This window comes from Lygodium microphyllum, chromosome 4 (assembly GCF_053477565.2).
Source record: "Lygodium microphyllum isolate KBCC chromosome 4, Lygodium_microphyllum_v1.1.10, whole genome shotgun sequence".
NCBI classification, from domain to species: domain Eukaryota; kingdom Viridiplantae; phylum Streptophyta; class Polypodiopsida; order Schizaeales; family Lygodiaceae; genus Lygodium; species Lygodium microphyllum.
The window spans coordinates 155300324-155372412 of NC_141138.1; the positions used below are offsets into that span (position 1 = coordinate 155300324).

The 72089-nt window shown below is 39.8% G+C and overlaps 1 protein-coding gene across 4 annotated transcripts; it reads right to left on the reverse strand.

The window, feature by feature from the left end:
• Window positions 1–12373: 12373 nt before the first annotated feature.
• Window positions 12374–49377, reverse strand: LOC148037808 (uncharacterized). 4 transcript variants are annotated; one of them, XM_087676767.1, is made up of 4 exons: window positions 48759–49376; window positions 29973–30053; window positions 14029–14100; window positions 12376–13633 (listed from the first exon to the last, which is right to left on the reverse strand). In XM_087676767.1, exons 1-4 carry the CDS (start codon window positions 49044–49046, stop codon window positions 12674–12676), a joined length of 1401 nt encoding a protein of 466 aa, XP_087532893.1. In that variant the 5' UTR covers window positions 49047–49376; the 3' UTR covers window positions 12376–12673. The 4 variants fall into 4 exon arrangements, with proteins under 4 accessions (XP_087532895.1, XP_087532894.1, XP_087532893.1 ...); XM_087676770.1 differs by having other exon boundaries at window positions 12377–13633; window positions 48755–48799; XM_087676769.1 differs by lacking the exon at window positions 29973–30053 and having other exon boundaries at window positions 12374–13633; window positions 48759–49377.
• Window positions 49378–72089: the final 22712 nt, after the last annotated feature.

Below are 72089 nucleotides of genomic sequence, written 5' to 3' on the forward strand. Positions count from 1 at the left end.
TTTCATACCTTGTAAGTTGTCACTTTTTCATATTTATTACTACTATTGTTGATGATTCATGGTTGTCACTATATAATCATTTTAATCATATGTGATGGAATTTGTATCCAACAAGGAAAAAGTGATATGCATGCTACGAATGTATGGCTCTCTCACATATTTCCTAAGAAGAGATGCTTGCTATTGTAGTGTGGAACTTGAGCACGTTTACTAGCTCCTCCAATATCCTAGACTACACTAGGGCCCCTTAGCTTGCACACAATACCAACCCCATCTCATCCGCCTTGCACATCCCCTTCCCCCCCATACAACACCATGTGCACAAGCATCCACTTCTTATGCCATTGTTGGAGGGGGCTATTGAGTAGACTCTTAACACTTATGGGAGCTTTGACAATGAGCCCTTCACACTTAGAGTGGCTATGGCCTACTATTCGTCACCTTACACAATGGCCACTCTCAATGATGTGATACTCCTCCACCGTGGCTTCTTTCCCCCATGCCCTCCCAAACCACCCTAAGACATTTGTGTATATGAGTTGTTTCTAAGGTGTAGACAACTCCACTAGGGTGTTGATCGTTCATACATCATTATTTTTTCACTTTACCAACATAATTAGCCACACATTTTTTCATAATAAAACAAGTTCTATGTGTTTGACTTGGCCATTGGTTTGATACAGCTCATAGACCTACCTAGGGAAGACAAAAGCTTTGGTCAGGAGGTTCGAGGGCATAGATATACCAATGTGGATGCTCTAAACTTACTGTACCTTCAAGTCATGCACCCTAAAAGCTCACCTACCTTGTGCAATGGCTGAAAATCTCGTGTAAGGAAGATTGCCAAACAAATGCACCCACACAACTCAAAACACAACCATGTGAACTTGCCAACATCAAGGGAGCTCAAAAGGAGGGCTAATGGGTAGTTTGTTGAGGTAACAAAGTCATCATACAAGAGTTTGGAAAGCCCAAGCACTAAGTTACTTTTGGGTGATGATGTGTGCAGTAACTTTGATAACTTTATTAGTTGGTTTTCTTTTTGTACTAATGGTACCTTGCCTCTTTTTTTGTCAATGGCATCAAGAAGTGGAATGTAACTAAAAAGTATGATGTATGTCATTTTGTCCTATATGCCCTTGAGGCATCTAAAATGACATTAATACATCTCTCTCTCTCTCTCTCTCTCTCTCTCTCTCTCTCTCTCTCTCTCTCTCTCTCTCTCTCTCTCTCTCTCTCTCTCTCTCTCTCTCTCTCTCTCTCTCTCTCTCTCTCTCTCTCTCTCTCTCTCTCTCTCTCTCTCTTTGTGTGCATGTTTATGTGTGTGCTTGTGTGTGCGTGCGCACATGCATATATGTATAAACGTATGTATGTAATAAGATTTTTTAATAGATTTATCTTTAAAAAACTTGTTAATAGTTGACACAAATCTATTATTGCTTTGTAGACTTCCATAAGGTTATTGATACAATGCCACATGCTAGAGCCACATGCTAGACTCATGCAAAGATTACATGAGTGAGGTTCCCTTTGAGATGTAGTGGGGTGCCCTAGAATTGTATGAGTTAATAACACTGCATTCGTGTGAGATCCAAGATGGATGTCAAAGGATATTGTCAACACTAGTGGAGTGACTTAAGGTTGCCCCCTTTCATCCACTTTCATCAAGCTATATACTGATGAAATCTCTCGAATGAGATCATCAATAGCACTAGTGGAGTGGTGCAAGGGTGCCCCGTTGTTTCACGCACTCTCATTAGGCTATATGTCAATGAAATATCAAACCATATTGATATATTGTGAGGAGATGGAGCTAGACTTTTTGAGAAATAACAAATGATGTATGTTCTAGGATGAGATGTACCTATTTCACTTGTGTAACAGTTGTCTACATTGTCTATGTCAACATGAATCTTGTCTTCATCTTCCATCCTCCATAGCTCTTGCCATCCTCTAGATCCGTGTTTTTCACATGGTATTAGAGCCCAATTGAGCATGGCTTAGCCCCTCTCCATCTTTGCTCAGCTCAGTTTGAGTGCTGGACCCCTCTAACTTCATTTGCATTCCTACCTTCAATGAAGCTTCCATGGCAGCCATAGCCAACAACACCTTGTCTACGGACAACAGCACCTATCTAACTTGGAGGAGTTGGATCTCCATATACAACCCATATCTCTCCAAGATCTTTTCTGGGGAAACATTCTTAAACTCCCTATGCTCTTGCCTAGCACATTACAATGGGACATTGGCCTCCCACTTGCTCAGCATTGCGCATTTCTTGTCACGCAGTCAAAATTGCGCCTGAATGTGGTCGTATAGTTGTCATTGTCAGCTTGCTACATGATTTATCCTACAGCTATAGGGCAACTAGAGCTCCATATTCAAGCTTACTCCCCACCAAGTATCACTTCAAATCATCGACTATACGAGTTGCAACATACAAAAGTTTAGTCGCCTATGTCAAAAAGCCTAGAATAGGGCAGCCATAGCTACTCAATTTCAAGCTCATATTTCACTTTACTTTTTCACTCCTCTAAGCTCAACCAGGTCTCTGCCCACTGACCTATTGTACCACTCAAGTACTTAGCTTTGGAATAAGATTTGGGAGACCATCAATCAACACAACTCATCAAGCAGAAAGAAGATTCAAGCTCAAGATCAGACATAGTATCTCTTGATATTACATGGTGTGTCTTCACACTACCTTGCACTTGTGTCTCTTGATACATTGAAATACAACTATTTTGCTAGTTAATTGAAGCTTATCAACATGGTAGAGCTTGTGCAAATAGCAAAGTTCAATGGAGAAGGTTTCCATGCCTGGAAGGAAAAGACCATGTGCCACCTCATGAGGAAAGACCTCTGGTATCTCTTTGAAGATGATGAAGGTGATGCAGATGATGGGAGCATGATCCTTGCAGTAGCTCCACCAAAAACCAAAGAACGGAAGAATATTAATAGCAAGGCACTAGGCATCATTGCCTGGGGACTAAGTGATGATGTGCTACATTGTATCTCTAGCATTAGAGATGCTAGAACTGCTTGGGAGGAACTTGACAGGATGTTTGATACCCAAGCAAAGAATTCAACGGTAAAATTACTCATGCACTTCTATAAACTGGATATAAAAGACAGTGCTTCCATGACCATACGCATTAAGTTCAAGAGCCTAAAAACCCATCTTGCAACTCTTAAGAAGAATATTGATGAAGATGAAGCAATAGCCGTACTACTTGCAAGTGTAAATAAGGATCCATATGAGAATCTTGTGTCTACCCCAAGTAATGTTCCAAGTCTCTCACTTAAAGATATTGAGCACTCTCTTCCTGATGAAGAGAAACAAAAGAAGAACAAGAATGCAAAAGATGGTGTCCCATCAATAGGGAAAATATCTTATACACCAAAGTAGCTGTTGGACCCAAAGGAAGAGGTTGAGGATTCAACACCGACAACAAAGATCGGATGACATGTCATTATTGTGGTAAGACTGGCCATATAGCTAGTGAATGTTTCCATTGTAAAAGAGCACAAGAGATGCAGAATGGTAACCACTAGAATCAATTCATGAATGAAAGAGAAGAAAAAGGAGAAGATGCTTTCGCTACCATCAACAACTCTGACAGATTTTTCTAAAGAATTTTCATTGTATCTTTCATATGTTTTTCCCATTGTGGATCTCTATGTTTCCCTTAGTGGATTTGCTTTGTAAAAATCCTTGCCAAAGATGTAAAGTTTCAATCTTTAACTTGACTAGTGCCTATGAGCTAGTCTCCCAAGCCATGTCACCATATGTAGGGGCAGCAAAAGCCAACAAGTGTAGGAACTCATCATCTGAGGGGGGGTGTTGAGAAATGGCAAATGATGTATGCTCTAGGAAGAGATGTCCTGAATCCCATAAGCACAACGGTGCAGAATGCTACCTACCCAGCTACTATGAATCATTGTACTTGACTATCACAGTCATATGGAATGAATACAATATCATGATGCTTTGCTCTTTCAATTAGTATCATTGTCATTGTCAGTCCATTACACAAGATTGTCTTTATGAGTCCAAGCTTCCATCTTGGAACCTATTTCACTTACGTAACAACTGTCTACATTGTCTATGTCAACATGAATCTTGTATTCATCTTCCATCGTCCATAGCTCTTGCCATGCTCTAGATCCGCATTTTTCACAGACTTGGGGGAGTATTGATTTCTTACTCTTGTATGTAAATGATATCCTCCTTATCCCAGACACCCCACAGGGGTTGCAACGCCACCTAGATGCACTACATGCCTTTTTCTAGCAAAGAGAGACCTCACATTGAGCATTGGGAAGACCAATGTTGTGGTGTTTAACGTCTTCACCTTGTGGATTAGATGATCAAAACATTAGTTTATATATGGTATCGATATAGTGGAGTAGGTCCAAAGATACGTTTATCTAGGGATTACTTTCACAGGTTTGAGATCCAATATGAGGAGAGCAACCTAGGATAGACTAATGCGACGCTATGTAGAATTAGGAGCCATGGAGAACTAACGCACACATATATAATTCCAAGAACCTCAGACAAAGCTCTGAATCTTTGATACATTAGTTACACTAGTGCTCTTATATGGATCTCCTATTTGGGGATTGAGCTTCCACCATAGGAGGAGAGGTACAATAAAGTAGTCACTACCAAATGATGTGTTTATGTTAGATAAAATGGAGAGGCTCCTTATGTTATTTAGGGATCAAGCCTCTACCATTAGAAGGAGATCTACAAAGAGCAATCACCAGCAAATGGGGGGGATATTTATGATGGATAGCAGTAGATGGAGAAACCCCTAGTGCTTTTTGGGACCGACCTCTACCATAAGAGGATAGCTATAGCAAAGCACTCACTAGTAGCAGATGGAGGGGAGGCTTGTGATGGATAGTAGCACACAAAGAGTCCCTTAGTGCTCCAAGTTGATCAAGGAGTGTCTTTAGTGCCACATGAGATAGTCAAAGTAGAGATAGGAGCACCACCTATTGTGGCTAAGACCCTTCTCTAGATTGTCACTTTTATACACAAGCTTTGGAGCCTCCCAAGGCAAAGATACTCTAGACTCACTCTAGAATCATCCAAACACCTAGGCACTGTAGGGTTGCACTAAGTGTTGGTATGCCTGCATAAACACATGGTTGTAGTTACATGGCCTCCCAACTCAAAGATACTCTAGACTCGCTCTAGAGTCATCCAAACACCTAGCATTGTAGGGTGATACTAAGTGTTGGTATGCCTAGACATGGTTGTAGCTACATGGGTTATGTATGAATCACCTTCCACCCCTTCAATACATCCTACACTCCCCTTTCTTAGAGCTCAGCTTGAAAGGAGCTCCATGGGATCATCAAGATGTTATTCAGCTACATACACTCAAGATTTGGTTATTGCCTACCCAAAGATGGCTTTCTACTAAAAGCAACTTCTAGAAGTATCCCTTGATGCCTTTGTGATTTGATCAAGATACATGGATATACACACGTCCCATAGAGTACAGTGTACCATTAGTCAACTCTGCATATCCTTGCACCAATTGTAGATAGATATTAGTTGCTATGGGCTGTATTATTGTTTCCCACAAAGTGATTTGCTAGCTTGAGCCAAAGACTAAGGAGTGCTACATATGTAGGTGCCTAGTGTACTATGAGATCCAAGGGCATGTTGATTGTCTATTTTAAGAGAGATTCAAATCAGTATCTAGGGTGATTGTCTTCCTTGATCAACATTGCCTTAGACTCTTCCTCTCGGAATTGTGCTCACATATAGAGCACCTCTTATAGTCTTGAGGGAGGCACCTTGGGGACTCACAATGGTGCACCCTTGCTAACTTTTTCAAAGCTACAAATACACTTAATACCTCAAATCATGCCCCACACTAACTCATGTTCCACCACAAGGAGTCACCTTAAAAAAAGCCACTGACATATAGAGCACACAGCCCATGGCCCGCCAACCCACATCCCCACTTGAGGCACCACAATACTAGCACATCATTGAGCAACTCTACCTTGATGCTTCAACCTATCCACATTGGATATACCCATGAGAGATATCTCTCATCTCACACATCATCGAGCAACTCTACCCCAACGTTGTCTTCTTCAACCAATTTCTTCAACTCTCCCACCTATTCAAAAGCACAAACACAAACATTATGCTATAATAATGTGTTGATCTCACTTGCTACATAGGTTCTTGTGTAGATATACCATGCTAGGATGTTTAAAAAATATATTTAAAGAATATTCGAATGAAGAAACAAGTGATTATGTAAATTCATGTATCCATACACATATACGTCTATGATATGCCTACATATACAAATGAAAGTATAGAGATGGTGTCTCCATGGGTTAGACAAATACACAAGATCATATCTAAATTGCGTCAGAGCATTTGCCACACAAGAGATGGGTTGCAACAATAAAGTGGTGTTTTCAAAGATGTTTCAACCTATCCCTATTGGATATATCCATAAAAGATATCTATACCCATATCAGTTCCACATTGAATAAGATCCCTATTGCTTCTTTAGTATTTTTTAGTTGTTCATTGTTTCCTAACTAAATGTTTCATTTTAGATTTGGGAAACACGACAATTCCTTAAATCTTGTTTTGTCTCATAGGCCAATGTGGCCTTTTTTTGTAGATGTTAATACACCTCTCTCTCTCTCTCTCTCTCTCTCTCTCTCTCTCTCTCTCTCTCTCTCTCTCTCTCTCTCTCTCTCTCTCTCTCTCTCTCTCTCTCTCTCTCTCTCTCTCTCTCTCTCTCTCTCTCTCTCTCTCTCTCTCTCATATTTGTTATTATTATTTTTCAAACCTATCATTATACTCTTATTAGTTATTTCTAACAACTATTTTTCATTATATGGGATTCATGTACACTTTAGCATATATATTATTCTATACTTTTTTGGTTGATTTTTATTTACAAAAATTGTATAATATGTATTGTTTTTTGCGCTTTTTTTCTTTTAATTTAATATTTGTGCTAGTATTATTATGTAGTTAGCACACTTTTATCTTTGACATCACTTCTTCATTAGCCCTACCTTTCCAAGTATATGCTCTCAATTGACATAGATTTAATTTGTGCTTAGTATGCATATTTTGGATATTCAATCATTGTAACTACATGTGTGGATATTAAATTTTGGATATTAGAAAAATTTGCAAAGTAAATTGAGTAATTTTCAAATCATTTATTAGCCATATTAAGTATCTCTTTACTCAGACTTCCTTTTGACTCCACACACACATGATTTATTATAACATGATATATGCAAAAGAAAGAAATAGAGATGTACAATTGAACTAGTGTTTGATCACACGCACACACAGAGCTAATCATGAATGAGCTTAAAATTTTAAGATTAATGTCTCATGAAACTTTTACACAGTTTGTGTGATTGATTTTGAAACATCAACCTAAAGATTATTCATATAGTGCATGTGATAGATTTTCTACCATTTGTTAGATTTTGAGATTAGTTGATATGAATCTTAATGTTCTCTAGCATCCATTTTGCAATATGGAGAATTCGAGTTATTTGATGTGGCAAAAGATGGCTTTGCACCATATTTTGTCATGTTATACTGTCAACATTTTATGTTTTGCCAAATATTGTACATTGTACATTACGCTCTACCATGAAACAACAATGCACGAAAATGCAGAAGTGCTCTACAAAGTTAAATTTCATTGTATAAAGTGTCTTTTAGTGTAAGGGTCACAATAATAAAGATATGATGCCTATGTGTGGAGTTTTTATTGCCAACAACACTTTCATTGCACAAATTGCAAATTGTTTTCTTAACATCGCTCTTTTCGCAGACTAGGCACAAACCACCTACTAGTAATATCCAAAGGGCTAGATCACACATCTCAAAGTGTCTAGGCTAATGTTATCAAGATAAGCTTTGTGGGACACCTACGTTCACATGGGGTGTTTATGCAATTGAGATACTTTCCCATTAAACACTCCAATTAACCCTCCTCCTCGATTTCCCAAGGAGCAAGATTCCAATTGTGATCAAGCTCCATTGTTCACTTGGTTTGCAGATTATCCTTGGTGTCCAAAGGAGATGCCTAGGTTGTTTCATGGACAATATTGGAGGGGAGACACCCCACTTCTTGACATTCAACTGTGTGAGTCTAACATGTAAAATTATTAAGATTAATCATTCAGAAAAACCTAAAGGGTTCTGCCTTGGGGTTAATCCTTTTCAAAGAAAGTCATCATGATCGTTTCCTTCTTAAAAAAGGAAATTCATGGTATTGAGTTAGAAATATGGCCTTTAACAAGAGATTCAAACATGAATACGACTTTAAATCCTCTTCTTTTTCTTGATTTTCCTTGATCTCACTAAAGCCCGTTGTTGGGTATTCATTAGGTAAGGGTGTGTGCACATGAAAATTATCACTTCTCATTAACACATACCACAACCTTCACTTTACAATCATCCATCATAAAGTGGCGGGTTGGAGCACGTGGATAGTGCGCGATGACTTGCAGCACACCCCTTTGAAAAGATAGGATGAGAGTGGTTGGACTAGCAGGTTGGAGCACGTGGATAGCACACAGTGACTTGTTGGGTTACATCAAACCACCGCGCCTATAGAGTGAGGACCATTTCCCTTCACGGCAAACACTTTTAGGCCTTTGTTGGCCAGATCTATCCTTGACACGTGCAAGAAGAAAAGGTGGCCTACATGTCGCGCCCACTTGAACTCTAAGGCCCTTGTTTGCCAAATCAAACGTTATGGTCCATGCCGAAGGCAGACAAGCTTGATGCATAGCATCGAACCATCTAACTTAACATTGCAAGTGCCATATCCCCCGCCGTGGTTACTTTGAAGTGGCCCACAATGGCCTGATCACGCAAGAAGGCACCCAAGTTTCTAAGAAACTCGAGTAGAGGGGTCACCACACCTCGCTTTGCTTCAATCATGGGCCTCAACATGCCCACATCCATCTTGACCATGCAGATTGGGGCTAAGCCTTCACACCTCTCCCTTTACTTCCTAGCTTGAGCCAAATCCACTTGGAATAATCTAGAGGGTGAAGCCTCCTTGCCTCCATCTTGGTTCGATCTCATAGCCATCTGACCACTTTGATTTCCCCAAGTAGATTACATCCCTTTGGTCCAGAGATCGGAATGGGCTTGATTGCATGCTTGGGCTTCTCAAGTTCATGCATCTCCTTGAAATTCACCTTCGTGGTGAGTATAGGGCATGTTTCATCCCACACCTTTGCCACTTGGGCTCCATTCACAAAGATCCACTCACCATGATCAAACCACACTCGAAATGCCCTAGTACTCCCAATCATGTCGCCATGTGAGGGTCTATCACCCTCGAAATCGGCCTTTGCTCCACATGTATCCTTGCCGCTTGCATGAGGATCGTTCACCCTTTGAATCAGCTATTAGAGTACAGAAAGTTAACTCCTCGAGTTTGTAGTAGGACCTCACTTCATTATTGAAGCTAACCTGTTGTCACCTACTAGTTAATTCCGATTTTGGGAGCACAAGAATTGACCCAGCGGTCTCATCCTTTGCTCCAAGCACAGACATAGAGTTCACAAGTTTCCAAGTTTTCTTTTTCTTCCTTGGGCAACTCTCTTTGGCTCCCATCTTCTCACCACTTCCTTTCACACTAACACATCTCACTTCTTGAACACACTTGTCATTTCTTTACCCTCCCGCCGCAAGGGGCCTTCCTTCACATAAGTCATCGCAGTTCCTTTATACTCGCGACTGAACGAGTCTTCCACAACACCACACTTCACCTCTTCACCACAACACGCAATTGTTTCTTTACCCTCCCAGTGCAAGGAGCCTTCCTTCCATACAAGTCACCGTCATTCCTTTATACTCACGGTTCAACGAGTCTTCCCCAACACAACACTTCATCTCTTCAACACAACATAAAGTCATTTCTTTACCCTCCCAATGCAAGGAGCCTTCCTTCAAACAAGTCACCGTTGTTCCTTTATACTCGCAGTTGAACGAATCTTCCACGCACACAACTCTGCTCACTTCATCAACATGCACGACACGTTCATTTATACCTACGGCTCCACAACTTTCAACAAAACAAGGTTTGCCCGTTCTTTTATCATCCCAGCACAAGGACTCATCCACAAACACCACACCACTCACTTCATCTTCCAAATACAACTCATCCCCCATAGCATCAACATAAGGTACAGATGGTCCCAGTTCATTTAAGCTCGTTGGGCTAGACGAGCACACCAACGCATGCACTCCATCACACACCAACACTTCACTCTTTTTCAACTCAACTTTTGGCCTCTCAGCCTCATCAACACAAATCATCACATGGGCCTAGTTCATTTATGCTCCCTGGGCTAGACAAGCTCTCCTCCACTTCTATACACTCCAACACATGGGGCATGCTACCCCGCAAAGACTCCTTTGGCTTTAGCAAACAGGACTTGGCCTCATTTGCCTCAATCCACTTCCTTTATCACCACTCCATCAACAACACACTTTGGCCCGCAAGCCACTCTCAACACACGTTCTTCCTTAGACTTCACCACAACATCAACATTCTTCTTCAAAGGTACACGTCTCACTACGCACATTCTTCTTCACATCCTTCTCAACACACTTCTCAACACCAACACACTTTGGCTTCAACTCAACATTCTTACTCTTCCCACATATAGGCATCTTGCCCATATCACAACACCACTACACACATTCTTCCCCTTAGCATCATGAACACACATTCTTCCCCTTAGCTCCCATATCACTTCCACTCTCCTCGCTATCTTCATCACTGGAGCTCGAACTCGGCTCCCTCAACTTCAAAGGCACAAGCCACTACAGCGGCATCTTCTTCTCACAGGTAGCATGAATAGGAGAGGGTCGTCCCTGCGACGCCCTTGGTTTTTCCATCACCACTCCACTTATCTTCTTCACTCCACTTGCACCAACTTCCCCCTTCTTATCATTCTTGCACACAGCATCTTTCTTCTTCTCATCACAAGCACCCCACTTCAACACACTCAACTCATTCTTCTCTCTGGGCACTCCACCCAAGATGACCAAAGCATTGAAATCCAAAGCAATTCTCCTCAACTCGCTTTCCATAGCAACGGCCTCCCATTCCCTCCTTTCCATCACATTCCCAATCCACTCTTCAATCAAGCCTCTTTCTTCAACTCATCCTATTTTTCAGAAATCATTTTCACTCCCTTCATCACCGAGGGGAGACTCTTGCCCCATTTCCACACATATAACTCAACTTGTCCACCAAACCTCACTTATCATACTCCAAAGCCTAGAACTCATCAAGAAAGCTTTTTTTTTTAAATAGAAATCCTCATACAACTCTTTCACAGACTCAAGAATGTTATCCCCTGAAACCATTCCAACACAACTTAGCCCAAGGTCTCCGACACGAGAGGTTGTACACACCACCCGTGAGGATGGCTCCGATACCAAGTGTGAAGGTTTGGCCCTTGGAATCCCCCACGGGACTCCTTTTCGACCCCTTGGAGCCATCTCACAAGAATGCGACATGTCGCATCACGACACACTTCAACTCCACACACGCCTGTCATGCACTCAACACGACACACTACCAAAGTTCATAGAATGGCCCATCTTGAGGGCAAGGGGGGTGGGGGGGGTGGGGGGGGCCGCCGTTTGCGCTTTGTACATAACAAGCTGAAGGCATAGAGTATCAGGAGGTACTCCCTCATATTGTCAACTGTGGTGGAACTTGTGAGCATTCTAATATTACGCATGCAACTGTCAAAACTGTCCCATTTACTGACAACCAGACAAGCCAGAGGAAAAAACACACTTCCATTCCATATGGCAAACCCATACAGCTATGGAAGTGTGGAATACATATGGTTCACTATCCCTGGCACTATACAAGCTTCTTACCAGGTAATCAACCAAGAGAAAGTACTTGCACTCTGATCCATGATCACAACAGCAGTCAGTAATAGACTGTACAAGCTTCTTGCTAATGTTCACCATACCTACTTGATGGAAGATCCACATACACCTCCTACATTATAGGGTGGGTCAGGAGGACAAACACAAAGAGCAATTAACCAAATGATGTGCAATCTACAGGCTGAAAACAGAGAGAACCTGTGATAGATATTTCAGAGGTAACAAACCCATACAAAAGCATCACAAACGAACCCACAACACTTGCATGATCCACAAACCTGTATGGAACAGAAACAGCAACAAAATAAAACAAACCATCAGGATGTTTCGCACATTCACAGATGCAACCTCTATATAGTTTGCTATCCAAACATTTCACAGCCTTCACAGAGAATATAGATTAAGCACCTAGCATGTTCACGAAGATTTAAATCATGGATCAGAGTTTAAGGTGTTCAGTAAACTGATCTTCACTACCAACGTTGCATTAAACTCGGCTCTGTATCTAGAGACATAATTGATACATGCTCGTTGAAAATACAGTGGCCTTCCGAAATGGAAACACATTAAACTAAAATTTCCAGCCCAGAGATGCAGAATTCATCAATCTCTTTAAGAAAGAATTCACTGTTTCAAATGTATGTTGAAAACTGTTGAGTCAGCTGAAGTTTTGATTTTTGAAACTTTTGGTGCACAACTCCAAAGGAAAGCCTACCGCCAGGTGCTGCCACCTAGGCGAATTACATCCTCACCGCTCGTATCTTTGATCCGATCACTGATTTCAGTTGAGTCATTGGTTTTAGCAGTTGCATCTCCATAAACATCCCGCAACTTGGCTAGATTTGCTGACACATTCGTTTTCTCTTTAACAGGGCTCTTGGACCTAACTAGCTCAGTGCTTCGACTCCTTCGGCTTTTTCTATGTGGACTGCGACTTCGGCTTCGGTGATCCTGGTCTCTTTCCCTGTCCCTGTATTTCTCCCGTTCCTTATCACGCTCACGGTCTCTGTCTCGATCCCACTCCCGAGACCTCTCTCTGTCCCTGTCCCTATCCCGGTCCCGGTCTCTCTCTCTCTCCCTTTCCTTGTCCCTGTCCCTGTCTCTGTCTCTGTCTCGATCCCTGTCCCTGCTTCGAAATCTGTCACGATCATTCTCTCTGTCTCTGTCTCTTTCCCTGTCACGATCATTATCTCTTCCTCTTTCTCTATCATACTCCCGCTCCCTGAGAGAATCATGTTCTCGGTCATGCGCTCTTCTTCGACTGTCTCTGTCATAATCTCTGCTTCTTTCACGGTCCCTATCTCGATCAGCTTCTCTAGATCGTTCACCATCACGTTCCTTGGACCTGTAACGATCATGATCCTTGGCTTTCTCTCTCTCTCTATCACCACGTTCATCTCCATTATAGTGGGACTCTCTAGATACAGGTACACTGCGACGGACAGGAGAAGAGTCCCTGGTGGATGCTCGGTGTGGAGCTCGTTGCCCAAAGGAGACAGACAGAGAGGCTTTCACAGAAGGTGGCCTACGAGCAGTGTCATCAGCAGCATGTCGACCACCAGTACTTGTCACACCTGCTGGAGTTGTTGGAAGCTTTAACCTTTCCAAGTGAGCTGTAATCTGCCGCATTATAGGAACTGGGATGCGAGGGAACAATGTATCAAAGTAATACTGCAACCAAACCACAAGACATGAGTGAAGCATATCTGAGACAGTTTTCAACTGAACCTGCACCTTAGTAGACCAGTCTCATGAGTGCATGCAGCACACACAAACCTTTACCAGATTTGCACCCAAAAAACAAAACCAGAACTTCCAATACCAACAATTTAATCAACGACTACTCACTGTTAAACAAGGGGAAATGAATGAATCCACCATACAACTATCATACAAAGGAAGATCTGCGAATCACTGGAAGCACAGTACTCGAAAAGGTAAGTGAGACAAAGATGGAAATGTATAATAAAACTACCACAAACAGCTTTATTCTCTTAAAACTAGTTTACAACATACGCATGCCTCTATCTTGATACCATAATAGAAAGAACTCGTTAAAAACTCACCTGGTCTAGCAAAAGGTCCCGTACATAAACACCCATAGTCGTCATTTTCCCACTTGAACCAGGTGAAAACTCCTGCATCCAATCAACTTACTTCTACTCAGGAAGACAAAGACAAGATCTCACAAATCATATTAGAAAGCATGAACTAAATTGATGGTATGGTGGGTCGACTGTTGCTTCAATAAAATTATAAGATTGATCAAGTATCATAACCTATAAGTTAACAAGAATGAGTTCAATCATAATACTGACACCTACTCAAGAACCAACAGGCTTGAAAAGCAAAAAACCACCTTGAACTCAACATCCTTAACCAATGCCACTAAAGGCTTAAAGGCCAACTCATTAAAGTTAAATATCACCACTAGCTTCAAAAGTATGAAGCGGTGCAACCTGTACATCCTTGGCCATGAGAGTCTAAAAAGTACATTTCTTTAACCATATCTGCTGCCCAACATGCACTGGCAAGTTTGTAGGCTGATAAACACAATAGTTGCATCTCAAGCACACTCGTGGATATTTGGTTATGCCTCTATACTGTCCATAGGAGTTTACTTGCAACTTTGTAGGAACCTGCAGTGTAATGCAACTGGATACAGAACAACTCGCATCTCAATGGATATTTTGTGCGTTGCATATAATGCAGTAGGAAGAAGATCTGTGTTTCTTCTTTACCATGCCTTAATGCCTAGCTAGATGATTATTGGTTATATATCTAGATTTGGGCAACTCTTTGTTAAGAGAGATTTTCCAAATTTTGTGAAAGCAAGAAACTTCATTGAACCATTTCCACTTATTTGACAATCTGCAGCATAGTGTATGAGCAAGAGCTCGTCAAACATCACAGCAATCCAACCCCCTCCCTATAAAGTACTAGTAAGCACCATAGTGAGAACAATATGATCATAAATAAAGAGAAGTGCCACAAAAAAGATAAGCAGAAGAAAGCAAGTTAACCTCGACCATCAATCAAGCAAATCCAGATACACCAAAAGAGAAACACAGGAACAAGTAGAGGCTTAGTCACAAGAAGCCAGCAAATGCAAGCGCTAAAACAAACATAGGCCAAAATGGCAAAGCAGATTTGCCACCACACTAGCAAAATAAGGTGTTAGCAAGTCAGTGGGGCAGAGAACCAGATACAGAGCTTGCAAGAAACGCACCAGAAGTTGGCCAAGGTTAAAAACAGCAGCTGCACATGCACATGCCCACACGTTAGTGATGCAATGTTCAGCCGTGTCAATCAAATTCACTAGCCAGCTACATCCAATCAGCCAGCCAGACCAGCTAAATGCCATCCAAAATAAAAGTGTAAATCATCTTGGGCATCGCCAAACAGCAAATTTGCAGCCTGTCAGCAATCCAATATTGAACTGACCACAAGTAGACAACACAGCCTGTGCAATAAGCATGACCACCAAATGCAAGGTTAGGACAGCCAACTAAGAAAAATAATAAGACCGACCTTAAGTAAACCAAAGGGCAGTAGACTTTTCCTAGAAAGCACCTAATCTTAAGAATTGAAATTTAACAACAGAAAAGCATATACAACACTGGAGCTAGAATGCTCCTACACCTTAACACAAGGAAAGATTGGCCCCAAAGCTCAGCACCCTTGCTGTATCCCTTTATCAATATTGAATTGTTGGCCTTGCCCACATCGAACCCCCAATTGCAGCTTTCAACATGCCAATTCAATAGATGTACTCCACAGATTTGCAATGTTCAAGGACATGTCATGGACAAATCTCATATCCCCCATCTGAGCACCAGAAAGCACAAAACTAAATGTCAAGGTGATGCACCTAGGATGAACATTGTTGATGCCATGGACACAGGATAATGACCAAAGGGTCCACTAGTAGGTAATGCCATAGAGGCAAACTGTGGCACCAACTGTTCCACACTCGGGAGAGATTGGGGGCAATACCGAGGCTGCAATGATCCCGAAACTGTGTGAGGAAAAGGTGGAGTACCATTCGGCTGAGGAGGAGATGAGGTCCAAACGGCTGTGCCTACGTTTGAATAGTCCCCCTGGTTGTTAGAGCTGGTTCATTGTTCATTCCTTGGACATGAGCAATAGGTGAAAGAGTTCCACGTGGCAGCTGATGTGGCGCAGTCAGTCTGCAGCAGTCAAACAGCAATCAATGCAGCCAACCTGCATTATTTTCTGTGTTTTCTTTGGCCTATTTACAGGCCTTGATTTCAGCAGTCTTCCTCAATTGGTTTTCACAGATTTCAAGCTAAAGACCATGGAGACTGCTCTTGGGGCTGACAGAGACTGATATCTTCGAGGTGGAGACATACGCAAATATTCTCTCTGTGCACTTGTGTATATTTCTGCATTCCTATACAGCATTCTTGACTGCAGATTCTCTCTCTCTCTCTCTCTCTCTCTCTCTCTCTCTCTCTCTCTCTGTGTTCACCCTTTGTCTTTGTTATTTGCTTCCACATTGCTTCACTCTGACATGGCATCAGAGCATTGAAGGATTGACCTAGGGTGGACCCATCTGAAGAGGAGATTTCAACGCGACACAAGGCTGCATTTTCAGTATTCTAGTGTGAGCAGGAGGGCTACCATTAGACCAAGGCTGAGACGAGAGTAGGCATGCGAGAAAGGAGATTTGCTGAAGCTGCTGCTGGTTTATGCTGTTAGAGAAGGAAGAACGCTACGTTTTGGGCTTCAAGTGCAGATTTTACTTTTTCATCACTCCTGATGGGTGAAGGAGCGGGATGAGGGATCAAGAGCCCTCACAGGCTGTATTTTCATAGTCAGAGGGGGCTGCTTTTTGTGTTTTGTGCAAGCATTGTAGGGGAAGATAGTCTTTTGAGGCCGAGACAAAGTTTCACACGATCATGGACCAAAAGGTGCCCATCTTACCAACTCCTCCATCAGATCAAAAGCTCAATGGCAACAATTACCGCTTTTGGCAGGTCATGATGCCTACCATTCTAGAGTCCTATGATTTGGTGGAGCTTGTTATGGAGACTATTTATCATCCTTCTTCGCAAGACGAGTCCCAACACTCTTCCAATGATAAGGTGGAGTTGGCAAAAGGCTCAGACACATTAGGATAAACTCAATGCTCACATTTGCTTGTTTTTTATTTCTTTCATGTACTACAACTGTTATATCTCATATTGAGCATTTAACAGTGGCTCGAGAGATATGGCTAGAGCTTGATCGGATGTGCAATCGGATGACCATCATGAAGCGAGATTCTTTGAAAGTGCAAATCCGAACCATGAGTGTCAACAAGTCATCTTCTATGCAGGAGCATATCAACAAACTGAGGTAGCTTCAAATGCAGATTCAAAAAGCAAGGGACATAATCGCTTCTAAAGGCATGGCGATAACTCTTCTTTCACAGTTACCAACCCGTTTCAATGGTTTTATTCCGCCTTAATTGCTTCAGGGCGGTCTGAGACTCTTCGGTAGGAAGAGTTGGTTCCTATCGTCTTGGACCAAGAGCAATTGAAAGATACCAATGCTTCAAAATCTGAGGCCTTGGTTGGTCAGTCCTCTCAAAAGTAGGGGAAAGACCAAAAGAAGAAGAACAAATCTAAGAAAGACAAAGAAAATGAGTCTACTTATCACATTTGTGGCAAACTTGGTCACTGGAAAAAGGATTGCCCCAACAAGGAGAAGAAGGAGAAGGAGAAGGAGAGGGAGAAATCTTCAAAGGATTCCGAAACGTGATTGCTCCTGTCATAAGACTGTGACAACTAGTATCTTTTTGTTGATTTCTTTATTACATATTTTATTTGGTTTTTCTTTTTGGAACTCTTGAAATCTAAAGGCCTGAGTTGCATGGCCAGTATGTGAAACAGGCAGGAATGTCTAGTGAGTTAAGACTGGACAGTTAAGGTCCAGTACAAGTCTGGAAGAGATTGATGGCACTGTAGATTGACAAGCCTGGAAGAGACTTGTGAAAGTGTATATGGACAAGTGTGTTGAAAAACTAGCCTGGAAGAGACTAGTTCAAAGTAAAGATGGACAAATCTTCAAGAGATTAGTCCATGTGGGGTCATCAGTGGAAATTCACTTTCAATTGAGCTACATTATAAATTTGGATGTAGCCATAGTCAACAAAGATGGTCAGAAGACTAGTGGGGATGCAATGGAAGCAACTCCTAAAATTTAGGGAGTTACTATTTTTGGACCCCAGAATCTGTTCGCGTCATTATCTTCGTTTTTGCACGAGGATTAATACTCTGGTCTGTGCCGAGGTCAAAATCTGCACCGAGCATGGAGAATTTTAGACCGGAAGGCTGGAGTGGGAAATATCTTCCAGTGCTGCCACTTGGCACACATGTGTGCACTTACCTCTTCAAAAAAGGGCTGGCGTGCAGTTTTTTGATGGTTAAGGGGCTTATTTGTGAAAAACAACTGCAGATGGAGAGCTCTTGAGAGTTGGTCTAGCCTGTCTATGATGCACAGAGGGCTGAGCTTGCTTCCTACTCTCTCTCTCTTTCCCTAACAGTATGGTTATGCTGCAAAATCAAGGGCCTTTCTTCTGATTCAGGTACAGTTGTGTGGAATATGCTGTTTTTGCATGAGGCAAGAGCCTCTTTTCTTCAAGAACAGGAGCAGTTGTTTGCAGTTCCCAGCAGGGACAGGTGAGGGTGTTAACCTCACCAAGCAAGTGTCTGAAACAGCACTAAACCAGAACTGATTCTGGACTGTTTAGAGGCTATTTCAGAGCCCAATTGATGCCAGAATCAAGGGGCATTTGGCCCAGATGATGCAAGACAGTGCAGGGAACAATATGAGCTGAAAACAAGTGTCAGAACAGGTCTGAACCAGTAATTACAGTGGGCTGAATAGTGCAGGGAACAGTAAGAGTTGTAAACAGGTTTCAGAACAGGTCTGAACCAATAAACACAGCAGGCTGAAATGGTCAATTCTGCACTCCAACCAGTAGATTCAGACTTGGGCAGAGTTTCCCCTCCTGGACAACTTGATTTGGGTCAGTAATTGTACTGTTATGCTGTCAAATTTCACCCAGAATAGGTGAAAGACAGCCCATTGTACTTTCTCTCTTTGTAAAAATAAAGAAATACCGCAAGGGGCGCCTAACTTAGGGGCCAACAGGGTGTCTATGTCACAACAGGAGCATTCTAGCTCCCTGTATGTCTTCTTGATTCTGTGTCTTTAAGTTCAGGTAAAGTGGGCGACTGTGAATTGGGTGAAAGCATTTATGTATTTTGGTTGTACACTACCGCCCTTCCCAATGAAGGGGCCAGTTATAGCTCCCTCATCAACTGCTTTCCTCCACTCCGACGTGGTTGAAAATTCGACCTTGACATCTTATGATGTTGCGTTGACACCCCCATGAGTGGATTGTGGATAGTGGTGCCTCATGGCACATGACTCCTTCAACACGTATTGCTCATTTACAACCTTCGTATGGCCACATTCTCATTGGTGAAAGTTCATCTATTCCTATACAAGGATGGGGCAACATGCATCTGTTAGGAGAGTATATCAGCTCATGTATTGTGGGTTAGGCACATTATGTAGCTATTATTTAAGACATTTTTATTGTGTAGCATTTTATGCTTTATAGCATTTATTGCTGCCAGTCAACCAACATTAATGTTGGTCGATCTAAAATATTTCATGGCATTATTCATGCCTATATATTTTGGGCTCCTTCTCCTCAATCAATCAGTTCACCACTTGGAGGTCGTGTGGAGAAAGGAGTCAATGCCAGTGCCCACACAACCAGTGTCACAACTCTATAGAAAAATATGCTCAAGCACTCAATGCAAGGGCTGAAAACAAACAAACTTATAATTGTAAGCACTACCAATGTTGGGGTGAGGACCAAGCCAAAGCTCTGATACCACTGTAAACGCCCCGAATAACGTAGTATGCTTAACAATTATGATATTCGCTTGTTTTCAAGATTTAATATATAAGAGAATGAACACTTAAAGCTGAAAATGAAAATTTTGTGACACTGTGAAGAATCGGTTTCCTATTCCCAGAATTGACGACATTTTGGATCATCTAGGAGGCTCAAAGGTTTTCAGCCGCATTGATCTAAAGAGTGGTTATCATCAAATTAGAGTAATACCACAAGATGTACACAAAACTGCTTTCCGCACTTCATACGGTCTTTATGAATTCTTGGTGGTTCCTTTCGGATTAACCAATGTACCATCCACCTTTAATCGAATGATGGAGCGCATCTTTAGAGAGCATCGACAATATGTCGGTACTTTCTTTGATGATATTCTTGTCTTTAGCAAGAATGAAGAGGAGCATCATCAGCACTTGGATTGTTCTACAATTACTTCAACAAAATCAACTCTTGGTAAATGGTAAAAAGAGTGAATTTTTCATGCATAAAATAAATTACCTTGGGCATGTCATCTCTTCTGAAGGGATTCAGATGGATCTTGGAAAGATCAAGATAATCCAAGAATGGCCTCATCTTCATGATGTACATGAGGTGCGATCCTTTCTTGGCTTATGCTCTTATTACCGCCGCTTCATTAAGCATTTTGCACATATGGCTTCTTCACTTCATGACCTTACAAAGAAGAAGACCTCTTTCCAATGGAAGGAAAAAGATAAGGCAGCCTTCACAAGGCTGAAAACGACTCTTACTTTTCGACCTGTTCTTATCATTCCAGATTTGGTAAAACCATGTGGTGGAAGCAGATGCTTGCGGTGATTGTATTGGTGCAGTGCTAAATCAAGAAGGCCATGCCATAGCCTTTGAAAGCCCCCTAAATGATGTGGAGAAAAGGTACGATATTTATGAAAAGGAGCTCTTAGCGGTGGTTCATGCTTTGAAGATATGGAAACATTATCTTTTAGGCAATGAATTCCTTATTAAAACTGATCATCAGAGCTTGAAGTATTTCAAGACTCAAAAGCATTTGCAGGAGAAACATGCAAGATGGGAAAATTTCTTGTCTATGTTTCATTTTCAAATTATGTACACTCCAGGGAAACAAAATGTAGTTGCTGATGCACTTTCTAGAGTGCCTCACATTGCAACTATTACAGTGGCTCATCACGAAGATTTTCAAACAATGAAGAATACTTATGATGAAGATACTGATTTTGCAGCAATTTGGTCAAATTTACAACAAGGAGGTTCTTATCCAGATTATTCCATCAAAGACGGTTACCTTCTCATGAACAATCGCCTTTGTGTCACTCTTCCTGTTCGACAAAAGGTGCTTAAAGAAAGTCATGAACCCCCTTATGCAGGGCATAGAGGGAGGGCAGCCACTCTAAGTGCAATTGAGCGCTACTTTTATTGACCAACATTACGAAGAGATACACATAACTTCATTGAGGCTTGTCTAGTATGCCAAAAATCTGAGTATGATAGGCAGAAGACTCCAGGATTGTTGCAACCTCTTCCAGTGCCCAAAGATCCATGGGAATCTATCACAATGGATTTCATCTCAGGTATTCCAAGAACACCTCAAGGTCATGATATGATTTGGGTCATAATTGATCGATTCAACAAGCAATCGCATTTTATTCCATGTCATAAAACATTGAATTCCGCACAAGCTGCAAGACTTTTCATTCAGCATATCTTCAGATTACATGGTATGCCTTTTGAGATCATTTCAGATAGAGACTCCAAATTCACAACTAACTTTTGGCGTGCTTTATTTGAGAATTTGGAAACCACTTTAAAGTTCTCCTCAGCTTTTCACCCTCAAACTGACGGCCAAACAAAGGTGATGAATCTCACTCTTTTGGATATGTTGAAAGCTTATGTTAGTGAACATAAGTCACAATGGGAGAAATATCTTCCATTATTGGAGTTTGCTTACAACAATACAGTGCACTCATCCACAGGGAAAGCTCCAAATGAAATAGTACAAGGTAAAATGATGCTGAATGAAGAAAAACGAGCTCTAATTTATAGGAGAGGGAAGAGCTAATATAAAAGGGAAAAGTGGAGTAGCACAAGACAAGTGTCCAACCACATGTCATGAGATGTGACAAGTGGTGGAACTCTTGGAAACTTGTGTGACAAGTGTCTTGACACTTGTCTCTTCTCTATGGCCTTCCTTTTTGGGCTGAATACTGTCAAGAATAGAAACAACCAAATTTAGTAAGCACAGTCAAAGTACAGAATTTACTATTTTTAGAATGACATCCCTATTTTTTAGAACTAGCATTTTTAGGCTAATTCGAGGCTCCTAAAATTTAGGGACCTCCTAAAATTTAGGGACCCCCCCAATATGGGTGTCATATGAAAGCTTTTTCCATGTACATCGCAAAAACGGTATCAGAATCTTCATGTGACTTTCCTATGCAAAGAAATGTGCATTTCAAGCTTTCAGCCCACACATGCACATTGTACAAGCATTTCATGATCATGCCATCTTGTTGATTGTAGCTGTCTGTTCTGGCAGATCTAGCCCACACTTCAAGGCATCAATCCTTTCTGTGTGCAAGTCTTACCCTGATATGCGTGAGTTCTGGTCACAGGCGCCCAATCGGGCCATATAGGCAGAAGTGTGAACTATCTTTTCTCTAACCCACCGCATGGGTCCACCATAACCTGTGACCACTTATCAGTGGCCAGCTCCAATGCACTTTTCTTTATATCTAATTAGTACAAAGGAAACAAATTTAATAAAACATTATGTAGACAAATTAATGAAAAATGATACAAATTTTGTTTCTATAGAGTTGTGACAACCAATGACTCACTATTGTATGCGACAATCTCGTGTCTGATATATGGATTCCATTTCTCAAGCATACCATCTGAGTGTTCATCTATATTGTGTTCTCTCTTTCTTTTCTTTTCTCTTTTGTCTTGTGTTCAACAGTTTATTTCAGCACATATTTATGCTTCCATTGCTGCACCACTTCTGGCATGGTATTAGATTTCGGGTTCTATGCTCCTACTGTATTCTCTTTACTAATTTCAAGACTGTTTTCACCATCGCTAATCAAGCGACTACTGCTCCAACCATGAGACCTATTTTTCCTACGTATTTGCTAACGTTAGCATCCATACAGCCTGTGTCAGCCCCTCTACTACCTGCATGTCAGTTCCGATCTACATTTTGATTTTTCTGCATCTTCTCCGGGCTCGACGACTGCATTTTCAGGCCGTTTTTGCTGCTTCAGGCAGTTTCTGGCTGATTATTTGCCTTTTCACAGCAGATTTCTTCTTCTTTTGGTCAGATTTTGATGAATACACATGTGAACTCTCATTTTCTACAGCCTGTGCTTGTGGTTTGGCTGTGTTCCCTCTCCAAATACCTTATTTTCTCTACTTCTCTTCTAAATCCTATACAGATGGCTCCTCCATGCACATCCACTGATGATAAGTTACATAAACCTGATTATCTCACGGAGTGTTGTGATGAAGGCTTGGTTTATACAAAAGCGGTTATGGTACGTGGTTTACGGCACTATTGACTGTCCTCGGCAGCCTTCTCCTGATCTAGATTTTGATGAATACAACCATAAGGAAGTGGTGCTTACATGGGATCCGGACGATGCATGTGCTTACTCGGCCTTGCTTCGATGTATTTCTAAAGAAATCCTATCAACAACTATCTCTTGCAAGACATCTTCCGAAGTATGGACGAAGTTGCAATTGATGTACGTGGCATCCTCCGCCATGATGGCAATTACTCTTTATAACCACCTCCAGCAAATTTTGTTCAAGGCCAAAAATACTATCCAGTGTTTTCTACTTCGTGTGACCTATATCTAGGACCAACTTTAGCACCTGCAATCTACCCTTTAAGAGGCTCATCTTATTGGATTCGTACTCTCCAAACTCCCTCCATTGTTCGATGGAGTAGTAAATGCTTTGAGGGCACAGACATCATCAACTCATGTCAATTTTACACATATGACCTTGATGTTGCTAGAGCATGAGGAATCATTGCAATTACAGGGGAGGCTTTCATAAGTTCTAGTGAGGCTCTTGCAGCTTCAAAGAGGGGTTCTTTGAAGAAGAAGTCGAAGACCCAATGTTATCATTGTGGAAAGAAAGGTCATTTACAGAAGGACTACAAAGAGTTAGCAGCCTTCAAGAAGAAAAAGGAGCAAAAGACGAAGCGAGATGCGAGCTCCTCCGACGAGTCATCATTTGCCTCAATTTCTGACTCGTATCCTCCGGTCAAGGTGAAATTCAAGGCATGGAATGGATCCTCTTCTTCAGATCGTGGAAAGGGCTTGGTGGCCCCTTCCTCAGCTGCTTTCTAGTGGTGGTAAAGAGGTCATCCCTCGCGACTCTCCAGTGCCACAGAGGGAGTGGGAGAGGGTGGTGAGATGGGGCAGCCACGCCTCATCTATACATCTATACCGATACACAAGATCCAAAGAGAGACTTCCCTCACACATTGACTGAAGCCTGGAAAGTTCAAATCCTGGAGCTAGGATTCACATCCACGTTCATGATGGACTGGTTATTTGACAAAGAATAGGTGGCTTTCGTCTAGAGCTCACATGAGGGGACACTTTGGCGGTCTAGCTAAAGGCGGGGATCCATGGTTATTTATGCGCTACGGCATTGGTGACAGGATGGTCCCGTGTGCTACATCAGAGGCATTGTTGACAACCATTGAGAGCTGCTATAATCTTCTCTATCTTGAGGAGCTGGTACGATTGACATCGACATCAAGTTCTCTTCGAGACACCTTGGTGGTGGCTTGATCACCCACTGCCTACGTATCCATGGTTCTACTTGGTGGTTCTCTGTTGTATGGACTCTGATGAGTCATTTCTCATTGTATCATTGTATTGTATCAAATCACCTGTTAGCAAAGTATGTCAACTCATGTGTGAATCTGAGTATGTTTTGTGGGTTGGGCACAATATGTAGATATTTTAGGCATTTTTATTGTGTAGCATTTTATGCTTTATAGCATTTATTGCTACCAATCGGCCAACATACTTAACATATTTTATGGCATTATTCATGCCTATATATTCTGGACGACTCCTCCCAATCAATCAATTCACCACCTAGAGGTTCCATGGTAAGAAGAGAAGCCGGTGCCAATGCCCACGCAGCCACTAACTCACTATTATATGCAACAGTCTCTTGTCTTATATATGGATTCCATTTCTCGAACATATATCTAAGTTCTTATCTATATTGTGTTCTCTCTTTCTTTTCTTTTCTCTTTCGTCTAGTTAAAGTCAGAGACTTTCTTAAAGTCAGAGACTTTCTTCAACTTTAAGGATTGATTGCTCTTTGAGGAGAACCAATCAAACAAGAAGCTGAAGACCTTATGATCGGATAAGAACGAAGAATTTGTTTCTAATGAGTTTGCTTGTTTTTGTGTAGATTGTGGCATATTGCGCCACGTGGCAACTGACCTGGCACAGTCAGTCAGACAACAGTCGCAATCACATTTATTGCAACCGACCTACATTATATTGTGTTTTCTTTGGCCTATTTGATAGGCCTTGAAAACGGAAACTGAAATCTTCGAGGTCGAGATATACACGGATATTCTCTTTGCATCCGTGCATATTCTGCATTCCTATACAGCATTCTTCACTGCAGATTTTTTGTGTTTCGTTGTCTCTTTCGCTCTCTCTTCTCTCTCTATTCACCCTCATTCGCTTCTACATTGCTTCACTCTAACACTAGTATGGTGAATGAAAACACACGTGATCCTACATGAGAGGCAACATGCGGTGCACCTTAATGGAGGCTGAAAGGATGTGGCAATGGAATAAGAGGGTGGGATGGAAGGGAGATTAAATGGATTTGTGATAGGTGTAAATGTGGAAAATAATGTGGATTTTTTTTTCCATTAAATGCATTAAATTGAAATAATAATAATGAAGATGCACTTATGTCATTATGACCTTTGAAAACAAATTTGTTTGAACGAAAAGAAGAGGAAGAAATACTCACAGTTTCTTGTTTCAACTGCTTACCTAGTCCTAAGTTCATAAAGAAATATATATCTTCCTCATTGCTCATAAACCAAAAATTATTTTGAATATGTGTTTCATCATGAAAATCATCCATATAAATAGGAGAAGGAAAATTATCATTAACAGAATCTGAAATGATAGACATACCGGGCACCGGAGAGAATAAGTATGAAGGCAATGGAGTGTACTCTATGCCAGTTCCACTTAAGGATGGCTAATCGTAAGTGGAGATTCTGCCCTTCCTACATGGTCAATAGATCGATGCACATAATCTAAAGGATGAAATTTATACTTACGTTCTATCTGTTACTGGGCTCTTGCATCAAAATGATATCATACTCACCTGCATTGATCTCATAAGATCGTGAAACTCCATGATAGTCCATGGTCTATCCGGCCATGTCGGGAGCTTGTGAAGCAAGCGTTGATCCGACTCGTTCCTTGATGGATTTAGCTCGGATGTGTTGGAGAGTGTATCGTACTTTGAAAAATTCCGAATCACAGCAAGGTAGCCTTTAGATGTCGAACACCAGCAAACGCAACCAAGGTTGAATCTAATACAAACGACGATGCAAAAGAGAGAGAGACTAAAAACGCAGGTAAGGAGAGAGAGAGACTAAAAACACTAGTTGCAAGAGAGAAAAAAGCAAACGCAGGTTGCGCGAGAGAGAAAGACTAAAAACGCAAGAAAAACCAACAGCAGTAGTCAGCATGCTGAAATCGGCTCCAAACAGTATGGTAGACTGAAAACAAGCGCCAGACTATTATAGATAGCAATGGCCAGTTTGGACCGCGATGTCCTTTGCGTCTGGGATGTGGGCAACTGAAACCAGTCTTCCTTCTGTGGATGGGCAGTAAATCCCTTATTACAACTTAATTATAGCAGTAAACAATAAATGCAAATCTGAAAATACAAATTTACCTACTCATCTTGAACAATACGCACCCGATTGGCCCCAAAATTGGTGTCCCTTGCGGTATTTCTTTAGCTTTATTGAAAAAGAAGTTGATTTACAATGGGATTCTCCTGATCCCCTTTCCAATCCAAACTCCCTTTGCTGTCCAAAGTGACCAACAAGTCTTCAATCTGATTTGCCCCTTGATTCGGGCACTTAATTGGCCTTCACCCACTTCACAGACAATGTAAATGCCCCAAATTCAATGGTTGGCTAGTCCTCCACCTGAATTTAGCTGAAATTCACCTTCAGCCCTGAAAAATCCAAGTCTTGGAGCTTTCAAATTTTAGCACGCTTCTTGAGGCTCTTGCTAAACCCTAATTTCTACTGTAAATTAGGATTTACAGCAAAGAAATTTGCAATTTCTCAGCCTCCAAGGGTCCAAATGCTGAGATCTCTAGAGCAAGGTTGTGAAATGGCTGGGAGATGAGAGAGAAAGCTATAGAGAGAGAAAATTTAGAGTTTTGTCGCGAAGGATGATTGAAAAATCAATCAAATGCAGCTGTTGCCTTGCCACAAGAGCAGTAAATGCTGTCGCTTACAAGTAAGACATCCAAATCAGTTATCACCTTGTACCTGGATGCAATCGCCCAACTGTGGAGGGTTTGAATCTGTAATCGCCTCCTCAAAACTCACTTGTGGCTGGCTGCAATAGCTGAAAATAGGCTGGCCATGGCTGCTCACAGCTCTCCCACATTTGCTACAACAAGAATAATCTCGTTTTTCCTCTTCTTCAGCCTTTTACCAACCTGTATGGGCAAGTTTGCCAAGTGGCAGTCTTCCCAAATGGTTTTTCCAACATTACCTATCATTAAATATTAATTTTTAGTCTTTTATTACTGAAAATTAATCTAATAATTATTTCAGGTACCCAAAAGAATAATCTGACTAGCCAATAATTAAATTGGCTAGGCATCTTATACCCCTGGGTCTCTCTATGCCATCTTTGACCATTAGATCGACGTTAGGTATCATTAAACACCTCATCTCTAGTATCACCAACTGACATTTATGGCCAAATGAATGACCTAGGCCAACAATTGACACCAGATACCACTAAGTACATGTGCACTTTAACTTATAGCAACTTTTTCCTTTGACATCTTGTGATTTTCTCGGGTCCCGAGCTCGTAAATTTACTCTAATCCCAGTTGCATCTAACATGTGCAACATTTACTTAATCATGTGATTAAATATTAAGCTACATGTTAAGTGAGATTTCAAAAATACATGTCCTCATGACAACAAGCTGAAATACCTAAAATTTACAAAAACGAGATTGAGGTTGAATGAAGAGAAGCATATCTATTTATAGAAAGTTTAGGCCCTTCCAAGTGGATTTGTGCTTATGGGATACAAACACTCACTAAGAATGCATTTCTTTTTAAATAAACAAGGTTCCTTCCTTTATTAAGTATGTTTTGGGACTGTTTAAGTGAAGCTAATGCATTTTTAGCTCAACAACGTATACTCTACCAAAGCTCCGAACTTCCTGGCTAGACTCTCCTTGATGCTCGTGACCAGGAGAGGAACACGACCAAAGACATGTGATGACATATTTGCTAATGCTCCCATAATTTCATGCACTTATGATTACCATGTGGGTCATTTGTTTTCTTCATTATTTTGTATTATTCTAACAGACTTTCCTTGATGGGGGCCCTCTTATTGAGTGAAAAACCAAGAACTGAACAACAGTTCGTGCACCAAGCATTTCAGTGTGCACCATGCAAGTACTGCTTGCTTTTCTCCACAAAAGATATATTGAAATATTTCAGCTCTTGTTCCAACACATGCAAAATCATATCAGCAAGTATGTATCTGATTCAAGGTGTTCCACTTACCCACTCAGTAAATATTTGTTTCAATCAGGGTGTCTCATGAGCCATACACTGGATGGAAATATAGTCCCCAATCAATACACAAACTCAGCACTCAAAGAAGGTGAGAAATACAACGTCTAGCTTTAATGGGCTAGACTGAGCATGGAACCCTAATATCCAGTCTGGAAACATAACCATAACAAAACATTACAGCTGATGATCAAAATTCCGATCCGACACCTACACACTTCTTTGGCCTGTCCTTCCTTGATGGGAGCCCTCTTATCAAGTGAAAAACCAAGAACTGAACAACAGTTCGTGCACCAAGCATCTCAGTGTGCACCATGCAAGTACTGCTTACTTTTCAATCAAGGTGTCTCATGAGCCATACACTGGATGGAAATATAGTCTCCAATCAATACACAAACTCAGCACTCAAAGAAAGGTGAGAAATACAACGTCTGGCTTTAATGGGCTAGACTGAGCATGGAACCCTAATATCCAGTCTGGAAACATAACCATAACAAAACATTACAGCTGATGGTCGAAATTCCGATCCGATACCTACACACTTCTTTGGCCTGTCCTTCCTGGCAAATCCATGATTGTGACTGGAAAGATGTTGGATATTATCCTCTGATATGCACTAAACTGTGGCATGGCTGTTCTGAAAACAGGTATGCTGTCCCCTTCTGACTGTTGCCACTTGCATGAAATCATGCTGGCTGCCTCTTGGCCTGCAGGACTGGTAACTAAGTTCTGTGAAAGGTCTCACTGAGATTCTGTGTTGTTAGGCCTCTGACATCTGATGGAAAACCAGTCCATTGGCAACCGAATGTGCCACTATATACTAAAGTGCATCTTAAGGAAAGAAGAGCACAGCTCCAAAAGTGCCACTACCACCTTCCCACTTCTCAAAGGCACATCTTCTGCAACGTCTACAGGATGCAGTGTCCTGTTCCAATGTGATGCAGAGTGTTACTCCCCTCCAATTCTACCATTGGTAGAGAAAATCCTTAGGGAAAATCCCATGAGAATGGTTCAGAGCAACCCAAACTGCTCTAAAAGGAAATTTTTATAACTAAAGAAGATACCAAACCACAAACAGCCAATTAACACTGTTCTCCCAAACAAGTTCAAGGACTTATTAACCTCCAACTCAAGAGAATTGGCAGCCAAGAAAAAAGAAGGAAACAAGCAATTAAAGTGGATCAATGTTTTCTGAAAGAGCATCTTCAGGGTGTTTTCCAAACTCACCTCATCATCTTTCACGTACTGTTCATACCAACCCCAAAGGGTCTTTGGATCTCCTACATAACGCAAATACAAGAACCCCACCTATAAACATAAAAGTGCAGTCACATGTGTTAAATAACAACCTACAGAAGCAACAAAAGTACATAAGGAAAAAGACTTTGCATGATCTATGGAAAATTAATTGCAACACTACTACACTCATGATTTATGGAAAATTAATGGCAGCACCCATACACTTTTGATGTACTTGCTCACATTCCAGTAATATTCTGGTATGGGAAACATCCAACTTAAGCATTATTGAAAAGGTGTGACTTTGGTGTAAAAAACATAAAGGTAACACTTTTCATGTTTTACATAAGAAAGGTGCAATGCTGTCCTTAGGCCATCAAATTCATGTTCACATCTTAGAAGATTCCATGTAAGTAATGCTTTACAGGCTTTAGAAAAAGAAAGGTGGAACTCTATCTCTAGGCCCATCAAAGTTGAGTCATAGAGCGAGGATTAAAGCAAGGTTGTCAAGTATGAAAGCTACGATACGATATGGTATGATAAATATGTAGTACTACTTGGTACCTTAAGATTTTATAAGGTACAATACTATATTAGTACAAATAAAAATTTAACTTGGTTATTTTGGACTATAGATGATAGAACACATGTTAAGAGCTAAAACAACAATGTCACTCAAGTTAATCAGGTGAATGCATAAGGGTAATAAGGCAAAACCTCATGCGCAACACACTACAAGCACACAATGGGAGTGTATACATAGTACATCATACATCGTATATCTTACAAAACAGCAAAGTGTAGGTTGGATAGACAAAGAGGCTCTTCATTCTTGTGTGTGTGTGTGTGTGTGTGTGTGTGTGTGTGTGTGTGTGTGAAAGAGACTTGGCAGTTTTTTTTTTCAGGTGAGCTTGGAATTGCGTATTCATCTTGGCAGTTGGGAGAGAGAGAGAGTGTGTGAGAGAGCCTCAAAATTATGATAATAAACATGAGGCTTGGAAGTTGATAGATATTGTAGGGTCAAGTCTTCATGGGTAAAAAATATCCTCTGTTTTGTACGAATTGGTACGGATACGTATTATATGGTATGGTACAGTACAAACTATATAGAATGAACCCATTTGTACATAGTACAAACGCAACTATGGATTAAAGGATTCTTCAAAGGAGTATCCCAAGAACTAAACACTCAAACAAAGATGTAAAGGATAGAAAGGAAATGGTAAAGCCCCCACTATCCTTGATAGGGTCCCTACTTAAGTGTGTGTCTTAGTTTTCTTCATTGTTTGCTCAAGGGAAAATCTACATACTTTGGAGAAAAACAACATTGCTGCCAATAGGCCATGAATAAACTTGTAGCGGAACAAAACACCGTTTCTATTTATAACATAGACTTTTTTGCTTCTTCACCGCTACCTGTAATCACGCCTATGTGTGGAAACATTGATGTTGTTCTAAAATGACACACTTGAAACATAAGCATTCTCACAACCTTGAGTAAAAGTGTGATCAAAAAGTACGTGGATGTACATAGAATTGCCTAGTAACCTAACAAGTCTGTAACTTTCTATAGTGACATGATTTGTAGTAACAATTTGTGAAGATGAAGAGTACATTCAAAAATGATTGATTTGCATGTGCGTATGACATGTTTTGACAAGGATAGTAATGTAGCAATCCAAAATGGCAGCCATCTGACTAATCACTAATTCATATTTCAATGCTTCCTTTTTCGGCTTTTAAAGCTGTGTTTTACTTTCTAAAACTAGATTTTGTTTTAAAGTTACGCTTTGCTTTCAAAATGCTGATTTTGGTATTTTGCTTTCCTACTCTAGAAGGCAAAAACAATAAGTGCTAAGTGGTGCTCCAATATCCAAGCAAGAGGACAATGTTTACGGATCAGTATGGGCTTTTTTGGCAATAGCACTATTGCTTGGGTATTTTTGTTATTTTTTACAACAAATTTTGTAAGGCAAGGAAAAATGTGAGAATGACAATACTTTGAATGTGATTTTCATGGTGATCAATTATCACCATGAAAATCAAAAAACAAAGGCACATAGAGAGAGAGAGAGAGAGAGAGAGAGAGAGAGAGGAGAGCCAACACCACCTTGAGAGGAGAAGTGGCCCCCACCTTCAGCATCTAGTTTCACTTTTTGAAAACACTCATTATATGGGCTTCTAGTCAATGTGACTACCCAAGTGAAAAATTCTTAGTCATCTAGCCTTTCTGGTCAATTTGACTTCCCAACTAAGTATTGTATTTTCTTTTGGGCATCTCATCAATAACCACCCCAATATAATTCTAGGATGTCGTGGCCATTGGCCACACTTGAATAGAAAGATAAACATTTAACCATATTTTGAAACACTCAAATAATATAAATCACCTTTCAAAGTAAATGAGCATCAAATTGATTTGAATCATTGAGTCAATATGTCTTGGTAACAATTGATATACAAAAAGTTGGTTATATATCCCCCTTTTGAAATCTGTCTTGTCCTTAAGACGTTTGAAGTATTTATGGTCCTACAACTTCATCATAAGCTGCAAGTATTTCAAGATAGTCTTTAAAATACTCTTCAAACATCCATTTAGAATCTAAATAAGAGTAATTTTTCAAATTCAAAAGCAACTTTCTAGATATGTTCCTTTCTCGTTTCCTAATCATATGAAAGACTATTTACTATGGTTCGAGTATCTCTTCCTATTCATCTACTTTAGATGGATTCTCTATTACATTATATCTATTAGTTAAGGAGAGGTGGGGGACAGGTGCCATGTGGCAGCCCCCCACCTCCCCCACAAAAAGAAAAAGAGAACGCTGGGGCGGGTGCCACGCATCCAGCACCCGCCCCCGCCCGCAAAAATCGCTCCCGTCCCGGCGCCGGGGTGAGTCTAGGCGCGGAGCGCCTAGTGTTCCAATGATAGAGGACCTTCGTAAGGCTTCAAAAGATAGATATGAAAAGCATTGTGAATTCTCCGATTCTCTTCAAGCTGTAACCTGTAACAAACATCATTAATTTTTTCAAAGATCAAAATGACCCATAATTTATTGCTATTATGGTGAAGACGCCTCATAAGACTTCAAAAGATAGATTTTAAAAAGCATTGTGACAATTGTAACCTGTAACAAACATCATTAATTTTTCCAAAGACATGAAATGGCCCATAATTTATTATTGTCAGCTTACTGACTTGGAATGAAGGCTTGTTAGAGCTTGTTAGACAAGCTTTGTCAAATTTCAGCTACACGCAATCTCTTTTTGTAAAACCAAGTGTCTTCAATATCTATTTGCTCTTTTCTTTTGTTTTTCTTGAGATCTTTGAATAGCTCGTCTAACTTGAACAAAAGTTGTATCCATATTACCCATGAATCTATTGGCATGAAATATCTCCTTTGATTTGAGAATAGATAGTAAGAGTGATTTTTTATATGTATCTCAAATGGTGTTTTACTTGTAGTGAAATCAGACTTTCTCCTCAGATAGGGTGGTAAATAACCTAATTAAGCACTAATTACAACAAGCATAAAATTCACATAAACTGAAAATGCAAATGTCACCACTTTAATCTTGGGCAATGGATGGCCTAATGGCCTAAAAACAAGCAGCCCTTACATTATTTCTTTAAGTTTTATTGCAAGTGAATGAAGTACAACTAAGATCCTCTAACCTTCTCCGTTAATCCAAGTGTCCCTTGCTATCAAAATTGACCAACAAGTCGCCAAACCAATTTGCCCCTTGGTTTGCTCGAGGATTAGCCTTCATCCTACTCCTTAAAAGACAAATTCAGCCCCAAATTTGACATTGGCTAATTGGCCTCTTGAATCTACTTGAAATTTCTCAATTTCAGCTGTCGAAATTTAAGCCCTAGACCCTCAATTCTATACACGCATCTCAAGATGGTTGTCAAACCCTAATTTTTGTTATAAATTAGAGTTTACAATATAGATTTTTCAACATCTCCAAATCTAATAACTCAATTGGCTAGATTTGATTGAGCAAGAAATGCTGAAAAATCGTTAGTGTCTTACTCAGACAGCCATGAAAGTCGTCACCTACAACTTAGGACCACCAAAAAGATCGACGGCTCCTTTTATATCCTATCACTTGCATCAAAAGAACCTTGAGTTGTTGTCACATGCACTTGGAGGGCTCCAAATTGTTATTACTTGTTATATGACTGGTCCCTATTGGCTACAAATCACATCAGCAGCATCCCCTTGCGCTCTAACAACCTCCTTCTCTCTCAATCAGGGCTAGAATAAACTTTCACCAACCCCCAAAGACATTTTTCCCACTTACATGGATAAGTTTTGCCAAGTATTTGAGGTCTTCTTAACAAAGCATCAACTATCTTATTTTGCTTCCCTCGAATATGCAATATATGAAAGTTAAATTGAGCCAAATAATTGACCCTTCAAATATGCTTCTTAAATATCTTTGGTTGGTTAAGAAGATGTCTCAATTTGTCATGCTCTATCTTGATGAGAAATACTCCACCTAAAAAATTATGTCTCCAATCTTTTAAAGCTTGAATAATATCCATTGACTCCTTTTCATAAGTAGTAGCATTATTTTCTATATTTTACAACCTTCTATTTGCATAAGCAATTACATGCCCTTCTTGGTTTGAGATTGGACCAATGCAATCTCCTGAAGGATCAATGATCACAATCCATAAATAAAGGTTTTGACAACTTAGGTATAGTTAAAACAAGTCATTTGTTAATATAAAACTTTAGAGCTTTAAAAGTTTCCTTCTCCAATTTAATCCATGGAAATGCCACTGCTTTCTTGGTCAAATCATACAATGGTCTGGCAACCACTATAAACCATTTAATGAATCTCTTGTAATAAGCGCATAATCCCAAGAAACTTCGAACTTCATCAACACTCGTCAATTCCAACCATTCTACATTAACCTTAATCTTTTCTGGATCTACCCGAATCCTATCTTTGGATACAATATGGCCCAAGCAATGAATCTCTTCTAAGAAAAATTCACTCTTTTTGTCATTCATATAAAGTTTGTGTTTATCAAGTTCTTGAAACACTATTTTCAAGTGTTACTTATCTTTTCTTCATTTTTTGAATGAACCAAAATATTATCAAAGAAAGTACCTAAAGATTCTTTCCTATTAGCAGTAATGATTGTCATGCCTTGCCATCTCCTACTCGTGAGCCTTAGTCTGAGTCAGACGAGGACTTTTCGAGCTCTGAAAGGTCTACCATGTGTTTTGATGGGGTAGGCTAGTCACTGGCACTAGTTACATTTCTATGAATTTCCTTCAATTGTCAGCATTGTGTGTGCATTTCTAGGTCAATTTTTGCATTTCTCAGTCAATCTTTACCTGTCAGATATTGTCCATGCTTGTTAGGATTTTTTTGTGGCTACCAATCTTTTTTTTTTTACATTTTTCCATTGGGACTAGCATCAAATGCTGGTCAAACAATATTTTATGGCATTTATTACTGCAAGTCGGCCATCTTAGGACATTTATAGCTGTTCATAGATTGCCCATCCCACAATTGGCAAATTATCTCATTCAATCTTCTTACTCTCTAACGAGTGCACATTCCGACGCTCCATCTCCTCCATGGTTGGTGTTGCCATCATCATCAACCTAATCTATTGCCCTCACTAACACTGTGGGTTGCGTACAGGGACTAATCAATCTCCTTTCACTTTCCCGTTTGTATTAGCATTCTTTCTTGTTCAGTGCAGATTTCATTATTCTTTCCTTGCACTCTTTCTTTGTTCCTTTGTGTAATATTTCCATTATGAGAATATTTCTAAACCCACGTGATAGTCATGCAAGGGAATTCCAACATCCAAAAATACGCCGATGATGTGATTTTCGAATTACATACTACGTATCTTGATCTCCGATTGCATAAACGAGTTAAAAGAATTTACGTGGGAACCTCCTCCTAGAAAGCCACAAGGATAACCTTTAGATTAAGGGAAATTTTTTTTATTATTATTTCCCCTTTTTTTCCCCAGCGACTGTCGTGCTGGAGGGGGGGGGGAATAGCAAGGATGACTAAGCATCCTTGCTGGGGGGTCGTAGGGGGGGATAAGCCCATGCACGAGCTGCGTGGGGGAGGGTAGGTACCTCTCCCTCTCCCATATAAACCCTATGGGTGGAAGGGAAGGATTAGATCAGAGAGAAAGAGAGAGACCATCGCCCGCGACTTGCTGGAAAGGAGGAGAATAGAATTGGGAGGCTGTCAAAAAGGAGGATAGTGAGAGAAGAAGGTCGACGTCAAAGTGTTGAGGTTGCCGTGTGCTGCGCCAACCGCTATACAGAGCGTCGTGAAGCCGCCGCGGCTGAAGGAAGACATCGCCAGCTACAAAAGAATTCAGCCGCCATATATTGCCCACATAATTCCTCCACAAAACCCCCCCCCCCAGAAGCTTCCCAGAAGCTTCTTGGGAAGATTCTAAGGGCCCTTAGAAATCCCCCCTTCCTATGCCTCATCAAATCCCCTCCCCCAGGTTTTAATCCCCCCCTAAGCCCTTGTTTCCCCCCAAATTATCCTTAGAAGGCCTTAAGAGGTCTTTAAGCCTTTCTAATCCCCATAAGGCCCTTGTCTTTCCCCCCCCCCCCCCCCCCCCCCCCGGTTTTAAAAATCCCCTTAGGCCCTTCCCATGGTTTTAAATTCCCTTCCCCCCCCAAAACAACTCAGACCTTAAAAGGTCTTATTTTTCCCCCCTCCGTGTTGGATTGGAGATTTTTCCCCATAAAAGGGTTTTTGACCTTAAAGGTCTTATCTTCCCAGACTTTATTTCCCCTTAGGGCCTTGCTCATTATAACCCTCGAACTACCCCCTTATATCTTCTCCTAAGGCCTCGTTAGGCCCCCTTTTCCAATAACCTTTAAGGATACTTTCCCCCCCCTTGGAGTTCCTCCCTTAGAATTCTGTAAGGCCCCTTTTTCCCAAGAGAATTTGTCCTTAGCCTTTCCTTCACACTCGCAAAATACCTTGAAGTTTTGTTCTTCTTCCCCCACTTGAAAAAGGGAAGAGAGTGCTAAGTGTTTTCCGAAAGAAGTGTAAAGCTGCTTCCACGTTCAACGGACTACAATTGCGATGCCTCCTAAGAAAGTCCAAGGCGTAGCCGCGGGAGGGTCATCTCCCGGTATCCATGTGGATATCTCACCTCAAAGCCAGGTTTTCTTCTTGTTGTTAATTCGGGTTTTTAGTCAATCATGCAAAGAAAATTTGTTAAGGAAATATATTTATTTGTTCAAGTTATTTTTAACAAAGGAGTTAGCTTATGAATGACAATTAGCTTTCTTCAAATTGCATCAAGCATTATAGAATAATAGGCAAAACTATCCATTTACTATAGTAATATAGTCCTAAAATGAAGAAATTATATCTTGCACCATTAGTCTTATTCCTTTCGCAACGAATCATGGCAAAATGGCTAAATTCATGAAAGATTTCTTTCGATGCTCAAATTACTAGAGAGTTATCTTTGCAAGTTGCACATCTTAGCAAGGCAACTATTGTAATTAGCATGAGTTCATCTTTAAAGAAAACGGAAGTTAAATGTTAGAAATTAATAAGCATAAAAATTAGATATACGAACTCATTTGGAAAGAAAATGTAATGGGAAGTTGCTGGATGACACTCTATTAACACTTTTCCCCTACAAATTGAGGACTTGGAACTAATAAAGTGTGTATTCACCAATTTCTCAGCTAGGGCTTTGTCCCAAGGAGTATCGTCGCTCTTTGTATCATCATGGCATTATGCTATATGCCAAATTAAACTGTATTGATTGAGAAAGTTAATTGTCACAAAGATAGTAAAACCGTGACAAGACGAGTAAGATTACCTTCCAAAAGCTGACCAAACCAATCTTTCCAAAAGATAACCGGACCAATCTAAACATAGAAACATTCATACCCTAAAACACTGGACTACTTACCTTACCGCAAGGACAATAAATTCATAAAGATAAGAAATTAGGGTTCGTCCCTAAGGTTCTTAAATGAAGAAACCCTAGGCCTGGCATACGTCAGCTTAAGGAATCTAAACAGATTATTCCATCGCCGGACTTGCGCAACATGTATGAAATCATTTTGTGATCAATTCACAAAGAGAAAAGGGAAAAACCCTCTTCAAAGACGGCAGATGCCTTACGCAAGTTATCTTGCAAAAAGACGTAGTTTTTGGATATCCTTCAAAATAAGGAAAGTTGTAAAATAGAAACTAGCATATCTAAGGTACCTTAGGGTTAACCTAGCTAGGTATACCCCACACCCGAATATAAGGGATCTTGCCAAGTTACAAGACATCTTGAGAACGACTGCAGATACACTCAAAAAGGAAAGAACACTTCTTTAGCAGTTTGCCATACAACTGGGTTGGTTAATGGAAATGTTTGTGCTTGCTAGAGATTTTAGGGCTCTGTTTGATTTATGAATTACAAATTAAATAAGTACCTATACTTCAGGTTAAAAGCCTGAAGGGAGAGGCAGCTTCAGTTACCCCCGACTGCCTGCCTGACCCTAACCAAAGGGGTTGTTTGACCGCGCCGGGAACGTGGACCGAACCCACCGCGAGAGGTCTCTCCGTTGAGTTCTACTTGGGGCAGGAGGACACTTGGGTGCCAGGGGGGGCTCTGGCCGTAAATCCCTCGCCTTTCGGGTCCTGCACAAGAGGCTAACGCGACTCGGGATTGGATCCCGAGGCCCGCATACTAGTTGACGGGCGGAAGCTTGGAATAGTGATCCCTGGAGATTACTTGTTAGCCTCCAGGCAAATTATGGACAAGCCTATGGGCGGAACTTCTTGTAATTCAAAGATAAAATGATGAGATGTTAAAAGAACTTGCTTGATATTGTTTTATATGTCACGTGATAAGATTACATGAAGGAACCAGTGCTTAAACAAGATTAATTAAAGAAGCTGATTGTTATATGTCAAATTAATGTGTTAGATAATTACATAACTAAAACAAACCGAGGAAAGTGCGGAGGATGGGCCATGGGTCTGTCCTACGGTTGGGTAGTCCCGGTTAGCCGGGAACTTTTCTCAAAAATCTCGAGGAACAGCGAAATCATCATCATCATCAAAAAGAATAACGAGAACGATGACCTAGAATTACGTCTTACTCGATTTACGCTGTTTTAGGGGAACGGAATAGGGACTATGCCTTATGGCAGAGAGGTTGAGTTTTGCATCCCTCTCGTTTCCCATTCTCCTTGAACCAAGTGCAGCGTGAATCCGCTTCGGACCTGGCGCTTCTGCGTAAAGTAGTTCGCTCGGGTCTGACGCTAGTTACTGTTAGCTAGTGACCCATTAGGAAAACCCTAATTCCGGTCGATCCTAAGTGGGAACGGCCAGGATACTTCCGCTACGTGGCAGACGTGGGAAGAACTAGATCGCAAAACCCGTAACATTCCATGGGAGTGTCGGGTGGAGCTTTCTAGACATCCTTTCCGATGGATTGCTAAGACGTGTCCCGGATGATACTAGGGGGCACGTTACACTTTGTCTCTATGTTTCCATTCCTTTCCGTGGTGTACTCTCACATGGTATAAGAGCATGGTATTATTGTCCGAGATAAAGACAACGTACCTAATTCTTGCAGAAGAGGCCATCCACATCCACATTTGCTGCAAACGCAACCTTTTGTGGAGTGCCTGTGTAGAGGCGATATTATCTGGCATCTAGGCATCAGCTTTTTGTGCCAGGAGTCCATCTTCTACCACTGGTCAACTGTTCTAGTGTGGAGGCAACCTTCTATAGTGCTCGGCGACAATGTTTGATCAGCATTTTGCTAAAAACGTAAGGTTCTACTTGTAGGCAACAATTCCCCTTGCTAAGTGACTACTTCTACCATTAGATAACAAGATCTCCTACATCATTTTGTGTTTTTTGCAGCTATATCTTGGCAACAGCAATTTACTTTCCTCAAACGGACTTTCTCCATTGAGCTCTCTACATTCTGTACCCGATTCCTCCAGTTTTGGGGCTGTCCATAGCAAACGCAACTTTTTGTGGGTGTTTGTTATCACAAGTTCTTTGCTGGCTTGGAGAATAAGGTTTCTACTCTTTCCTCTAAGGCACAAAGAGATTGTCATGCTAGTTCACATGACGAACCAAGGTCTCCTAGCCCATTTCCCTCTCCTCCATATTCTCTCCATGTTTCCCAAAAGGCATGTTCTACTGGCCTTCATCATGGCACCCTCTATACAAGTGCCCATACTCCCTTCTTTGCCCAAAGAAGACCAGCTTGATGGTTTCAACTACTCACTTTGGTCGTGTAAAGTGGAGTGTATCTTTAATACCTTCAATCTTTGGGAGTTTGTTATCTACCCTATTCCCCATCCTATGGAGGATCCCACCGTCGGATCATCAATGGATCATGCAGCCTTATGGGATCGACTCAACTCTGGAGCTCGATCTTTCCTCTCTGAGTTTAAAGGATCCTGTCCTAGTGCATGTGTTCAAGTTGCGGAAAGCAGCAGAAGTGTGGACAAAGCTTGCTTCTTTGTACCATCAAAAAACATTTGCCCACCAAATTACTCTTGAGAAGAAATTATGAATGCTCGCTATTGATGATTTTCCTTCCATGAAGGATCATATCAACAGGTTGAAGGACATGAGGGATAAGCTTGCATCCCTTGGCAAGATAATCTCTTCAAAGAATATGGCTATGATTCTTTTGACTCATCTACCATCCCCGGTTTGATGTCTTCTACACCAATCTTCTTACATCGAGGATCCATGATAGCTTCTATAGGAGGAGCTTACCCAACTTGTTTCGGAGCATGATGAGCATGCCAAAGAGGTAGCCAATGGATCCACCTGCACCAAAGCTTTTGTTTCAAGTTCGGGAGGGAGGAAGAAGAAAGGGAAGTTAAAGGCTAAAAGATAATAGAGTTTTTCAGGCTCTGGCTCTGACTCGAAGAAGCCTAAATTCCCATACTATGGAAAGGGGACACATTCAAAGGAGAAATGTTCAAAGAAGTACCCTCACCTTCATCCAGGAGCGAAGGATAGCACTAAAACGTCGAGCCTTCTACCTCTACTTCAAAGGTTACCCATGAGTCAATGTTCCTTCATATTGTTGAGTTGCAGGAGCCTTCTTCAATGGGTGCCTCATCTTTTGAGAGGCCTTGGCTAGTTGATAGTGGAACTTCCAGTCATATGACTCCACAAGGTGATTTGTTGCAAGATTTACGCCTTCTAAGGGTTCAATCACTGTTGGTGACATTGTTTGGCGCCTATTTGTGGTGTTGGCACTTTGCCCTTGTTTCTCGACCACACGTCAAGATTCCTTTCATAGGCCCTTTTATTCTCGACTTGGGCTTTCCACCCCTCTTAGTTTATGGTCTTACTAGGCTTGGTACCCAAGTTGTCTTCACTAAGCAGGCCGTTTGTATTGAGGATTCTTCTACAAGGACAATTATTGTGACAGATTAGCCGGAGAGCGGGCTTTACATGCTCCATTTCCCTTCTCTTATGCAAGGTCCTCCGAGGCAATTGTCTATTGCTACACCCGTTCCAACTTGTGCACCATCTTTTCCACAAGTTTCTTCCCATCCCCCACCCTCTCCTCCAGTACTTCCCTTGTATCCCTCGTTTCTTTTAGAGATGGACAATTTCAGTGATGCGGCCATGGATTTCTTGGCCCTAGCGTTTTAGAGGGGCTTTCCCAAGATCATGAGGAGCTTCTTTATCAGGAGTCTTCGTCGATGGACTTCACCGACCTTAGTATTCCTCTTGCCACCCAAGGATCCGCTTCTTCCTTGGCCTTCCATCACATCCACGATCTAAGAGGAGGTGTTAGCAATCATGTTTGCTATGCCTTGTCATCTCCTGCATGTGAGCCTCAATCTGAGTCAAACGAGGACTTTTAGAGCTCTGATAGGTCTATCATGTGTTTTCATAGAGAAGGCTGGTCACTCTTGAGTGGCAGTCTGATTGCATTTCTATGCATTTTCTTTAGTTGTCAACATCCTGTGTGAATGTCTAGGTAAATTTTTGCATTTCTCAATCTGCCTCCACCAAAAGGATACTATCCGTGCCTATTGGGATTTTTCTGTGGCTATCTATTATTTTTTTCTAGCATTTTTTCTTGCAACCAACATTAAATGCTGATCGGCCAATATTCATGGCATTTATTGCTGCAAGTTGGCCAATTTACGGCATTTATGGTTATTTATAGCCTACCCATCCCACACTTGGCAAATTATCTCATCCAATCTTCTTGCTCTCCAATAGTAGGTGCACACTCCGACACTCCATCTCCTTCGTGTTTGGTATTGCTGTCATCATCAGCTTAATCTGCTCCCCTCACTGATGCTGTGGACTGCTTGCAAGGACTGATGAGTTTCCTTTCATTTTCATGTTTATAACAGCATTCTCTCTTGTTCAACGCAAATTTCATTCTTTCCTTACACTCTCTCACTCTTCCTTTGTCTCGGTGTTTCTATTCCTTTCCATTGCACACTCTCACATTTCCATCATTCTACTAAAGATTGCAAAAGCGTTGGTGAGACTAAATGATAGCACAAGAAACTCGTACAAACCAAAAGTTGTCCTAATAAATGTTGTTTTATGAATATCTTGAGCAACAATCCTTAACTAATGGTAGCCGCTCTTTATGTCAACCCGTCTAAATATTTTGGGTCATAACAAATTGATTAGTAATCTTACCCTAAGCCATAAAAAGCTTCCTTTTTTCTAATGCAGTTTCATCCTATTGTAAAAATTCCTTACATATAGCATTCACTTGAGGCACCTTTTGAGATTGGTTTTCTTGCTTTGCCTTGCTAGGACATTGACCAGTCATGTGTCATTTTTCTCCACAAGATATGTTTAACTTATTTTTGGATGGCAATGATGGTGTACCTCCAACCTTATACCTTGGTTTTTGTTTATCTAACTTCTTTTAGTCAAATATCTTGATCTTCTTCTTTTGCGGTTCTTCTTTGAAGGCTTTACCAAGCATCCATGTAGCAATTGTAATTCTTTAGCTTCCAAGGCCATATCTTGGGCTACTTTCAAAGTACCGGGCTTTGTCATCTTGACAGCTTGCCATACCATTGGATGTAATACATGGATAAACTTTCTCATCTCCATATTAAAAGAAACTCCATTAAGAGATGTAAATTTAAGAGAAACAATTGCAAACATATTAATTTATGTCTCAACATTGTCTCCTTGACTTTGCTTGAACTCATCCCATTTTTATTGCACATCAGCTTCAAAGGATGAAGGCAGAAACTTCTTGTTCAACATCTTCTTAAACTCTTTCAAAGAATTGGGTTTCTTTTCCTCTTGAACAACTTTGAGCCACCAATTCAAAGTAGCATAACCACTAAAAGCAATATCGATTGTCTAGTAAAAGAGAGCTTTTTTAGATTCACTTTTACCATAGAAAACGTCAAACTTGACGCTCCTCTCCAAGTTTGAAGTCTCTTTCATCAAAGTTTTTCTTTGCTAAAAACATCTTTGGAGATTCGGCTACCATGGAACTAGCCAATTCTTTGACTTTCTCCTTGTCCTTCTCCATGGAGGGATTCTTGGGACGAGGAGCCAACTTGTATATGCTGAGACTCTAAAGTCCTTTCATGTTGAGGTAGCCCTTCACGGCCATAATACCATCTATCTGAAGAGCTTCCTTAGTAAGAGAACTTCAAAGACCTTCGCTTGAGCCCATGCCTTAGCCCTTCTCTCCATCAAAGCTTAAATTTCTTGATCCGCTTTCAACTCCTTGTATCTTTGTATCTTCTCATAATCACAAAAGCATATAGATACAGAGTGTCACAAACCTTTCAAAGATCTTGTCACCTAGAAAAGCTCTTGCAAGCAAAAAGTCCTCACTCTGATATCAATGTAAGTGCAAGAAAAAACACGAGTGTCACAATACTTTGGACTTAACCAACTTGATTAATCATCACCATGAAAATCAGAAGACACACAGAGAGAGAGAGAGAGAGAGAGTCAACACCATGTTGAGAGGGAAGGTGGCTCCTCCCTCTTAACAAAAATTATTGAAACAAGCCAAGGATACGAAGTGCCCCAACCATATACAAAGGGTTGATTTGCTACAATTTAGAAAATTAGGATTTTAAAACCCTAATTTTTATATACTCCAGTCTCCAAGCAACAAGCCGATTTTCTTCTCTAGTGCTTGGACTAGATCAAGCTAAGTAGAAATTGCTTCTTGGATGAGTAATAGATGAGAGAGTACAAAGCATATGGCTGAAATTTCAGCATGAGAGCTTATTCAAACTGAAGGTTGAGACCTCCAATATATAGGTATGGGGCTTGGATACTCAAAAGTGGAAACTAGAGGCTATGAATGATAAGTGTTTGTTGAAAATGAAAATGTAGGGACACTTGTCTCTTCAAAGATAACCATTTAAAGAGACATTAAAGACAAAATTGTTCCTTGCAAAATTTTGAAGCCTTTGATATGAACAAAATTTCCATTTGAGTAACTTTCAAAAATAGTAATCTCCATAATTAGACTGAAAGATAACAAACACAAGAGAAGAGGGAGAGAGAGAATAGAAGGTAAAACACAGAAATCTACAGTAAATGAATGCTGAAATCAATAAGGCAGATTTACGAATAGACTGTCAAAGTATCTCCTCGAACCGATCTCTCTCTCCACCTAAAACAAACAAGTGGAATGACCAACAGCAAGCAGTCTATAAATACACCTCAGAAAATATAGTATAATAATCAGGTTTGTCAATTATAAACTTGCCAATTGCACCAAAACTGCCATCACTGAATAAAATAATGATAAAAATGTTGTGCAGCATAGCTACTACCACATTGCACTATAGCCTGCATAGAACTATCCGACCTGATAAAAAGAAATGCATAACTATGTCCAAGAGAACTAACTATACAACAATAGCCTGGCAATGCCTATCCAAGGGATGAACAAATCTCTAATACCCCCTCTCAAATATTGGACAGGGCATATGCTCTAGATCCTACTATCAAAGAGCGGTCAGAGAAAGAGCCTTTGTAAACAAATCTATTAAGTTGTCTTTCATCTTGCAATAAACCACATGAATGGTCTCAACCAAGATCTTCTCCCAAATGAAATGGTACGATATCTCAATGTGCTTCAACCTAGCATGAAATATAGAATTTCATGCCAAAGCAATGCAACTCATTGTTACAATGCAATGTAGTAGTATCTATCTGAAGACAACCAAGCTCTCCTACAACCGCCAAAGCCACACTATCTCACAAGTGGTATAGATGCTACTTAATACTCCCTCTATAGATGATAGGGCAATAGTGAACTACTTCTTGCTACTTCAAGAGATAGCACCGATACCCAAAGTATAGCAACACCCTATTGTTAACCTCATGTGCTCAATATCTCCAGCCCAATCAAAATCCATCCAACACTAAGAAACCAAGGTTGAATCTCTTGTACCTGCTGGATAATAAATACCTACATCAAGGGTCCCCCTCCAAAACCGCAAAACCCTCATAGTAGCGACCATCCAATGAACCAGCTTGGGTTTAGTCATGAATCTTGCAAGCAAATCTATAGAAAAATACAAATCAAACCGAGTATTAAGGAGCCATATCAATGACCCAATCAACTACATGTAGCAAGTAGCATCCACCACCGATGAATCTCCATGGGCCGTAGCCTTCTAGTTCAAATCCATAGGAGTAGAAGCCTTACAACCCTCCATATCAAACATAGTCAAAAGCTCTTATACATATTGTTGTTGGGAGATGAAAATCCCCCTCAGAGTTGACCAAATCTCATGACCAAGAAAGAAGTGGAGAAGGCCCATATCCGTCATCTCAAACGTCTCATGTAGTGTCTCCTTTGTCTGCTTGACCTTATGGGCATCATCACCTCTCAAGTTGAGATCATCCACATAAAGCATAAACAACAAGTGCCCTCCAACTGAGGTGTAGTTTATAATTGGGGCTTGGAAGAGGAAGGTTAATACCCTAACTTCCCTTGGAGAAACAAGTCGATCTTCTCAATCTAAGCACATGGAGCCTATTTAAGGCTGTAATCTTCAATTTGTACACCTTGCCATTGGATTAGGAAAAGCCAAGAGGCTGCTCAACATAGATCTCCACCTTCAAATCTCCATTAAGGAAAACAAACTTCCCATCAAGCTAATACACCGACCATCTCCTATGGCTTGCTAAGGCAAGAACAGCCCTAATGATAGCCATCCAAGCTATAGGGCCAGAGGTGTCATGAAAATCCACCACCTGGCCATTGTGCAAAGCCCTTTGCAACAAGCCATGCCTTATGCTTATCTACAGTTTCACTATAGTACTTGGTCCTAAGACCCATTTGACTCCAATCACCTTCATATGAGCAAGCCGAGGCACAAAATCCCAAGTGTCATTCCACACAATCACATCCAACTCGTGCTCCAAAGCCTTCTTCCAATGTTGTGATTGTAAAGCCTCCTTCATGGAGGCACGCTTCCTATCTTGCATGGCATGAGACATCAAACAATACTTAGTACAAACAAGCTCGATGGAGAATGCTTGGTTCCTCTAAGAGCACCACAAGCCATCCTACACCTACCACTCCTTGAGGACTCCCTCAATCTGTGAATCATAGAGTGTATCACATGCCCAACAAGCAACCCTCTCCCAATGCTATGACTATAAAGACTCCTTTACGGAGGTGGGCTCCCTATCCTACGTGGCATGAGACATCAAACAATACTCAGTACAAACAAGCTTAGTGGAGTGTGCATGGTTCCACAAAGGGCACCACGGGCCATCCTATGGCTATTATTCTTGTCGTGGAACACAGTGGCAAGAGATCTAGATTGTGTTAGATCAGCTGAATTGATTCAATGCTTGGGTAGCTAAATGTGAAACCATATGTCAGATCTTATATAAGATAGATCTAGAAGTGTTCATAAGAGACAAAAGTGCAAATTGACGGCACTTTCATGTATCTTGGACTTATAGAATAAAGAAGTAAATAAATACAGGAGGATAAAGGTTTTTGGTCCAACATTGTGTAGGTGCACTTGAACAATTTGTGGAGGAGCACTCTAGCTCCCTTGTCTTTGATTTAAGTTATTGGATCTATCATGTGTATGTTAATCCTTTGAATGGTTAAACGTTGTTGTGTACTGTAACCTTGTTCTAAGACTCCTAAGAAACTTCCTATGTAAACTTTTGTGAAAATATAAAAACAATGCTAGTCTGTCTACCACTTTTCACTAGGGATTTGGTAAAAAAAAGTGTGAGCTGACAATCAATCACACTGGTGGGTCAACTTTGAGCCACATATCAATGCAAAACTCTACCTATATTTCACTAGGATCTGAAATCACACATGATTCTGAATATGCACTTTTACCTATTCTTTCATCATTTTATTGAGCCCCCCAAAACAAAACCAAGACAAAATATTCAATTTCATAACTTTCATATGTCACAAATAAGAATGCCTTATGAGACACCCTTTGAGCTGGGCTCAAACAGAATATATCATACCAGATGTGAGGATAACTATAGTGGCACACTATGAGACATTGGTTCAAAGAAAAGCTCCAAAAGCCTAGAGCATGCATGTGACAAAGATACAAAGATAGCATTGTTACACATAAATTGGCTTTTAATCATGGTGTATGGTTCAACAAAGTGACTTGTCAATCATTGCCATGACAACTTTGATACATTGACTCTATATGGCTAATGTTTTGCAGCACTGTCTCCTCTTTTTTTTTATAAAGATGCACCAGCAAATACATGCCATTGGTCCCATCAGGTCTTATCTAATCTCGTAATCTCATCTATGATCTACCAGCAAATAGGTCTTGTTGATCTTTGATGATCTAGTTGATGCCAGGCAGACACTTGTCTCATACTAACTAAATGACTACCATGGCAAGAAAAAGTATTTTGCTCATGTCATTGCATTCCCCAAGATGAGGATCTTTGCTAATCTTTAGATTGAATACAAAACATCCTTAACCAATCTATTTATTTTTAAACAAAGCCATAATATATCAAATCAAAGGATAAAATATGACCCCGATAAGTTTTGTAAGACACAAAGGAAAACAAATCATCCTCATAATTCTGGATATGAATAAGACATATGCATCACAACCCTTCCCCTATGTAGGATGGATTTTGTGAGCACCAATAAAATTTGCATTTAGGATAAATGCAGGTCTTGATTCAAATTTCAAAGTGGTACCAAGAAAAATGACAGCCATATCCACATTTACCTCCAAGAAGACTGTATGTTTCTACACTTAGAATAAACACAGGTCCTGATTCAAATTTCAAAGAGATCCAAAGATAAATAACAGCCATACCCACAATTACCTACAAGAAGACTGTATGCTTTGAATACTTAAGCTGAAAGGGAAACCAACTGCAAATGACAGCATACTGAGTCCCAATGAGCTACCCCAAGATGGTTCTCTGATATGAATACTGAATCTAAAATGAATTAAGTTGCAACCAGCTCCAAATGCAAGCATGCTTTTACAAAATAGCATTATATTGCATTATCCAGCCCTAAATACAGATACTTGTAATTCTGAAAGGCACAAACTTGTGAAGTGCAAATGAACAGCCATTTCAAGGACAAATGGACAGCAAATTCAGACCGTCCAAGTCCACAATCTAAATGCTAAAAGCAAAGAATGGAACATGCTTTTACAATCCAGAAAAAGCATACAAATATTCCGGAAAAATTACTCAATGCATCTATGCAAAAAAGTAACCAAAGTTAGGGACAAAGGCATCACCTACCGCTCGGATGTACGGTGAATCCCTGTGATTGAGAAGCCCTTGCATCTGCTTAACTGTAAGCTTCATAGTGAAAAATTTATACAGCAGACAAAAAGCTGTAGAAGGACCCCTGCAATTCCCAGTCATCCAAGGTTCCACATGGTCGACCTGATTGTAAATCTCATCGATGACTTCATGGTAAGTCTTCAGTCTGTATAGTTCCTTGAAATAGTCAGACGACAGTATGTTCATGCATAGGACTTTCTCCAGAAGGGAATCGATAGGCTTTCCACAGGTCTGCACCTCCATAATCAGATACAGTGAAAACCAAGGAGCTTCGCACGCCACTGCTTCAACAATACCCCTCGGATATGCTTAGCATTCCGATTGTGTCACATAGTCTTTCTTCTATTCATCAGCTTCCCACAGGACAGGCATTGCCAGTAGCACCGACCGAGTGTTCCTTCTCGAACACCGAGCAGATGTTATGGCCGACGCACCAGGTCCCGTGAGTGCTCCCCTGTCAGACTCACCGCCCTCTCGAGGTATGGTTACAACCCCCGCTTGCCCTATTTCTGCAGTCTGTAGACTTCTTCGTCTGCGCACTCTCTCGTGATGTCTTTCTTTAAAAGTAAGGTTATAATGTCTATTGATGTAATTATCTATCCCATCCATCTTCATCTTTAGTATATTTATCTATCCAACATACACCACATCGTTGTGATGATGTCTCTATCTTGAAGGTGTTTGTAGAACCTCTTCCATCGAATCATTGGTCAACTTGGTGATTACTTCTTGGGATACTTTGGAGTTCTTAGGGAATTCCTCCCCCCTACATCGAAAAAGTCCCCAATTGATGTTAGTTGCTTGCTTGCTCAGCACTTACAATGGATAAGCTAAAGTATGTGGTGCGCAAAATGGAGAGGGGAGTCCCGCCCAAATGGGCTAACAGCTAAGATACATGCATCCATCTACAATGCATGTGATTCAAACATCTATCCATTTGCTAACTATTTTTAAAAAGTGGGTTTTCTCATGGACTTTGTTAATCATGGATGGCCTTGTTAAGCTAACCCCAAGTCCGCTAGTAGAGTCGCGCAATTAGCCAACGGAGGCTACTAGGAATGCTAAATGCATGCTACCAATTTGTAGCCAATACACTAGCATTATGGATCAAGTTTTTTCTACCTAAAATTATTTGCACTCATCGTTAATCATAAGAGCCTTAAATGGATTTTCACTCAACTAGATCTCAACATGAAGTAGAGAAGGTGAATCGAAGCCTAATCTAATGCTTGAATTGTGATGGAAGCCTCTTGGTGAATCAACAGCACCCTACCTTTAGCAAGACCCATCAGGGATCTAACCACATGTTTTCCTTCTTGGGTTTTCTTTAGTTTACTCATTAATCCTAGCACGATTTAATTTGACATATAGAAATTAACACCATTAATTAGCCCTTTAAACAATAATATTTCACTTAAATTGGGCACAAACACAAATAGGCATTCAACAAAAGCACTTGTCAAACATGTCAACCAGAGGGCCAAGTTGAGAGGTCCAATAAAGAACACTTGATAAGGTCATGGACTGTGGGAAGAGACATGAGGCATCGCTTGAACCTTCAAGTTGCCTTGCCACCTCCAAATGTTGAACACTTTACAATCTCAAACAAAAAATGGCAACAAGGCACAATCACCAAAAGGATTGTGTTTCTTCCACCGCAACCACTATAAATGCACAATTTGAAGCTAACCCAAAGGCCCCATCCAACTCGAGTAATCATATCAACTAAATTATTTCTACAAATCCAAATCCTCCTCTAAGTATAAAACCCTCTTAAAAGAGACCATCCATTGTGGAATTAGGTGGTATAGCTGTTGATACAAGTGAAGATGTCATCACATGCATTAGACAACTCAACAACACCTTCATATTGTTTGCCCATTATTAAAAATAGCTAAAAGTGAAACTTGAGTCTTGCATATTTTATTTGAAATACTTAATGGTGAAAGCCTTAGTTCTTCTAACATCCATATGTGATATCTAAATTCTTACTAGCTTAGTCAAAATTCGCTAAGCTTCTATTTTGACTTGTTTTTTAGGTTCATGTTATTACCACTTTTTGAAAGTAGTAATTTAGGTTTAGAAAAACAATTTTCTCAAAATATTACCATTCTTGTAGCCTTTGAACACTTAGTAGGATTTTTTCAATCAAGTTTATTTGTTTTCTTAAAAAGTTTGTACTTAGTGTATCGTAGAGATGAATTCATTAGGGTAGAGTATCATGCCAAATCATTTTTAAATCCCAAACCATTACTTTTATGGATCAATATGGATTGTCCATCGCAAGCGTATTCATGATGTCATTCTCAAGCTTATGTTTATGGCAAACATATTCACGATGTAGTTCTTGAGCTTATGTTTACAATGACCTTGCACTAGAAAGAGGAGGAGAGCTAGTGAATATAGATATGGAAAAAGTGTATGACAATTTAGATGGGACTCTATTAGTGCTACACTAGAGGCCATGGGTTTTGGCATTCCCTTGAGTAATATCATATTAGCACTTTTCACAAATGCTTTGCATGGTCTAGTATGAATGTGTTGATCTCATATAGCTTTGAACTTAGAAGGTCTATGAGGTAGGCATGCCCTTTGGCCCTACTAATCTTGGCATTAATAATTGACCCATATTCTCATGATGATTGACTCTAGAATTCAATAGGGTGTCTTAAAGATTTTACAATTGTCAAATTGCATTATCATCTCCCTACATCCAAATGTATACATATGACATCTCTACTATCTTGCTACTTGGAAACAAGTATAATCTCAGTAGGTTGTTGTAGGCATATGAGCAAATTGCATTTGTTTTAGGATCTATAATAGATGATAGGAAGATTGAAATGTTTCCCTTGTCATAAATGGCCGAAGTGTAATGGATTGCCCAATATGGATTTATAATTACGAAACTCAAGCAAATCTTTGGGTGCCTCAGGTACCCATTAAGTATTGCTTTGATAACAAAGTAGAAATGTCAATGATTTAGGATCAAAGTAAAAGAAGAAAATTTTAAAATGCAAGCTACTGCCCATAGGCATTAATGGGAAAATAATGTTGCTCAACACTATTACTATTGATGCTTCCTCTTTTATTGCTACAACATGTGCTTTCTCTAAGGTGAATTGGCAGTTGTTTGAGAGGAACATAGGATTTTGTTTGGAGTTATGCTAATATACATAGGTGGCATGCTATATCTTGGGAGATGTTATGTGAAATATATAAAGCATAAAGTCTCAACTACTTTTCAAGCTTTTGAACAAATTTTCACCTAAACATTCCATAGGCAACCATTATGAGAAACTAAATAAATGAAGCTTGTCTTGTTAAGGACAAGTGGGAAGGCCTCTATTGGATGTATGTATTACTTGCAGAATTGGGTTTTAGGATTTTAGCCTCAAATGTAACTTAGCCTATGCTAGTGTTCTTAAGTGTCTATTATGTGGAACACTCAGAGTAGAAATCTAATTGTTGATGTAGTGGAGCTTGAAACGAGATATGACCTCAACAAAGTAGAAACTAGTATTACAACATAAATAAAATGGCTATGAATAAAGAAATAAGGTGAAAAACTAATGTAATGCTTGGCTTTTATGTTAGAGAGATATAGGCTCTTCTTAGATCTCTTAGAAAGAAGAACCATGGATACAAAGTTAGCCATGCAATGGTAAAGAGAGGTTGTGTTAATTGTTTTGGGATATTCACTCCATGCATCATGAAGATGCTCATATAAATTTTTTTATTGATGAAAGTATCATAATTATTATGCAATAAAAATAATACACCAAAACCAATGCCAATCATACATGGCCATTGTAAAATGAGCCCAAATCTAAAAAATATAAAATTGTATAAAATGTAAGCATTTGTAAATTTTTGTACAATATTCTCTCCTTCCTCCTCATATAAGTTTTCTAGGTGGGTCCATAATAACTAACACATGCTAAGAATAAATGAGGAGAATAGTTGGCATGTAGCCCATCATCAGCACACGCGCGTGCGCGTGCGCGCGCGCACACACACACACACTCTCTCTCTCTCTCTCTCTCTCTCTCTCTCTCTCTCTCTCTCTCTCTCTCTCTCTCTCTCTCTCTCTCTCTCTCTCTCTCTCTCTCTCTCTCTCTCTCTCTCTCTCTCTCTCTCTCATGTGACTTGCAATTGAGCTAAAAGGATATTGCTCCATTAAAAATTGTGACTTAACCTTTGATGTTTTATTTCTAGAACACGTAAAGAGACACATAGACAGAGACCACCATGCCAACATTGTGCCCTCTTATGCTTCTACATGTTGTGCCCTCTTGTCCTACAATCCATGAAACTTAGGTAGACATAATCATATAGCTAATAGGCATAGTCTTTAACCTATAAGATGAGTATCTTAATATGTTGTATTCGGATCTACCTAATCTTTACAAGCTTTTACTCCAACCAATCCTAACTGCTAGCTCCACCTCTCGCCATCATCATGTCTATAGGAATAACACATTAGTGTAGCCAATTTTGCCACACAATTGAAGTTGGCATTTTTTGGTGATGATGATTGTGATGCTCTCCTCTCTTGCAACCTCAGGCTGCAATGCCTCAACATCAACTATCACCAATTGCCTCTCCTAGTTACATCATAGAAGATATGCAACACCAACTTCATGGATTTTGTAAATAGCCCAAGGCTCGAAGTTTGTATATGGATCTCGCCGTCGTCATGCACCAACTACCACCAAACACTCGCCATTGATGCCAGGGTGCATATTCTACGGTGGATTCCGTGAGATTTTGCGATGGATTCCATAAAATTATATTTATTGCCAAGGCTCATACACAAGGTGGATTCCTTGTGCGAAAAGTCGATGGGGATGCCTGTCCTTTTCGGGCATCTTGTTAATTTAATGTGCAAGTGGGTGATTCCATAGCGGGCGATTCTGCAAAATACATATTTAAATTAATAGACGTTTATGAGTTTAAAGTGCGCACTCGTAATAAATCAAGGTTAGGATTGAGTTCTAACTTATTTATTTATTTTGTAGCTGAAGACTACTAGGTATTCACTTTTGTCAATTTAATTTTATTATTTTCTAACAATTGTGAATGCTTCAGTTGATGTGTAGAGCAGGTAGCGACGGTGTTGGGAAGCACTAAGCGATAGCGTGTATTCAAGTTATTTAGAAGAAATTATCATTTTGATGGGCACGCATCTTAGGCGTGGCATTGATATTTATTTTGACGCACTTATTTATTGAAGCGCTTGATATTTATTTATTATTTTGTATGCATATGGGCGCACGATTTAAATATTTGTTATTAGACATTGTATTTGGGCACCGTCCAACTCTTTGGGTGCCCAGTAGCTTTAATTCTTTAGTGGGACAAAAGCAAACACAAAAGCTAAAGCATACTAATTGTAAATTGGGCTATTTTTTGAGCTTGAAAATGAATAATATATCAAATACATGCTTTGTGGAGCGCTCACACAAGGCATGGGGGGAGATTGTACCCAATTAGTCTTTTGCTTCATGTCATGCAAGTCTTCTCTCTTGTTTTTTGTGCAAAAGTAGAGTTCTTTTGTTCTTGGGGACCTTCTAGCGCTCACTGTGCGCGCATACAACATTCGATCTGTGCACTTGTGATATCAGAGCGAAGCTGAGATCAAGAGCTTCCAATCACTTACCATCTTGCGTGAAGGCGGAGCTCCTGGAACGATCGAGCTCTACAGTCAGTCTCGTGGCAATCCGTCAATACCAGTGTGTTCCTGGCGGTGAAGAACCCCCTGCTGTGTTGTCAGATCGCGAAGGACCACTTCTAGACGACGAAGGACCACTTTCCAAGCTCCTTTGCAAGTTGTTTCATACTCAGAGAAGCAGATAAGAGATTATTATTAAGTTTAGTTTATAAGCTTAATTAAGCTTCACAAAAGCTTTATAAAGAAAAATGTTAGTTTTCAAAATCCCACGAATCGTGGCAATAGGACGCAATGAATGACATCGACGTCGTTTAGGACATATTGATGTCCTAATTTCAAAAAAACGAATAGACTAAAGCTTAAAGCTTTAAGCATATTAAGTTCCAACCTTACTAAGTCACAAAGGTCAAGATTCAACTCTCTTCCATAGCAGCAGTTCCCATCGGATTAAACAGAACTCGTCTTCAACCTTCTGCAAGCCCCTGTTCACACCTGTGGACTGACAGAGCCAGATTTCAATAAACAATTTGCAACACGCAGTCTGCACGCATGAATATCCTCTTGGAAGACAATCGTGACATCAAATTCCGCATCCGCAAAGAAGAAATACTACAAAAAACCATCTTTAAAAAAAAGAGAAATAAGCCTTGTAAACTTGACATTGAGCTACGCTCATCCGCTAACAAGATTTCGAGTGTGTGAGGTTTTTTGGAATTTTACAGGATGTCCGATCAAACCATGGAAGATTTTATGGCTGAAGGTGACCTGCCTGAACCAACGATGGAGAAAAAACTGGATTTGATTATGATGCAGCTTCAAGAGGAATGAAGAGCACGTCAAACTTTGCAAGCTCAATCGACCAATCTACAACAATCTACCATCGACCAAGATGGACCGCAATCTGAAGATCTTATACAATGTACGATCGATGCAACACTTGAAGCGCAATCTATTCGGAAAGAAACAAAGATAAGTGAAATAAATTTCAAATTTCGTACTTTCAATGGGTCACGCGATGGAAAGGCTGAACTTGCTTTTATCAGTCAATTTGATGATTATTTCCATGAAGAACAGTATGCTTAGAAAGACAAAATTAAGTGTGTCACTAATCATCTAGTGGACCGAGCATCCCTATGGTGGACTGTTGTCCGCAAGAGCATTGATTGTCCTACTACTTGGGAGACTTTCCAAAAGAAAATTTTGCAAAATTTCTTTCCACCCCAATTCCATGAAAAAGCTATCAAACAATGGGATCTTCTGTAAACAGAGGGATCGTGAGCCTATTTCACAATATACCGAGTGTTTTTGGATGCTTTATTGCAACTACGAATGCTTGAAGATGTACCTGAGGCAACCCATAAACACAAGTTTATGTTTGGCTTACTTGGACATTTTTATGCGGAGGTTAACATGTTCAAGCCAACGACTCTCAAAGATGCAATTTCCTTGGCCCATGACACTGAAGACAAAATTTGAGGATGAGAGAAGCAACCACAATAATTTCAAACTAATGGTAACTTTGGTTCAAAACAATTCAATTCAAATTTTCGAAGATTCAATCAAAGTCGTTTCTTGCCATCTTCATTCCGTAAATCTTGGACACGACCACCTGCTTTACCATCAAACACAAATCCAAACCCTAAGCCATCTAATCCCAACATTCCTAAACTTCTCGCTATTACCAATAATGTATCTAAAGCCAAACCCATAGTCTGTTACAAATGTCATCAACTTGGACATCTAGCGGCAAATTGTCAAACCAAAAAGCCAACTATTCATATCAATTATTTGGGAGCGACAGAAGATGAAGAACATGAAGAAATGCCAGATTTCACGGAAGACGATGACGATATTGGTACTACTTCAGATACTTTACCAAGTATGCCAAATCCCCATTCTTTATTAACGATGAAATGTCTTGTGCATGGTAAAGAAAAGATTGTTTTACATGATGATGGGAGCACACACGACTTTATTTCTGCAAAATTTATCAAATAATTGAACTTACATACTGTTTCTACACATTATCGCATCAAGGCTGCATTCTTAGGTACTAGATACAATGGAACACAAGAAGTGCATGACTTAGAAATTAAAATTGGTGATTATGTTGAACGTAGAAATTTCTTAGTTGTGCCTTTGCAATCTAGTGACATTATCTTAGAAATGCCTTGGCGTCATCAGTACAATCCCAATATAGATTATTCCACGCATTCAATGAAGATTCATTCTAATGGGAAACAAATCACATTGCATGGTATGCACACTTTCGATAATTTTCCATTGCTTAGTCATACTCATGCTAAACGTGCATTATGAAAAGGTACCAAATCCTATTTAATATGGGTGAATGAAATCGAAGCTAAAGAAAATCAAATGCATCGTAGGCATACACAATTTCTTTCACAATTTCAAGATTGTTTTACTGCTGACTTACCACCTGGATTACCAGCTATACGTCCCGAATATCATAAGATAGACCTAATCCCTAGATCACAACCACCATATAAAGCACCATATAGACATAACCAAATTGAAAATTCAAGCCCAAGTTGAAGAATTGTTAACCCGAGGACTCATTAGACCTAGTAGTTCTCCATTTGGTACACATGTACTATTAGTAAAGAAGAAAAACAATACCTATCGCATGTGCATTGATTATCGTACCCTAAATAAAATCACTATTAAGAATAGATATCTGATTCCTAGGGTAGATGATCTTATGGACAAGATACAAGGATCTGTAATATTTAGCAAGATAGATCTTAAATCTGGATACTATCAAGTAAGATTGGACACATCTGATATATTCAAAACTGCATTTAGAACACAATTTTGACACTATGAATTCCTTGTTATGCCTTTTGGTTTAACTAATGCACCAGCCACATTCAGTCGTATGATGACTCGCATATTTTTGAAGCATCAGCATTGTCTCATTGTTTTCTTTGAGGACATATTGGTTTTCAGTAATAATGAGAATGAGCATTATGAACATTTATCTTTGGCTTTCAAATTATTGAAAGAGAATCAATTATATGCTAATCCAGAAAAGAGTGAATTTTTCCAAACACAAATTGAATACCTAGGACATATTGTTTCAACTGAAGGTATTAAAGTTGACCCTAAAAAGATAGAAGCAATATTGAACTGGCCCATACCTAAAAATATGCACGAATTACATTCCTTCTTAGGTCTTGCTAGCTTTTACAGAAAATTTGTGAGAAATTTTTCATTGCTTGCATTATCTTTGACAAAACTATTAAAGAAATTCATTGTGTATCATTGGTCCGACAATCAACAAAAGTCCTTTGATTTACTAAAACATGCTTTAACTCATACTCATGTATTGCAATTACCTGACTTCAATAGACCATTTTTCCTAGTAGTCACTAATACTAGTGGATCTGGAATAGGAGCAGTCCTTATGCAAGATTCTCATCCCATAGCCTACTCTAGCTACAAACTTAAACCCTTTGAACTTAAATATTCTACCTATGATAAGGAATTGCTAGCTGTAGTACAAGCTTTACGTCAATGGAAACACTATTTAATGGGATCTCATGATCAAAACTGACCAACAAAGCATTAAACATCTCCTTTGTCAACCACAAATATCTGACTCACACATTAAATGGGCTGCTTTTATTTAAAGTTTTCATCCACTCATACAATATCAACCCAAAAAAGAGAATGTTGTTGCCGATGCTTTAAGTAGAAGACTGACTATTCATAATATTTCTGTGATATCTTTTTACTCTCTTCTTCTTATGAAAGATACTTATGACCAAGACCCTACTATTCAAGCTAATTGGAATAAATTAGTTACAAATAACTAGATTCCCATTGATTCATTGTCTTACACTAATGGATTTATGTTTTATGAAAAAAAAGTATGTGTAATTGTTCCATTTCGATCATTTGTTTTGCATGGAATTCATTGTCCCCCATACCAAGGCCATAGAGGAATTATTTCTACTTTACGTACACTTATTGAAGAATTTTATTGGCCACACATGGAATCCGATGTATCTAACTTTGTATCTGAATACTTAATTTGCAAAAGAGTTAAACGACGACATGGTAAACAATATGGTTTATTAATGCCTTTACCAATTCCAGAACAACCATGGGAACAGATCTCAATGGATTTTATCATTGGTTTGCCTAATACTAAAGCTAATCATGACATGATTTGGACTATTGTTGATAAGTTTAGCAAACAAGCATATTTCATTCCATGCAAGAAAACGTTAACTGCATCTCAAGTTGCTCAATTGTTCTTAAAAACTGTTTTCACTAATCATGGTTTGCCAAAAGTTATTATTTTTGACCGTGATTCTAGATTCTGTAATAATTTTTGGATTACTTTGTTTGTTAATTTAGGAACAAAGATTGATTTTTCATCTGCATTTCATCCTGAAACAAATGGGCAAACAGAAGCTACTAACAGTACCATTTTAGATCTTTTGCGTGCATACACAATTTCAAAACCACAAACATGGGATACATATTTACATTTACTTTAGTTTGCATACAATAACACACCACATACAGCTACACAAAAAGCACCATTTGAAATTATTTATGGATATAGATTACCTACACTTGTTACATAATTGTCAAACAAAGTTCAAGCCGCTGATGATATTGCTAACATGCATGCTACTATTTTTTATGAAGTTAAAGATATGATTGCCAAAGCCCAGCAATCATACACAAAACAAGCCAACAAGAAAAGAAAGGCTATGAGTTTCAAAGTTGATGATTATGTCTGGTTACGAATTGAAAAGCGAAGATTACAAAGTGTTGACAAACACCCTGTTGTAAAGTTAGCTCCTAGATTTTATGGACCTTTCAAGATCATTCACAAAATCAATGACAATGCATTTAAACTAGAATTACCACAACACTGGAAAATCCACAACACTTTTTATATCAGTTTATTATGACCATTTAGAGGCCAATTACCTGTACACCCTGTCTATGAAAACCCTCCTTTGCTAGAAGAAAAAACTGAAATCCTTGAGCTTGAAACTATTCTAGATACTGACTTTATGACCACTAGAATTGGCCATAGATATTCTAGATATTTGGTTAAGTTTAAAAATCATCATGTTGAAGAGGCCCAATGGATGCACGCTCGAGACCTAAGTGCTTACCCTTCACTGCTGGCTCCACATTGAGCTAATAGCAATTGAGGACAATTGCTATCCCACCCCGGGGATATGATGCTAGGAGGCATATTCCATGGTGGATTCCATGAGGTTTTGCGGTGGATTCTGTAAAATTATATTTATTGCCGAGGCTCATACACAAGGTGGATTCCTTGTGTGAAAAGTCGGTGGGGACGCCTGTCCTTTTCGGGCATCTTGTTAATTTAATGTACAAGTGGGTGATTCCATAGCGGGTGATTTTGCAAAATACATATTTAAATTAATAGACGTTTATGAGTTTAAAGTGCACACTCGTAATAAATTAAGGTTAGGATTGAGTTCTAACCAATTTATTTATTTTATAGCTAAAGACTGTTAGGTATTCACTTTTGTCGGTTTAATTTTATTATTTTCTAACAATTGTGAATGCTTCAGTTGATGTGTAGAGCAGGCAGCAGTGGCGTTGGGAAGCACTAGGCGATAACATGTATTCAAGTTATTTAGAAGAAATTATCATTTTGATGGGCGCACATCTTAGGCGTGGCACCGATATTTATTTTGGGCACTTATTTATTGAAGCACTTGACATTTATTTATTATTTTGTATGCGCATGGATGCACGATTTAAATATTTGTTATTGGACATTATATTTGGGCACCGCCTAACTCTTTGGGCGCCCAGTAGCTTTAATTCTTTAGTGGGACAAAAGCAAACACAAAAGCTAAAGCGTGCTAATTGTAAATTGGGCTATTTTTTGAGCTTGGAGATGAATAATATATCAAATACATGCTTTGTGGAGCGCTCGCACAAGGCATGGGGGGAGATTGTACCCAATTAGTCTTTTACTTCATGTCGTGCAAGCCTTCTCTCTTGCTTTTTGTGCAAAAGTAGAGTTCTTTTGTTCTTGGGGACCTTCCGGTGCTTACTACACGCGCATATAGCATCCGATCTGTGCACCAGCCATCGATTGGCACACTCCCACCATTCAGAAGCATCACCCACTGGTCATAATGCAACGATTGGCACCCCCGTCATGCAGATCCTACACACACACAAGCTCCTTAATAAACGACCAGTTGAGACGAACGAGAGGAGGACATAGGGCTACTCTCTAAGGCTATAAAAGCCTTGATGATTAAGGCATTGGCACAAATTATTGATTCGAAGCATTGTCAAAGGAAGAGGGAGAGACTCTGTGTGTGTGTGTGGTATAGAGAGAGAGAGAGAGAGAGAGAGAGAGAGAGAGAGAGAGAGAGAGAGAGAGAGAGAGAGAGAGAGAGAGAGAGAGAGAGAGAGAGAGAGAGAGAGAGAGAGAGAGAGAGAGAGAAATGCAAAGAAAAAGGCAAGGTGGGATGGAGAGATAGAGAAAAAGAGAGAGTGTGAAAGAAGAAAAGAAGAAATAGTAGGGAGAGCAAGAGATTGAAGTGTATTAGAGAGAGGGAAGAGCCAAAGAGAAGACATGAAGGTGAACCCATAAAGACATAAGATCCTTCTCTTGTACAACATCCCATCCTCCCACTCTATCCATTGATGAAGAGCCTAATAGTGCACATAAACCAAGGATTATTGCACAAGAGGCAAAGTTTGGAGAAGGCTAAGGCTTCAAGCTAGGAGAAGGCTTGTTTAAAGAACTTCGGGTGTTTTCTCATTCTTTTTTCTATTTTGTGACTTATTGCTAGTTGTAATGAGTTCATAGGTCATGGCTTTAATTCTTAAATCCCTAAACCAATTTGCTATTATATAGAAACAAGGGAACGATCACTCATTGAAAATAAAAGTTATTTACGAGATTAGAATCATTTAGGTCAAAAGCTTATTAAAGAAATGGCTAGAGATGTGTTATTTTAACATGTGACATAAGTACTAGGAAGAGTGGTATGTATCACTTTGTGATTGCACTCTCGAAAGAATAAGTTGTCGTGGATTGCGATTTCTTTCACAAAATATCTGAATGACATTGTTTTTTATTGTTAACTTTATCTTTTTAAGAAAATGTTTATTGTTTTGAGGAAGAGATGGCCTTCTTAGCCAAGATAAGTCGGTTAATCATTATGGAATATTCAAAATGATTGTCTTGATTGATAATATGGAAAATAAATGATTTTCTAACTAATGATGATAAGTTGATTGCCTTGGTTGTGTATTGCAAAAGGGCTAAAGGGAAGGATTGCATTAGATATCCCCTAAGGCTAGTCGCAAAACACTACACCAAGGGGGTTGGTTTTATTGCTTTGGAGAGCTTGGACTGCCCCGATGGTTAGAGGTCACTCTGTAGGAAGGATGTTAGGTAGAAGGTAGTAAGGGTGTCAAGGAGGCTCTAGCTAGTAAATTCCTTATGCACCTAGGAATTTTCTAAGCTCCCCTATGTGACCCAAGATGATATTTTTGGGAAGCCCTAATACTAGTTAAGGGTGGAATTGAACATGTAGGTCATTACTTGCATATGGTCAGAAGGAAAATATTGTAATACTTCTATATACATGAGAGAAGAAACCTAATAAGAAGATGAATAAATGAATTTTTTGACAAAGGATTGTTTTATCCTATCTAAGTGTTGTGATATAAATTACGTGAATGAACCTATTGACCTAGAGGGTTAACTAGCAAAGCTTCCTTTATGTGTTGAAATATAAGTGTGACAGATAATTAGAAAACTAAAGCTAATCCAAAGAGGGAAGCAAAAGGGCAAGATCCGTGACGAATACCTCCTAAGAAAGATGATTTCAGTAAACTGAGAGCTTCTTCAAAATGTGATAAATAGAAATTATGTGTTGATCCAATCAGGAGACAAATAGAACCCCGACTTGTATCATTTTAGAGGACTAGAATGAGACTATGTCCTATGGACATAAGGGTTAATATGTTGCACTCCCCTTCGTTTCTCATTCTCTTTAAACCAAGTGCAACATAGCTCGGCTTCAGTTCAAGTGATCTAGTGCAAAGCAGATGCTCAAAATTTGATGCTAGATGAACAATAGGTGACCTTAGTATATATCTAAGAGCTTGGCTTCAGGTCAATCCTTATGGGTTATTGTCAGGACCTTCCATTGTGAAGTGGACTCAATCAAACCTAAGTGACAAACCCCATGTGATTCTAAGGAGTACAATGTGACATCACTTAGAAATATCTCTTGATGGGCCATTGAATTCATGTCACTAAGGGATTCCTCGTCAAGCACGTTACACATGGTATCAAAGCAAAATGTCATGAGTGGAGAGGTAAATAACTTTGCATGTGTTTGCTTAATGATTTGTTTTATGAAATTGAGAAAAAGAGAACTAAACATATCCTAAAGGGATGTTCTAAGTACTATAATGTTGGTTGCTAGTAGGTACCTTTTGCAAACATGAACATTGATCTCCAGGAAAAGAAATTCCTCTTGAATCAAATCAAGTCAATTGAGTTCATGGGAAGAGGATCCAATGATGAGACTAATGCTGAAGTTTGGATCAAAACCCTGAAAGATTATTCTGATGTGGCAGGAATAAGTGTAGATAAGAAGGCTATGAATGGTAAGCTACTAATAGGTGAGGCATGCTTATAGTGCAAGCAGTGGTGCTAAGACAATGCTACCACTAAATCCCTTGTAATTTGGGAAGATAACAAGAAGGTCATAAGATAGAGATACTTGGTGTCTTTTTATCATACCATCAAGATAAACGAGTTATTTTTCTTATGCTATCTAGGATTAAATGTGGAGGTCTAATATTCTCAGTCACGATACTTCAAAAATATGTGCCACCTATGGATATTACCCAACAAGTGGCTATATTATACCATGGATTGAATCAATCGTTGGATACTCATCTAGAGTCCCTTAGATTGATTACCTTGCAAGATGCTCTCATATGAGCCAAGGCTCTAATGGGCCAAATGGAGACCAACTTCTTAATGATAATTCCCTCATAGTAAACACTGAAGAAGACTATGATAACTCAAAGGACCAAGGAAAGAGATGTATGTCATGAATGCGATGAGATAAGGCACATCCGAAAGAGATGCCCCAATTGTTGATGCTTCCTTTGCAAATGAGCTAGGATGATCTGTCTTGCCGTCATCATGCACCAATAGCCACCATACGCTTGCCATTGGCTGGTACACTCCCACCCTTTGGAAGCATCACCAATAGATCTGATGCCAGGAGGCATATTCCACGGTGGATTCCGTGAGGTTTTACGGTGGATTCCGTAAACTTAGATGACCGGGGCTCATACGCAAAGAGGATTCTTTGTGCGAGAAGTTGATGGGGACGCCTGTCCTTTTCGGGCGTTTCATTAATTTAGTGTGTACATGGGTGATTCCATAGCGGGTGATTCCGCAAAATGCATATTAAATTAATAAACGTTTATGAGTTTAGAGTGCGCACTCGTAATAAATTAAGGTTAGGATTTATTTCTAACCAGTTGATTTATTTATGTAGCTGAAGACTGCTAGGTATTCACTTTTGTCGGTTTAATTGTGTTATTTTACTAACGATTGTGAATGCTTTAGTTGATGTGTAGAGATAGCAGCAGTGGCGGAGGAAAGCATTGGAGTCTAGCGGGTTTTCGACCTTTGGACTATATTTTGATAGGCGCCATGCCTATATTTTGATTATGTCTATAGAGACATCGATTATTTATTATTATTTTGTATGCGCTTATGCGCCTGGATATGTTATTTTTATTTGGACATTGAGATTGGGCGTGCCAGACTCTTTGGGCACCGTCCATTAGCTTTATTTTCCTATTTTTGGTAGAAAGCAAACTCAAAAGCTAAAAGCTTGTCATATTTTTGTAATTGGGCTATTTTTGAGCAAAAAGATTGGAAATATATATTAAATACATGCTTTGTGAAGCGCTCACACAAGGCATGGGGGAGATTCAACCCAATTTGTCTCTTGTCTCATGTCGTGCTTGTTTTTACATTGGTTTTTGTGCTAAAAAGTAGAGTGCTTTGTTCTTGGGGACCTTTGGGAATTCACTACGTGAGCTACCTGCGTCCGATCTGCGCACCAGTGGTATCAGAGCGGAGCAGAGATCAAGGGCTTCCAATCGCTACCAATCTCGGGCGAAGGCGGAGCTCCAGGAACAAACGACCTCTACAGTCAATCTCGTCGCGAACCGTCGATACAGGCAGACTTTCTGGCGATCAAGAACCCCTGTTTCCACTCTCAGATCGCGAAGGACCACTCTCTGTCGGCGGAGGACCACTCATCAATTCTCTTCATCAAGTCGTGATGAATAGTAAGAAGCCATATCTCTATTTTCAAAAAAAAGCTTAGTGTAAAAGCTTAATACAAAGCTTAAGAAGCTTAAAAAGCTTCTACTCAACAAATCGTGGCAAGAGGAGGAAGCCCCCGAAAATCGCGCGGAGTGAAAACGGCCCCCCCCCCCCCCCCCCACGATTCAAAAACGGCGGCCTGCTAGTCCACCAATTAAGCTCTTAAGCTTAATCACCAAGCCTAATTAAGCCAAATCATACAAATCTCTGCAAGTCACACAGATCTGACAAGTCAAAATACTCCGGGTCTCGCACTACAGAAGACAAGTTCAGCAAGTCACTTGTAAACAAGTCCTGCAAGTCCTGCAAATCAGCTAAGTCCAGCAAGTCAACAACCCTGCAAGTCTGTTAAGTCTGCAACTCTGCAAGTCAGACTAAATCAGAACTGACTAACGCTTGAAACTCCTAGAAGACTTGTTCGTTTGCAAAAACTCAGAACTGGAAAGTTGTTCGCAGCAAGCTGTTTTACCTATCTGCAAGTTCGTTGAAGTACTTTCAGCAAACGGAGACAGAAATATTTCAGAATTTCTGAAAATTGAAGAAGAAAATACCCAAAATACATAGCCTTGTAACCCCAAATTTGAGCTACGCTCATCCCGCTAACTGATTTTGAGTGAGAAAGGTTTGTTGAGTTTTACAGGATGACTACCCCACTTATGGATGATCCTATGGCTGAAGACGACCTACCCGAGCCTACCATGGAACAAAAGCTGGATCTTATCATGTTGCAATTGGACGAAGAGCGAAGAGCTAGGCAAGCCTTGCAAGCGCAATTGACAAAGCTACAAGGAGCGTCCACTGACAAAGAAGAACCTCAAGCTGAAGATTTGATACGCCGTACCATCGACGCCACTCTTGAAGCACAAACCATTCACAAGGAATCCAAGATAAGTAAACGAAGTTTCAAGTTTCGCACTTTCAATGGCATAAGAGAAGGAAAGACTGTTTTATCATTCATTAGCCAGTTTGATGACTATTTCCATGAGGAAACTTATCCTGAGAAAGATAAAATCAAGTGTGTTACTAATCATCTGATAGATAGAGCATCACTTTGGTGGACTGTCGTCCGCAAGAGCATAGAATGTCCTGCTACATGGGAAGATTTCAAGAAGAAGTTCATGCAAAATTTCCTTCCACCGCAATTTCATGAGAAGGCAATCAAGCAATGGGATTTACTCCAACAACGCGACCGTGAGCCTATACCACAGTATACAGAGCGTTTTTGGAATGCACTTTTACAGCTACGCATGCTTGAAGACGTACCAGAGACGACCCATAAGCGGAAGTACATGTCTGGACTTCTTGGACATTACTACGCTGAGGTGAATATGTTCAAGCCTGCTACTCTTGAAGATGCCATCTCCTTAGCTCACGACACTGAAGATAAGTTACGTGGAAGAGATCGACGACCACAGCCATTCCAAGCAAACGGTAATTATGGATCTAAACAATTCAATTCAAATTTCAGAAGGTTTAATCCAGGTCGTTTTTCATCACCATCTTTCCGCAAGAATTGGCCTAAACCACCTGCATTACCATCCACTGTCAATCCAAATCCTAAGCCTATCCAACAAGCAAATCCAAATATACCCAGACTCCCAGCCATTGCAAATAATGTGACCAAAGCCAAGCCCATCGTATGCTACAAGTGTCACCAGCCAGGCCATCTCGCAGCAAATTGTCATTCAAAGAAGCCATCAGCACATATCAACTACCTTGGAGCTATGGACGAAGACGCGCATGAGGATATGCCGGACTTTACTGAAGAAGAAGATGATCCTACTACTACTTCCGACACTTTACCAGGTATGCCTACTTTACATTCATTGTTGACTATGAAATGTATGGTGCATGGAAAAGAAAGAACTTTATTACATGATGACGGTAGTACGCATGATTTTATTTCAGCAAAATTGGTAAATGAATTGAAATTGCATACAGTACCTATGCACTATCGCATAAAAGCTGCATTTTTAGGCACTAGGTACAATGGCACACAAGAAGTTCAAGATTTAGAAATTCAAATTGGTCCATATATTGAAAGAAGAAATTTCTTAGTTGTCCCATTACAGTCTAGCGACATTATTCTAGGAATGCCATGGAGACACCAACATAATCCCAATATAGATTATTCCACACACACAATGAATATAAATTTTCAAGGAAAATCTATTACATTATTTGGTATGCATGCATCTCATATGTTTCCACTGCTTTCGCATACTCAAGCAAAACGTGCACTATGCAAGAATACTAAATCATATCTCATTTGGGTGAATGAATTGCACGCAAAAGAAACTCATATGCACCCTAGGCACAAGGAATTTCTCGCATATTTTAAGGACTGTTTTGCAGAAGACCTACCACCAGGTTTACCTCCATCACGTCCAGAAGACCATAAGATTGACCTAATACCTGGCACACAACCACCTTGCAAAGCCCCATATAGGCACAATCAAATAGAGCAAAAAGAAATCCAGAGTCAAGTAGAAGAATTACTAAATAGAGGTCTAATTCGACCTAGCAGTTCCCCATTCGGTGCACCTGTGCTCTTAGTCAAGAAAAAGAATAATACTTATCGGATGTGTATTGACTACCGAGCATTAAACAAGATCACTGTAAAGAATAGGTATCCTATACCTAGAGTTGATGACCTTATGGACAAACTGCAAGGATCTTCTATATTTAGTAAAATTGACCTTAAATCTGGATATCATCAGGTGAGGCTAGATAGATCCGACATATTTAAGACTGCATTCAGGACACAGTTTGGCCATTACGAATTCTTAGTTATGCCATTCGGATTAACTAATGCACCTGCTACTTTCAGTAGAATGATGAATCGTATTTTTCTAAAATATCAATATTGTGTGATTGTTTTCTTTGATGATATTTTAGTATTCAGTCAAAGTGAAAAAGAGCATTATGAGCATTTATAATTAGTTTTTCAATTACTGAAAGAAAATCAATTGTTTGCAAATCCTGACAAGAGTGAATTCTTTAAGACAGAAATAGAATATCTAGGTCATATTGTATCAGAAGAAGGAATAAAAGTTGATCCTAAGAAAATTGACGCAATATTGCATTGGCCTATTCCTACAAATGTTCATGAATTACGTTCATTCCTTGGTCTTGCTAGTTTCTATAGGAAGTTTGTACGTAATTTCTCATTACTTGCTTTACCACTGACCAAACTTCTTAAGAAAGGCATTGTTTATCAATGGACTGAAAACCAGCAGAAATCCTTTGATTTACTTAAACGTGCATTGACCAATGCCCCTGTCCTACAATTGCTTGACTTTAACAGACCATTCTTTCTAGTTGTGACCGATGCTAGCGAATCAGGAATAGGAGCCGTGCTAATGCAAGACAACCATCCAATAGCATATTCTAGTTCTAAGCTGAAACCCTCTGAGCTTAAATATTCCACTTATGACAAGGAACTCTTAGCAGTTGTACAAGCATTGAAACAATGGAAGCATTATTTAATGGGTTCAGAATTCATGATAAAGACTGACCAGCAAAGCATTAGACATCTACTTAGCCAACCCCAAATTTCTGACCGTCATATCAAATGGGCTTCATTCATTCAAAGTTTCCATCCTATCATTCAATACCAACCTGGAAAAGAAAATGTAGTTGCCGATGCATTAAGTAGAAGACCTGCAATTCATAACATTTCTATCATATCTTTTGATTCTTTGATTGCTATGAAAGACACATATCACCAGGATATTACTTTTCATTCTGATTGGCAAAAATTAGTTCAAAATAATTTCATTCCTGTTGATTCATTGTCATATAATGATGGATTCATGTTCTTTGAAAAGAGACTGTGTGTTACTATTCCATTCCGATCTTTTGTTTTGAATGAAATTCATTGTCCCCCATATCAAGGTCATAGAGGTATCATTTCTACATTACGCATGTTAACTGAAGATTTTTATTGGCCGCATATGGATGCAGATGTATCTAATTTTGTTTCTGAATGTCTGATTTGTCAAAGAATAAAAAGACATCATGGTAAACAGTATGGATTATTAATGCCTTTATCTATTCCATCTAAACCTTGGGAACATATATCTATGGATTTCATTACTGGTTTACCAAATACTAAATCTAACCATGACATGATTTGGACAATTGTAGATAGATTTAGTAAGCAAGCATATTTCATTGCATGTAAGAAAACTTTAACAGCATCACAAGCAGCACAGTTATTTTTGAAAACTGTTTTTACTAACCATGGATTGCCGAAAGTGATTATTTCAGATAGAGATTCTAGATTTTGTAATAATTTCTGGATTACACTGTTTGCAAATCTAGGCACAAAGATTGATTTCTCATCTGCATTTCATCCAGAAACAAATGGACAAACAGAAGCCACAAATAGCACTATTTTAGATCTTTTACGTGCATACACTATCTCTAAACCTCAAACATGGGATACTCATTTATATTTATTACAGTTTGCATATAATAATACACCGCACACATCTACAAAGAAAGCACCTTTTGAAGTTATTTATGGATATAGATTATCTACACCTGTTGCATCTTTGTCTAATAGAATACAAAATGCCGATGATATTGCTGTTATGCATAACACTATTTTTGATGAGGTCAAGGATATGATTGCTAAAGCCCAACAATCATATACCAAACAAGCCAATAAGAAAAGACAAGCCATGAATTTCAAAATTGATGATTATGTTTGGCTTAGAATAGAAAAGCGTAGACTGCAAAGTGTAGATAGACATCCAGTTGTCAAATTAGCCCCTAGATTCTACGGACCATTTAGAATCATTCATAAGATTAATGACAATGCATTCAAGTTAGAACTGCCATCACATTGGAAAATTCATAATACCTTTCATATTAGTTTATTGAGACCATTTAGAGGACAATTACCTATCCACCCTGTCTATGAAAACCCACCTTTACTAGAAGAAGAGACTGAAATCCTTGAACCAGAAGCCATCATAGACACTGATTACATGACCACTAGAACTGGCCGAAGGTACTCTAGATATCTCGTGAAATTTAAGAACCATCCTGTAGAAGAAGCACAATGGATGCACGCTAGAGACCTAAATGCTTTCCCCACTCTGTTAGCTCCACATTGAGCTAATAGCAATTGAGGTCAATTGCTATCCCACCCCGGGGGTATGATGCCAGGAGGCATATTCCACGGTGGATTCCGTGAGGTTTTACGGTGGATTCCGTAAACTTAGATGACCGGGGCTCATACGCAAAGAGGATTCTTTGTGCGAGAAGTTGATGGGGACGCCTGTCCTTTTCGGGCGTTTCATTAATTTAGTGTGTACATGGGTGATTCCATAGCGGGTGATTCCGCAAAATGCATATTAAATTAATAAACGTTTATGAGTTTAGAGTGCGCACTCGTAATAAATTAAGGTTAGGATTTATTTCTAACCAGTTGATTTATTTATGTAGCTGAAGACTACTAGGTATTCACTTTTGTCGGTTTAATTGTGTTATTTTACTAACGATTGTGAATGCTTCAGTTGATGTGTAGAGATAGCAGCAGTGGCGGAGGAAAGCATTGGAGTCTAGCGGGTTTTCGACCTTTGGACTATATTTTGATAGGCGCCATGCCTATATTTTGATTATGTCTATAGAGACATCGATTATTTATTATTATTTTGTATGCGCTTATGTGCCTGGATATGTTATTTTTATTTGGACATTGAGATTGGGCGTGCCAGACTCTTTGGGCACCGTCCATTAGCTTTATTTTCCTATTTTTGGTAGAAAGCAAACTCAAAAGCTAAAAGCTTGTCATATTTTTGTAATTGGGCTATTTTTGAGCAAAAAGATTGGAAATATATATTAAATACATGCTTTGTGAAGCGCTCACACAAGGCATGGGGGAGATTCAACCCAATTTGTCTCTTGTCTCATGTCGTGCTTGTTTTTACATTGGTTTTTGTGCTAAAAAGTAGAGTGCTTTGTTCTTGGGGACCTTTGGGAATTCACTACGTGAGCTACCTGCGTCCGATCTGCGCACCAAGATCATAATGCGATGACTGGCACCCTCGCCATGCAGATCCGACACATATGCAAGCTCTTCATTAGCAATGAGTTGAGACAAATGAGAGGAGGAGATAGAGGTATCCTCTAGTAAGGCTAGAAAAGGCTTGATGATCAAGGCATTGGCACGGATTATTGATCCAAAGTGCATGAGAGAGAGAGAGAGAGAGAGAGAGAGAGAGAGAGAGAGAGAGAGAGAGAGAGAGAGAGAGAGAGAGAGAGAGAGAGAGAGAGAGAGAGAGAGAGAGAGAGAGAGAGGAGCTGCATCATACAACAACTACACATGGTCTTTAAGGTAGTTAGGTGGGTAGTGCAAAGGATATTGTGCTTCATGAATGTCTAATTTAGTGATAGATGTAGGATCCTTACTCTCACAATGGTTTTCTTTCAGGCACAAGTAATATTTCACATTGTTGCATAGGAGTAGACTTTGAGGCAACTGAAATTGCACTGGTGGGGTATCCATGTGTACAGAAGCAAAGCGGTGGCTCTAACATAGTGGTGTGATGGGTGATCAAGGGAAATCACATTTTGGCACTTCCAATGAGGCTATCAACAATTCTTGGCAATCTACTATGAAAGGAATGATGATAGTGAAATTGGACACGATATGTCGTGTTTATGATAATCGCATGGAAACAATAGTGAACGCTACCTTTGAGCTCAACTTTCAAGACCAATGGGAGGATTGAGGGTCAAAAAGCACCCAACAAGCAGCTCTCTATAGGGTGAATCGCATGTAAAGCATGATCATCTACTATGTTAAGTTGTGGATGGCATTGACTACTTCCACTTTGACATTTATATGAGCCCATTGGATCACTATGATGTTAGAATATGGTGTATCTAGATGGGTGCTTACAAGATATGCCAGAGTTTTGATATTAATGTGTGGTATAACGAGTGGGCATTACCCCACTTTGTCAATCACTTTTCCTTTTCTCAATTTATACAATTTCATGCTATAGTAAAATAGGTTTTCCATTCATAATCTTTTTCAAGAAAATCTCTCTCCCCCCTTCTCTCTCTCTTTCTTCTATGTATGTGTGTGTGCATGGAGCCCCAAAAGGAACACCAAGCAAATAGGGGCTCTACTGTAAGAAAATCTATCTTGTAATTAGTGAAGATGAATTCTCTT

Coding starts and splice junctions, on each gene's coding strand:
- LOC148037808 (XM_087676767.1), bottom strand. CDS start 49,046: ATGGAGGTGCAGACCTGTGGAAAGCCTATCGATTCCCTTCTGGAGAAA. Junction 30,054..48,758: donor ATTCACCGTACATCCGAGCG/GTAGGTGATGCC, acceptor TTATGTTTATAG/GTGGGGTTCTTGTATTTGCG. Junction 14,101..29,972: donor AGTACGTGAAAGATGATGAG/GTGAGTTTGGAA, acceptor GATTGGATGCAG/GAGTTTTCACCTGGTTCAAG.